General features: G+C 44.7%; 2 long non-coding RNA genes across 3 annotated transcripts; both read right to left on the bottom strand.

Annotated features, from left to right (window-relative positions):
- Positions 1 to 23,346: 23,346 nt before the first annotated feature.
- Positions 23,347 to 28,010, bottom strand: LOC106965980 (uncharacterized). Its single transcript, XR_001428718.3, has 3 exons — positions 26,586 to 28,010; positions 24,925 to 25,350; positions 23,347 to 24,187 (listed from the first exon to the last, which is right to left on the bottom strand). It is a non-coding gene; the product is annotated as an uncharacterized LOC106965980 (long non-coding RNA).
- A 3,705-nt stretch (positions 28,011 to 31,715) lies between these two features.
- LOC106965981 (uncharacterized) lies at positions 31,716 to 35,619 on the bottom strand. 2 transcript variants are annotated; one of them, XR_008298870.1, is made up of 4 exons: positions 35,315 to 35,619; positions 33,789 to 34,801; positions 32,356 to 32,389; positions 31,716 to 32,194 (listed from the first exon to the last, which is right to left on the bottom strand). It is a non-coding gene; the product is annotated as an uncharacterized LOC106965981 (long non-coding RNA). The 2 variants fall into 2 exon arrangements; XR_001428719.3 differs by lacking the exon at positions 35,315 to 35,619 and having other exon boundaries at positions 33,789 to 34,985.
- Between the last annotated feature and the right edge of the window lie 36,470 nt (positions 35,620 to 72,089).

The following is a 72,089-nucleotide window of genomic DNA, read 5'->3' on the forward strand; positions in this document are numbered from 1 at the left end:
GGAGTGCAGATGAGGGTTCTGAAGCAGGGTGGAATGGAGAAGGAATTAGGAGTGAAAAGGGAAAAACATGCATATATACGCACAGATAGCTTACGTGTGTATTTGCGTGTCTTCCTTTTGAATAGACTCTTATTTTCATGAAATGTCGCTCTTTATTTTTGCTAATATTCCTTGTCTTAAGGTCCGTTTTGTCTAATATTAATACAGCCATACTAATTTTTTGTGTGCTTACCATTTGCTTGGTCTACCTTTCCATCTTTTGTGCCTTTATATTAAAAATGTGTCTTGGGGCACCTGGGTGGCTCAGTCAGTTAAACGTCCAACTCTTGATTTTGGCTCAGGTCATGATCTTACGGTTTCATGAGTTTGAGGCCCTACATGGCCCTGCGCTGTCAGCACAGAGATTGTTCCTCTTTTTCTGCCCCTCCCCTGCTCGCACTCTCTCTGTCTCTCTCAAAATAAATAAATAAATGTAAAAAATAAATAAAATGTGTCTCTTACAAATAGAAGATAGCTGGGTTTCACTGTATAGTTTCTGGCTTTTAATTGGAGTGTCTAGTCCTTTTTACTCGATGTAATTATTGATACGATTGGGTTTAAGTCATATATTTTACTTTACATATGTTATAAATCCCATCCTACAATGTTAGTACTTTAACAGTTATTTATCTGTTACAAAACTTAAGAAAAGAAAAGAAAACCATCTTTTGTATTCATCCATGTATTTAACTTTCTTGTGTTCTTCAGCCATTTTTTGTAGATCTGAGTTTCCATCTGGTATTATTCCCATCATACTAAATAACTCCTTTTGCTATTTATTGTAACGAAGGTCTGCTGGTAATACATTTTCTCAGCTTTCATTTACTTGAAAATGCTTCCTCCTCCTCCTTCCTCTTCCCCTCCCCCTCCTTCTCCTCTCCCTCCTCCTCCTCCTTCTTCTAAGTTTCAGAAATCTAAAGATTTGATCACATTGTCTTCTGGCCTTCATTATTTCTGATGATGAGGCAGCCATCATTTGAATTATTGTTCCTCTGAATACAATAGATCATTTTTTCTTGCTCCACTTTTATTTTTCCCTCCATTTAAAAATTTTCTCTTTATCTTTGATATTCAGAATTAAAAAAAAATGTTTATTTATTTTTGAGAGATAGTGGGGAGGGGCAGAGAGAGGGGAGACAGAGGATTCAAAGTGGGCTGTATGCTGAGAGCAGAGAACTGGATGCAGGGATGTAACTAATGAGCTGTGAGATCATGACGTGAGCTGAAGTCAGATGCTTAACCAACTGAGCCACCTAGGAGCTCCTGATTTTCAGAATTTTGACTATGATCTGCCATGGTTTGGTTTTTGGGACTTGGTAGTTCCATAGGTTGGTGTATTTTTGCCAAATCTGGGGAAATTTGAACACTTTCTTCAAATATGCTTTTCCTGCTCCCATTTTCATTCTTCTCTTCTTCTGAGACTTGACTATATACACGTAACACATAACAAGGAACTGTTACTCAATGTCCCACATTTGATGGGACAAATGTCCCAAAACATTTGTTTTGGTTAGATCTCATTTCTCTGTTTTTCATATTGGATCATTTATACAGATCTGTTTTTGAGTTCACTCACCATTTTTTCTGCCATATCTAATCTGATCATTGAATTAATTTTTTCACTTTAGATTTTGTGTTTTTTATTTCTGGGATTTCCATTTGTTTTTTTCTTACAGCTTTAATTTCTCTGCTGAGAATCCCTATTTGCTTTATCATTAAGACTGTATTTTCCTTGAAGACTTTGAACATATTTATAATGCCTGTTGTAAAGTTCTTCTATACTAATTCTAACATCTGGGTCTTTTCAGGGTCTGTTTCTGTTTACTATTTTTGTTCTTGATTATGGGTCAAAGTTTTCTGCTTCTCACATATTTAAAATTTTTGTTAATATGCTGGACGTTTTGGGTGATGCAGCACAGGGGGCCTTTAATTTCTGGAGTTGTACTTACACCTAAGGAATGGGCTCTCTGGTGCCTCAACTGAATACCTGGGATATCAGTGAGGATTGTCTATACTGCCTGGGCTAAAATTTCACTGTCTTCCGGAACTGCACATCTTTAGTATCTCTGTTCCTTTCTCAAACCTGTAGCAGATCTCTCTACTAGGCCCTTTGAAGAAAAGTGCAGTGAGCCTTTGACTAAGGACCCACAAAGAAGCATCACAAATCTTCTGTCCCTTGCTGCTTCTATCTGTCCTCTCCTTCAGTGCAATCCCCTACTCTTTGATATCCTGAGCCCTGCACTCAAAACTATGCTTTCTCAGCTCAGCAGGACTGCCCTACTCTGTTTGAGTTCTACCTTCTGATACTTAAGTCAAGAAATTGTCCTCAGTCAAAGAGGTGTGATGAATGTAGGGCTCACCTCATGTATTTTCCTTCTCTCAGGGATCCCAGTTCTGCAGTACGGGCTGTCCAGGGCCTAAAATCAATGTCTTCATATATTGGTCCAGCATTATGACTGTTTATGGTGAAAGGGTAAGTCTGGCACCATTTACTCCCGTGTGACCAGAAACAGAAGTTCCTCTGTGTGTATGTTTGAAATGCATGTAATAAAAAAAAAATCAAGAAGTAGTCCTTTAAAAGCAACTCTATTAGTTTAAAGCCAATCTGAGTTGAAAACACTCTGCAAGTATGTACAGATGATATGTAAATGTTGATTTTAAACATGATATAGATATAAAATATATCTATTAGGGTTTTTGTACTTGGGTGTGGCAGGCAAGAAAGTCCTTGTGTTGCTAACAGCTCCCATGGAGATTTTAGCATGAGCTGAAGGACCTCATTTTCCCATTGATAGAGTTTCCAAGGATGAGGTGAATGTTTCCTTTAGTCCTAACACTAGATCATAGGTTGGCCAGACCCGAGAAGCTGGACTACCATAAAATTAATAATGATTTGAAGAGATATTACTTAAATAGAATGAGAGTTTAAGGTACAGACATAAGATGAAGCTGCTGTTACATTTTAGATACTAAATGAAGTGTGATTCAAAGAGGAGACAGCATTTATTTAGCAGCTCAAACGGTATGGGGGCAAAAGTGTGACTGACATCCCAGAATACTATACAACCATCATCCAACCACTGTGAGTCACACATCAGCCCTCCAGGAAGCTCTTTATTAAATGTTCTTTTTGCTTCAGTGGTCAAACCTGGACTCTAGGGACAGCTTAATGGGCCAGCAACATTTCAAGCTAAAACCTAATAAATGCAATGAAACTTTAAAACTTTAAATGAGTTCAGATTTAAAGGACTAATAAAAAAGATGTGCTTATGTCGCCAAGTACACTTAAAAAAGTCTGATCCTTGACATAAATGAAAGGAAATGTCAGCTCTCTATGTTTAATTCAATTGCAGGTAAATTTTCAGTGTCTAATTTAAATTATTGTTTTCTATTAAAATCACCTAAGACTTTTGGCCCGGACAGGATGTGTTAAAGCAATGAACCCTGAGGGCTACTTAGTAAGTAGGAAAGGCAGACCCTAACTTGGGCTGGAGACTTATTAGGGCAACCCTAAGGCAAGGGTGGATGTGGAAGAATGTGTGACTGACAGAGATTGTTAAAGGTTGTGTGAGGTGGTGGTGGAGGCTGAGGTTTTGGAATCAGACCCACCCAAATTACAATCCTGACTCTGGGCAAATTAACTTGGCCTCTCTGAAAGGAGTTTCCTCATCTGTAGAACGTTGGTCATAATTGCATTGGCTGTTCAGAATCCAAGCAATGCTTCAACGAGATTGTGTTTGTAAGCTCCTGAGCATAGATCTTGAAGATAACAATGCTCAGTAGATGGTAGAGGTCATTATGAACATGTGTGTCCCATGGTTTCTCTGTAAGTCTTCACATTACTAACAAGATAAAGCCAAGTGCTGTGGTTTCTGCATTGTGTTGACATGCTAGTGGATCACAGGTTAGATATGAACAAGTATTCTCTCTCTCTCTGTTTCTCCCCCACCCCTGTGCCTTCAGAAGATCTTTGTTCTCCTCAGTAACTGGGGAACCTCACATTCATCCAGTAACTAGCTAGGGTCTGTCAATGCTATTTCAAAATGCTTATGTCGTGACATTAACCAGATATTTGCACACACTCTCTAGGATAAGGGCAAAGCACAGTTGATTCATCCTGGAATTGTATTGGGTGGGCAAAGCTTTGTTAGGCTGGAGAAGGGACCACCCTGGTCAATTGTTTTAGTGGTCTACTAGCTCGAAGGATGCTTTCTGGAAAGTGGGATGTTGGAAAGGCTGGTTTTAATGATTGGAATTTGTCTGCATGAATAAACATAAAATCCAGGGACAATGACTTTTATTAGTCATTTGTCAACTGTCTGTTTAATTGATTATTTTGTTCATACAAACAAAAGCAATTCTATCTGCTGGCTGACTTTTCAGGGCAGTGAAGAAAGGGAAGGGGTTGGCCTCAGGGGGGTTGACTCGAAGGTCATTAACAATGACCCAAAGAAAGTAGACTGGTCAGAATTGTTTCTATCCGTTGTCAGTTTTCCCAAGGGGTCTGTGCTGGACAAGTGTGATGGGGTGTTTGTTTTGGCTTCTTCTATGCTCCCTCCTTCTTGAAAGACATCCTTGCTCCTACTTCATTCTCCCTCCTTCAAGGCAACCAATAATTTCACTTCCCTGGGATCACTCTGGTTTTGGCATTTCCCTGCATCCATCCTCCATATTGTGAACTATTCCTCTTCACTCCCCTTTCCAAAATGTTGTTGTCCTTAGCCCCCTCTCGGCATTTTGCGAGGTTTCTAAGCAGCTCATCTGTGGTAAATGAAGTATAAGTAGTTCAATGAATTATCTGCCCTGCCTCACAAAATGTATTCCTATTTTAAGGGGGAGGACCCACAGAGAAGCCTTATTCCAAAGTAATGACTATCTTTCCTCAGACAGGTACAGTGATTTATAGAGGGAGCTTGGGTGGTGGTGGTAACTTTTTGGGGTCCCTCAAATTGCACCCCATATTCAGCCTAACAGGGGATGATGAGGAAGCACAAGCTTTGAAGAAGAATTCTAGGCCCTAGAATCTATAACTGGCCCTTTGCACTGTGGGCTTCAGCATGGGTGACCTCTGTGGGGGCTGCATCCATGGGCTGAGGGCCTGAGCCAGGAAGAGGCCATTCAGGGTCCAGGAGAGATAGAGGGGCAAAGAGGAAAAGTCCAGCTCAAAGATGCCGTTTCCTCTTCCTTCTCCCCCTGCTTCTCAACCCCACACTGGCCACGACTCCCAGCCACACTGATGTCCCTCAGTGTGATATCAGCACGGGACTGGTGGGGAACAGGGAGCCACTGAACAGTCCCCTGCAGCTGCCTGGACTCCTCTGGGTAAGGGAGCTGCCGTTTACCAGGAACCCGAGGGGGAGGACAAGTGCTGCCCACCCAATCTTAGTGGGTGTGTGAATACAGCGTCATGCTTCTCAAAGGGTGTGCCGTGTGGTCTCTAGTCCCAAGCACCCAGGGAACCCTTTAAGGGGGGAGGAATGGTGGGAGAGGCTGAGTGTGGCCACACACTGGTTGTTCAGGCCTGGAGAATCCAGGTCCCTCCTTCTCACTGGTCTCACAGAAAAACAAGAAAGGAGAATACTGAGATACCACATAAAACCCAACAGGGTTTTTCGTTTGTTTGTTTTCCAAATTTGGCGTTTCTATGAAAAAGCAACACTGTGGTCACTTCTTGGAGGAATTGTCATGAAAGTTGTATAAGGTCTAAATGCTCTCAGTCATCTCTTAAGTGTCTGGTTACTCCCTCAGGTTGGGTCCTCAGATCATCAGGTCACAGGTTCCCTTGACCCTACCCCATTCTTCCCCTGGGTGTGAGGACACATTTTGCTATGATACGATGTCATGATGCCCTTGACTTTATATCTAAAACCACCTCCAGTCACCAAGTATTTACTGGGACCCATTGAGTGTCCACCATGTTCCTCAGTCAATCGCCATTTCACACCCTGAGTCGTGGTTGCAAGACGAGAAAATTTTTAACTATCACGTGGTGTCATATACACAAAATTGTGCTTTTCATAGAGTATTTTAGAAAGTAGAAAAAAGAAAATTTCAAGGCAACCTCTTATTGACCTGGAAACCTGGGGAAAGTTGAGCTTGGGGGCAGAGACAACACCTTGTCTGTCAAAACTCATTTCACATGATTGCATCACTCAGGGAGTGAAAGGTGATGGAGCCATCCAGTCATGGCAGTGAGAGCCTATCAATTTGTTGCGGAAAAACTCTGAGAGGCCGGAGGAAAGGCAGCACTGACTTTGGCATCCCTCACCGTTCACCCCAATGGCCGATGCATGGGAAGTCCCTGAACCAGGCCACTTTAGTGAAAATACCCTGGGACCTTTTTAATTCCTTTTAAGAGGTCAAGACATGAATCTCTGTGTGATGTCACAAATTTCCTAAGTGAAGGAGCTCTCTCAAGTGTCTCGATCAGAAGATGTTTTTGTTGGGGCTGGAAAAACAAAGGAAAAAGCATAACCATCTCTGCCGGGGCTGTGTGTGAGGCTCCGTTGCCAGCCCCAGATGACACGCAGGAGTCATGAACGAGGAGGCCAACGGTGACCTCAGCTCTGCTCCCCTTCCCTCTCCCAGCCCAGGTCATGGGGTTTCAGGGCCTTTACCTTGACAAGACCATGCACTCTGAGTCCCCCAGACCTTGGCCCCAAACCACAAGCCTTTCTGTCCCAGCCTTTGAGGAGGTCAGAGGTAGAAACTTTATTGGTTCACTGTGGGACTTTCCAATTTGGAAGCCAGGATCTTCTTCCCGTATATTGCAATAATAAAAAATAATTACTCCTGCTATTGAATTTTTATACTAACCACACCAGGTCCAGACATCTGCATTAAACTAAACTGTAGAACCTTCAGTGGAGATTTTCCACAGCTGCAAAGCTCTGCAAAAACTAGAAAATGTCCAACAGCTGCTACAGCCACAAAACTATTACAGGAACGAAGACATTTCAAATGTAAGAGAAATGGCTGATGATGCATATCAGAGCAGCCTTCACAACCAGCAGTTTCTTTTGGCTAACGCTACAGAAATGAGCAGTGAGCCATTAGTTGGAATTAGAACGATAAAGACCTTTCATTAATCACGCAGCAGGTTGGAGGAAGGGGAAGAAAGAGTTGGTCCGGAGTTGGATCTAGGAGATTATATTCAAATTGAGAGGCAGCCTGAAACCCATGGGACAGATGAGCAGCTCAGTTCCTGTCAAAGTGGAAGAATCAGCTGTAAGAATTTGGGAAGGGACCTACTTCCATGATGGTTTTGAGTATCCAGTTTAGTAGTATGGAAACTAAGAAACTTTTCATTACCTACTACTCGTTACAATCAATAGACATGGCGGTCATATCGTAAAGTGGAAAACTCAATTAAATGAGAAATCAACGATCTTTTGTAAAAAGATCACAAATGTGTAACATTTGTAGACGTGTCTCAGCCTCTCTTGCTGTGGGCGCTTGGAGACCACCAGGCCCAGGCGCTCTGAGCAGAACAGAAGTTCTCTTACCTGACTCAGCCACCCCTCCTCACAGACTCCTTTCATCGTTCCTGGTTAGCCTTTCCCTGGGTCCCAGGAGATTATTTACGAGGTCACAAGTCAGGGTACTCTGGAGAAACAGAACCTACATACACATATACATATATATGATATTTTAGGTGATGGTGATTATGGGACCAGCAAGTCCAAAATCTGTAGAGTAGAGCAGCAGATTGGAAATGCAAGCAGAGTTTTTAGTTTGCAGCCTTGAGGCAGAATTCCTTCATTTCAGGAAAATGTCCGTTTTTGCTCTTAAGGCCTTTAACTGATTGGATGAGCCCCAGCCACACCATTGAGGGTCATCTTTACTTAAACTCAACCGATTATAGATCTAGACCACATCTACAAAATACCTTCGCAGCGACATCTAGTGTTTGGTCAAACAACTGGGCACCGTAGACTAGCCAAGTTGACCCATAAAACTAACCATCACACCTTGTATCTGTTTCTTTTATTTTTTTTAATTTTTTTTTAATGTTCACTTACTTTTGAGAGACAGAGAGAGAGCACAAGCAGGGGAGGGGGAGACAGAGAGGGAGACACAGAATCCGAAACAGGCTCCAGGCTCCGGGCTCTGGAGCCCAACGCGGGGCTTGAACCCATGAACCGTGAGACCGTGACCTGAGCCGAAGTCGGACGCTCAGCCGACTGAGCCACCCAGGCGCCCCTCACACCTTGTATGTGTCTCAAAAGCATTCCAGAACTCTTGAATTCCCAAGGGAATCAGGTCCTCACAGCCATGCTTGGCTGAGCTCTGCCGAGAGCCCGCGGGAGCCCATGGAAAGAGATGCGTGTGTGGAGTAACGTTATTAATACCGTTTCTCAAAGTTGGAATAAATGTCATTTTCCTGTGTTGAAATTTTAGTAAAATTTCCAAATTCTAGAGCACTGAAAGTATACAATAAGGATGATTGAGGGCTAGAAGGATAATGTCATCAACGGGTTGTTATCACTGTGAAGCCAGACTGTGGGAGTGTGAAAATCTGCCTCTTGTTTGCTCCCTCACACGTGCCATTCACACCGTGGGGCAAGAGGAGCTCTGACGGAGAGGCAGCGGCAAGCCCTCTTTCTGCTAGAAACTTTCTGCATTGAGGCCAGGGCACTCACTGAGGCGCAGCTCTCTGCGGAAGGGAGGCCTTTTAAGGCTTCCTGGGTGTCCATGTTATGAAAGGTGCCTGCCAGCCATCAACTGATGGGGTCACTGGCCCCAGAGCCACAGCCAACCTGGTGCCTCTGCCAGCAGAACCTCCACCCTGGTCCCTGCTGCTTGTGACTCTATCCTTTTCTTGCCTGGGGGGACAGAGCCGCCAGCATAGTGTGGAGCTGACACAGGTCCCTGAGCTCTCTGACAGGGGCACTCCTTACTTCTTGGCTTCTGGATTAGTGATTGCCAAAGTCAGCAGGAAAAAAGATACCTAGGATTCCTTTTCTCTTTTTTGAAAGGGTATGATTGTAACTCTCTGTCCCTTCTCTGCCTATTGAGTTTCCTCCTTTCCAGAGTGAGTGCAAATCCACATCTTCAGTTAAGCTTTTCTGGACCACTCTAGTTGGGGCTGACCCCCCCACCCCCACCCCCACCCCTGCAACTCTCATTCTTTCTATCTTTCATTTAAAAAACATCTGATCCGGGCGCCTGGGTGGCGCAGTCGGTTAAGCGTCCGACTTCAGCCAGGTCACGATCTCACGGTCCGTGAGTTCGAGCCCCGCATCGGGCTCTGGGCTGATGGCTCAGAGCCTGGAGCCTGTTTGGGATTCTGTGTCTCCCTCTCTCTCTGCCCCTCCCCCGTTCATGCTCTGTCTCTCTCTGTCCCAAAAATAAATAAACGTTGAAAAAAAAATTTAAAAAAAAAAATAAAAAACATCTGATCCTGTTGTTGCTAATTTTTAGGTCCAAATTTTATCTCTTCAGCAAGGCTGGAAACTCCTTGAATGGTTATCATTTACTTAAAACCTGCTGTATATTGCAATCCCCTCATGTACACACACATCCACACCCACCCAGGCATGTGCACACACACACACACACACACACAGCCCCAGACAGAGCAGAGATTTAACGAACACTTATGGGTGGGGTTGATGGCTCAAATTGCTTCACTACCTAGCACACGTTAATTCGATATATGACAATGACAGTTTTTACAGAAAAGAAGTTTACCCTTAGAGTGTTATCTTATGTGGGTTCACTACCTTAAAGTTGCATTTATTGAGCAATTCCCATGTGCCAAAGACTACCCAAGGCTCTTTTTGCACATTGTCTTATGAAATCTCACAACAGCCTTGCAAGACAAGGATTCACATGCTCATTTTTTAAATGGCCAATTGTGACTCGGAGTGGTTAAATAATTTGCTCAAGTCAGGCAGCTGATAAATGGTGGGATTAGGGTTTACACATATTTGCATCTACCAAACCATCCGTGTACCAAGGACAGCGTAGGGCAGGGAAGGAAGCCACTAGAAATTCCCCATCACTGAGATACACTTCCATATGGAACAATAGGAAAGCATAGGTGTGGGATTTGACCCAGGTATCTATTAGAAGGCATACGAACTTAGGCAAAATCTTAGTCAACTGAGTCTAGATTTCTTAGTCTGAAACGTGGGGGTCAAAATAGTTTTCCTGTACTACATCTGTATCAACACTGCCAAAAGAATGACTATAGTTCCAGGGTTTATTTAGAATCATCTTTGATTTCCTTCATGGAACATTCTTGCTTTTGCGATCTACCCAAGGGACTAAAATCCACGTGAGACATGATACTCATCTCTGGAAACTTTTTGCATCAAAAACCCCAAAGGTCCTGTCTTCCAGAACTGAAAACCCAAGATAGATGAATGCAGAACCACTCAAGATGCTTTTCTGTAGTTACAGTTCACATCAAGAGCTAGATCATGTTATTTTACCCCCTGTTATCTTGCTTCCCAGCCTCGTCCTGCTCCCCTTGGCACTCAGCCTCTTGCCCTGTCCCTTTGCCATCGTGCGCTGGCTGTGGAAACTCAGGATTCGATACTGTTCTTTCTTGGCTGCTATTTGCTTCTGGTCTTCAGAATAGCTCCCTTCCTGATCCCACTCAGCCTCCCTGGAGAACGTCTCTTTGTGAATCACCATGTGACCCAAGTCACTTAATCTCTCGTGATCTCAACTTCCCTGTTTTTAAACAGAGGAATAAAATAAAATACCCAACACAAAAGGTTGCGAGGACACTAAATGACAAAAAGTTTATTATGAAAGCATCTGGTAAACTCTAAGCCATATACCAATATAATACGTGCTATGCTAATTAAACGCAGTTACCATATAGGATAAAAATAGACAACCACGTGTCTTACTTAATAAGGGTTTGGTGTCAGCCTGATAGGAGACAGGAGCCCAATAACTTCTAGAGGGCTCTGCTCTTATATTTAAATAAGAGCAGAAGAGTGAGCGGATGAATTTAGGAAAAGGAAATGGAGAACAGACCCACTAGTTTATAAATAGTAACAAAGATACATTCGGTTAGCCTCCCCTAATGGGTTGTTATGGTGGAAACAGAAGTGAAGCGTGTACCAACACAACCCTGGTGGCACAAGGTCCACACACAGGTTCTTACTACTTTGGTGTGGACTAGCCCAGAGCCCAGGAAAGGCTGGAAATGCAGGGTGAAGGGTTTTAGTAGGGTACAAGGTAGACCACTGCTTCCAAAAATGAGATAGGAAAGAGCCTGAAAATGCTTCCTGATGAGCTTTAAGTAGGGATTGCAGGCTACAAATTCTAAAAGCAATCAATATTTGGTGACATCCACTCAGGATGGGGGTTCTTGCAGGTGTCTAGCAAATCTGACAGGGGTCTCCTGCAGAGCCCCAGCCACATCTATTTAGATGCAAACAAGGGGGGAAAACCCAATGGCACAGCTGCATTTGGAGTTTCAATGAACCATTGATGCAGTTCTTGTATTCTGAAAAGTACTAGTGACACAGCTATCTGATTAAATCACTCATTGGGGTTAGGTTCTAATTCTTCTGACTTCTTTGCAAAATTGTCTGTATACCATGAAACTTTAGTAACCACTTGGTAGGACCCACTGTATTACTTCGGAATGCTATAAGCTCCAAGCAACAGAATACCTGACTAAAAGGGGCTTAAACCCTAAAATGGTTTAATCAGCCCACATAATAAGTGCAAAGATAAAGGTCCAGGTTTAGCACAGAAGCTCAAAAAATGTCATCAAGGATGCAGACTCTTGTCTTTCCAATCCTCGCGGTGTCAGCTTTTTGTCCTTAGGCTTATACCTCAGTGTTGCAAAATAACTGTCAAAGTTTCATTTGATACAGGAAGAAAAAGAAGCCTGAGGAAAAAAGGGATTTCCATTTACAGCAGAGGAAAATCTTTCCTAAAGGGCCCTCCCGTACCTCCCCTCTACCATCTCGTGGCCAGACCTGGGTCAAATAGTTGCAAAAGAGTCTGGGAAAAAGGGTACATGGGAGAGATGAATGATTGTCATAATTGGCCTAAACCAATCATGAATCATTGTCTGGAGCTGGTCAAATTGCCACCCTGAATAAAATCATAGTTTTGTTAGCAAGGGGGAGGGCTGGAAATAAATATTGGTAGACAGAAGCTTTTACCACAACTGAACAATGCAGCTCTAAGGTTTTTAATTCCATTGGAGATGTAATCACCTTTACTTGGCTACCAGTAAACTCTCTGTCCCAAAGAGCTGATCCTTGCGAGGGAATTTAATATTTTTTTCTTAACAACAGAATTTATTTACTTATTTGTTTAAAAAAAAAATTAATGTTTATTTATCTTTGAGAGACAGAGCGTGAACAGGGGAGGGGCAGAGAGAGAGGGAGACACAGAATCTGAAGCAGGCTCCAGGCTCTGAGCTGTCAGCACAGAGCCCGATCCGGTGCTCAAACCTACGGACCGTGAGATCATGACCTGAGCCGAAGCTGGACGCTTAACCGATGGAGCCACCCAGGCGCCCCAACAGAATTTAAAACAAGAGTAAAAGACATAGGATTGGTGTTATGGACCAACAATATTTAGACTGAAGGCGATTCAGTGGTCTATCAAATATTTCTATATGTTCACAGCCATGAACAAGCTCTTCCAAATTAATCCAAATGAATTACTCATACATTTTCAACTTTGGTTATTATCCTCACAGGATAATGCAATGATAAATTTTAGTGCCACATTTCTGAGAACAAGATAGGTCATGAATTTGTAAGTGTGGAGACTTCTACATATTGGCACAAGACAGGAGGAACATTTGCGTAGAAACAAAGGGCTTGAAAAACTGCTCTAATGAATGGCTCATCGCATAGGTTAAGTGCTGCAGGGAAATACAGCCCAGAGAACCCAAGTGCTCCTCAGGTTGTGAGTCTCAGGCATGGGGATAAGGTTTTGTCCCCATATGGATACCAGGCACTTCAAAAACTTGTATCTGCTTCTCGTTACGCTGGAGAGCGGTCAAGAAAGTAGAAACACTTAAAATTCATCCCATTATTGGAAGTACCTCTGAGCAGTTCTTACTCTCCCTTTGCCTTGCTCCCCTTGGTTAATTTGTACTTTTCTTGCCATAGCGTAAGCAGCAGTTGAATCCTCTCCGATCCTGCCTGATGTAGGGGGAGGCTGTATACAAGCACTTAACCAACCAAACAAACTCAAAATGCACATTCCACACGTGTTCAGCGACACCGTGAATATAAAGAAAAGTCTTTCCCCCCTGCCACAGGCCATTTAAACACTCGTGAAAGATGTCCTTTGTGTATAGAAAGCATACCTTAAAAAGAAATGAAAAATTAAAGCATATAGACTTCAGCATTCCACATCAAGGCCAGCCACAGAGGAGCTGCACGGGCTCGTTCCTCTGCAGAACAAGGACACCTGGAAAAAAGGATAAAGAACAACACAAGCCATTTAAAATCTCTGAAATACTTCCAAGGGCATGCAGCAAATGAAGAAAATTTAATCAAGAAAATCCATCAAAAATCTGTAAGAACCGGGGCGCCTGGGTGGCTCAGTCGGTTAAGCATCTGACTTTTGATTTCGGCTCAGGTCATGATCTCACAGTTGGTGGGATGGAGTCTGGCGTCAGGATTTGTGCTGACAGCGTGGAACCTGCTTAGGCTACTCTCTGTCTCTCCCTCTCTCTGTCCCTCCCCCACTCATGCTCTCTCTCTCTCAAATAAATAAGCTTTAATTAAAAAAATCTGTAAGAACAGTGTTTGTGGCATTTGAACCACAACTTCTCTCAGCTCCTTCAAAAAACATAAAATCCTATAAAGCAGTAATTTTGCCATGTAATATTGAATTCCTTTAAAAAATTTTTTTAATGTTTATTTTCAATAAAGAGAGAGAGAGACAGAGTGTGAGGGGAGAAGGGGAAGAGAGAGAGGGAGACACAGAATCTGAAGCAGGCTCTAGGCTCTGAGTTGTCAACACAGAGCTTGATGTGGGTCTCCAACTCATGAACTGCGAGATCATGAGCTGAGCTGAAGTCTGATGCTTAACAAACTGAGCCACCCAGGTGCACCTGTAATATTGAATTTTTAACCTATGTCTATATGTAGTATGTGTGATAACTGTAGATCAAAAAAGGAGGGAAAGTAATAAAACTATTCAGGAGTCATGCGTCTATATCTCACTGGAAGTAAGTTGGTATAAATCTGAAGAAGATACTGATAAGGCACCTAAACTCTAAAGTAACCACTAAGACCGGTGTTATTGATCACAAATACAAAGTAACTGTCAAAATAATTGAAAGGAAAACAAAACAATGCTTAAAAGTCCAGGTAGATGTCTTTCAAAGCTCCAAGCTTATGTCTTTGTTAAAGGGAGATTATAACAAGTGTTAGAGGGTGTTAAAGACTCATAGCACTAAACTGGCTTTTGCTTTGATAATATCACAAGGATTGAAAAGGAGCTGAATGGAGATCGAGTCCTATGTAGTTCAATGTGGGTATGCGCCATCTAAATAATTTCTTAGGGAACTTGCTGGAGATAATGTGTTAAGAGTCTTGTTTTTTTCCCTGCACGTTCATGTCATTTGCACTAGAGAAATGTATTTATGGATCTATGTTAATCAGTGTCACAACAGGATGGGTCTAAGGCAAAGTGTGTGTGTGTGTGTGTGTGTCTGCGTGTGTGATACTCTTACTACCCATGTCTGCATACCCAATGGGGTGAAGCATTATGGGCTCTGAAGTCAGAAAGGCATGGTGTATTTCTGTCCCATTTCACGGTCAATTTTCTGGATATTACTAGAATTTCCACCTATAGTCATAAGTAAACTTGTTTTCATACATTCAAAAAAATAATAAAGTAACCACTAAGAAACCAACTCAAAAAATATAGTGAAAAATCATTGAAGGAGTGCAAATGTTATACTAGTTGATATTCACTTACTGCAAAAGGAAAGCAGGAAGGAGGAACAAGGGACCAAAAAGCACATGAGGCATATAGACAAAAGCAAATTGTCACATATGAATACAATTATCTCTATGATAACATTCAATGCAAGTGGATCTTCATTGGACAACAATTCATTCAAGGGACACATCACTGTGCTGGATGAAAATACAAGCTCCAAGTACATTTGTCTCTAGGAGAAAAACCGTAGATTCCAAGATACAAATAGGCTGCAAGTAGAAGGATGGGGAGAGATGTGCCATGCAAACAGTAACCCTAAGAGAATTGCAGAAGCGTTGCTCCTGTCGGACAAAAAATACTTTAAAACAAAAACCAGGGGCACCTGGGTGGCTCAGTCAGTTAAGTGTCCCACTTAGGATTTTGGCTTAGGTCGTGATCTCACGTTTGGTGGGATCAAGCCCCACATCAGGCTCTGTGCTGAGCACGGAGGCTGCTTGGGATTCTCTCTCCGCCACCCCCCTCTCTCTGCCCTTCCCCTATACATGCAGAGCTCTCTCTCTCTCTTTCTTTTGCTCTCAAAATAAATAAATTGAAAAAAACACGTTATTAAAGATAAAGAGGAACATTTTATAACAATAAAAGGATCAGTCCATCTGGAGGATACAACAATTGTAAATATAAGCACTGAGCAAACAGAGCCCCAAAATGCATGAAGTAAAAACTGCCAGAATTAATAGACATCTGTAGAACGTTCCACCCAACAAGAGAAGAATATGCATTTTTTTTTCAGAATATAGAAAAGACCTTCTCAAATATTAACCATATACTAGATCACAAAACAACCTTCGTTCAGTTAAAATGATTGAAGTAATACAATGTCTGCTTTCTGACCACAGTGGAATACAATTAGGAATCAATAACACAAAGAAATTTGGGAAATCAAAAACTATGTGGAAATCAAACAACATACTCCTTAATAAGCAATGAGTCATGAGGAAATCACATAACATACCAAAATGTATGGAATGCAGCGAAAGCCGTGCTTAGAGATAAATGCATAGCCGTAAATGCCAAACATAATATGAGAAGATCTCAAATTAACAGCCTAACCCCCCAGCTTGAGGCACCTAAAAAAGAACAGCAATCTAAACCTAAAGCAGGCAGAAAGAAGGAAATAATAAAGGTTAGAGTGGAAATACATAAAATGGAGAACAGAAAAACAATGAAGAAAATCAATAAAACCAAAGTGGTTCTTTGAAAAGATTAACGAAACTGACAAATTTTAGCTAGAAAAGTATACATATTTTAAGAAAATGTGATCAATGTTCACTTTGTAGCCTGGAGTCATCTCCTGCAGCTTCCCAGTTTTCTAGATAAGATAGAGCACAGGATGTACAGCTGAAGTTCACAGCAGCAGTAATAAATGGCTGATACGGAAAACAGTACGTGTAGCTTTACTAAGAGAAAGGCTCTCTAGAACTTAGCGGGAACAAGGTAGGGGACATCCAGACCCCTGGACGACTGCTGAACCAGAACAACTTGAAGGTACTGGCCAACCCTGAGATTCCCTGACTTTATAAATTTCAGTAAAATGTCCAAATTTGCATACCCCAAATACTAGTATATCTGGTCCCATAAATCTCTCCTATCAAGATGTTGGGAAATACACCACCATTTAGCAATAATACTTTTTTTAAAAAAAAAATTCCAGGGATACACAATGCTGTGATTTATTCAGTTAATTTGGCCAACATTGCTGGACAGATGCCATACATGAATATTTGGGTATACAGTGCAGTCAACAGGCACATCTTCAGGAAATACAGATAAACAGCCAAGCGAGCAGTGTGGAGAGGAGACTGGCTGGTAAGCTTGATCCCTGGTGGTCTGGTCTTCTCTGAACTTTTCAAGGCCTATTAAACGAGTTGCTTGCCCTAGCTAATGAGATCACTCTTACCTTCTTGTCCCATGTGAGCGGAAGGCGTCATTTGTAGCTGTCACCTTCTGTGGCAGAGATCAGCCTGCTTCTTGTATGTGTCCCCAGAAGCTTGTACCGGGCCTGGCACGCACGATTAAGGTTTGTTGGCGCGAGAACAATAACCACGATTTTTTGGGTGCTTATGATGCGCCAGCTAGCTACCTGTCACGTGTCTCTTTTCTGAGGTAGCTTTGTGCCTGGTAAGTGCGTCTTCATTTTCTTCATCTTCTTAAACATCATCATCACACCAAAGGTTGGCTGCCTGATATAACCCTGGTACATGCCCTCTTTGATGTTGAAAGATTGTATGGAATGATTGCTGACTCAGCCACCTCCTAGCTGTGTGGCCTCGGGCAAGGAACTTAACCTCTCTGTGCCTCAGGTTCTCCTCCTATAAAATGGGGTGAATGGTTTACCCCATTCTGCCCTCTAGGTTTATTTAAAAATTTAATGAGTTGAAACTTCCAAAGCACTTAGAGTAATGCCTGGCAAACAGTAACTATGTGTTTCTTAAATAAATAGAACTCGTCAGCGAGTTAATTCTTCCTTCTCTTATATGAAAAAAAAATAATTTGCTCCAAACTTTACAGCCTTTTCTGCCAATAACCATGTGGTTTTGCCAGAGGGGAAAGGAAAATAGACTTATGATATCCCCATTTCAGACTGGGGCACAGCCTTCTGCTGAAGACTGTATTTATCCTCACCTAGGATTTATTCCCTCCCCAACACCAGCTTGAGGGTATCCCCCCGAAACTACCTTTTCCCAGGAGCGATGCGTCCTTTTTGCCGACTCAGATACTCGAGTATTTTTGCCAAAGCAGAAACATCCCAACGAAACACACAACACAGATACTTCTGCCAATATCCTGTTGCCCCTTCTAAGAGGAGGAGACCCCAAACAGGAAACATGGGGTCTTGCTTGATTCCCCTCCCCGGTGTGGTCACTGCTTCCTCAGAGCTTCCTATAGTGTCTGCACACTCCAGGACTCATCTGCCTGGGGCCTCCAGACCCACAACCTCCTAAGTGCTGCCCCATTTTCATTTCTTCCAGACAGTGTTACTGTGTCAGTTACCCTGGTGGGACGCAATCAACCTTTCATACCCTTCCTGCTCTGGGTAAATTCGCTATAGAAACACAAATAGGAGAGTAGTAAAACCTCAATAATACCCAAAATGTGTTCTGCTACATGACATGCTCCGTAGGATGCCAGACTTAGCAAAAACAAACCAACAAGCAAAACCCAAAAAGGATACCCAGTTGAATTTGAATTTTAGATAAACAGTAATTTTTTTAGTATAAGTATATCCCATGCAATATTTGGGAGATACTTATACTAAAAAATTGTCTGTTGTTTATCCAAAATTCCTATTTAACTGGACATCCTTTATTTCACCTGGCAACCATACATGCCCGAGAAAGGAAGATATTCAGAAGAAGCCCTACACGGCTAGTTAGTATTTCATGGGGGACTACCTCTCTCTAGAAATTATTATTTTTTTTAATCAAGGGGACCATGTTCCGCCTCCCACAGACAAAAGGGACCAGGGGTAGGGTTGTGGACTCAGCAGCACAGAAGCAACAGGAGGGAAGCTACACAGGGCTTCTCATGCAAGACAGTGTGTCCCGGGAAACCTCGAGTTGGACCCAAATCCCCTGTACGTGACAGAGTTTAGTACCTGCATTTATTTACTTACCTCTCCCAGAGAACCGTCTCATATTTCCAAGGTCCATAATTCATCACAAATCTTCCACACTGGCCACACGCTAGCCACTCTGGAAATATAGCATGCGTACTCACCACGGGAAATGGGATTTCTTGGACTCTAATCACCAGGATTGAGCTAAGACAAAGTGACAAGCATAAAGCACACTTACGTATTCACGCATATGCTTTTATATATTATCTTTATGCTTACTGTGGCTGAGGCTCATGTCTGTTACAGAAGTAATCTCAGTACCAGATTCTGAGATGTCTCTGGAGAAATGGGAACAGCGTCCTGAACAATGGAGCTTGATCATAAAAGATGTCATCTTCAGATGTCCCATGATGGCTGTAGTTAGAATTCAAAGTTTATGTATATTACACAGATGGTGAAAGACACCTATATGGGAAACAGGAGGAGGAGGGAAGAAGGGAAGACAGAAGAAAAAGGAGATCCGAGACAGAAACAAAGAGAAGAAAAACATGCCCAGTAGTTAATTTCTCCTTAGGTTGCATGAACATTTAACAATCAAGCTTCTAGTCTTGTGAGCCTGAGTTTAGAAAAATCTTTGAAAAAATCAAATCAATTTAATCCAAGAATCACTTTTTGGGAACACAAGGGAAAGCACCGTTGAACTCAAATGGCAGATGCAGAGTGTTTTGAGATGGTGATTCTCTCTCCATATAGTTGGTATAAGGTCCATATGTAAGTATATCTAAGTAAATACATTTATCTGTAACTAAATATCATGAATTAGTTTTTGTCCCCCGAAGGGCTTAAGGATAGTATATTTTTTTGTCATATATATATATTTAAAAAATTTTTTTTTAATTTTTTTTTCAACATTTATTTATTTTTGGGACAGAGAGAGACAGAGCATGAACAGGGGAGGGGCAGAGAGAGAGGGAGACACAGAATCTGAAACAGGCTCCAGGCTCTGAGCTGTCAGCACAGAGCCCGATGCGGGGCTTGAACTCACGGACCGCGAGATCATGACCTGAGCCGAAGTCGGACGCTTCACCGACCAAGCCACCCAGCGCCCCTGTCATATATATTTGTGCATTTTTAAAGATGATTGTGGAAATAATAACGTATCCTGAAGCAGTGTTTTGTTTTCTGTTTGTTTTTTCCCCTTGTTCCCCAGCACAGTTACGGCGCCGGAAGAATAGTGAACCAGACAAGTATTCCTGCCCTCGTGGGGCTTGTGCACGCTCTCCCCACACCCCTGTGCCCCGAGGCAAACAGGAACATCGCCCTACAAGTGTCACAGATCACTCCTTCCCTTTTCAGCTTTGGTCTGTGCAGGCCTGGCTTCCCGGGCACGGGGCCCGTGCAATCACACAGCCCCTGCTTGGAAGGGCCCCGTGCTTGGATTAATGCTCTGCTGTCCCCAGCCTGAAATACATACTAAGTTTTGTCCAAGGGCCTCTCGTGTTCACTTTGCACTGGCTCTTGCAAATTATGTAGCCTGTCCCACATTTGTGCATTATAATAAAAAAAAAAGATCAAGTTAATAATTATATTTCCATAGAGAATTTAGAACACGTCTCCTAAATTATTTCAATTTCTTCATATTTGTAACTTCTAAATCCCTAGGAAGTCATAACTTTTTTTTTTTTTTTTTTAAACGGGGACAGTGAGGCCCCAAGGGATTATGTCAGATTTGATCACTCCACCTCTGTGCTTCCAAGAGCTGGGTCTTTCTTCTCCTCATTGCCTCCGAGGACTTCACTAAAGACGGGGACTCTACGCTCTGTCCTTGCCACTTTTCTGTGCATTAAACCCAATTTTTATAACCTGTGGGACTCAGCACTTCACAGCCAATAACTTTCCAACCATCAAATTTCATTGTGGTTTGGCTGATCGTGGGCAGATTTCGACCTCTTTTCTCTAGTTGGTAGAGAACAGGAAGCACAGGTTAGGGATGAAGCGGGCGGAAGGAATCACGTTTTCCTAACTCTGGCCTCTGGTCCAGCAGGCCGGACCAGCCCCAGAGCGGTCAGGAGCCGCTGACGAGGAAAGTCCTGGTGCAGGAGGCCGAGGCGGTCCTGTCACTGCAGACTTGCAGTGGTCCAGAGGTTACTGATCCAGGAGGCCATGAATAGTCTGTTCTGGCCACCTCTAGTTATTCTTTTGTTTTCAGAAGCTCCTGTATCTTGCAATTATTGCAAATTTGTGTTCTGAACACATGACTATTGTGGAGAAAAACATATCACAGCTCTACTTTGCAAGGATCAGGTTAAATCCATAGCAGGGTCTGGTGCTTTTCAAGACATAGTGATCTTCTACCTCTAACGTAATTATCAGATCTCTGGAGGTGAACGGGAGAAAGAGGATTTTCCTTTTCTGTGGGACTGAATCCCTCTTATCTTGTTGTCAAGAATCCATGACCTCAATCATGTTTTCTTGTCTGTTTGTGTTGCATCTCTGTGTGGGTATATCTGATATATACATATATACACACATTGTGTGTATACATATATATATATATCATATTTATGCAAACTATATATATATATAAATCATATATATACATGGTTCTGACACAGAAGAAGCTGCAAAAATTGTTTGCTGGATTCAAATCTATATTTTGATCAATCCGAAATACATTATCTACTTCAATATTGTCTGAAAAGTTTAGAGAAGGACTTGGCCATCCGTCGCCTGATTTTCCAATGTGACTTTTTTCCTGAGGGCCCACTGAAGAGGTATCGTCCTCCTCCCTCAGCAATGGTTGTGTGCAATTCGGAGCAGGGAGAGTCTTTCACATCTAAAGTCAGTGGTCAGATTAAACTTGGGTGACATGTAACACCAGTGCATTGTAACGATCTATTTTCTGCTTTGCGGTCCACAATATCCATTTTAGGTAAATCACAAAAGATTCTTGCAACGAAGGCTATTCCCCTAACAAAAATAGAGATGGAGTGATCTTCCTTTTTTTCTTTTTCTTTTTTTTTTAATACAAACCCCACAACTTTCTCATAGAGAAAGAAGTCCAGTGTGCCTGATCAGGATAGTCGTTGCAATTTACAAAGGCCAAGGCTCCCCCAGCCCTAAATGTAACCCCCTTTCCCTTTTTTTCGAGCCCGAAACTTTCCTTCTGTATTCTCAGACTTTGAAAGCAGTTCGCAGATTTTCAGGAACAATGGCAAATTTTCAAACATTCCCTAGAAAGGGTGTAGCCCTGCATTTCTCATTTATCTGCTCTCCTTACATCAGCCATTAGTGATGTTTGCAACCCCAGGCAGTTTTTTTTTACTGCAGTTCATTCAAGGGTGAACCAGAGATGACAGGCCCTCTGGGCTATGGCGGGAAGGCCATAAGAATCAAAGAACAAGCAAATGCCCTCAAGGAAGAAAGTTTGATAAGTCCCTGCTGTATGATTTCTATCCCTTCTGCAAAGCTGTTTTGTTTCCAGCCATTTTCTTATAATTTTTGACTCTTTTGGAAAAGTCTTGCTACTTTCCTAGGAAAAGTCTCCAGGGGAGCAAGCTTTCAAAGCCCGCTGCTAAATATGTGCCAGGCTAACATGTGGAAGGCCATTTGTTTACAAAAATGGGGTAAATGCACAGATTGCTCCCCACCAGGCCCTATACCCCCACGGCCACTCAACAACCAGTGCTGAGACTTGAGGGCGTCTAGGGTACATGCTGTTTTGAAGCCATTTGTTCTCTAGGATTCTTGACTGTTATTATGTCATGCATGTTCCTCTGGTTTTATTCCAGATGTATAACATTAACATGAAATGTTGGAGGTCATGACAGTGTTGGACTCCAAAAACATTACTGCTTGTCTTTTCAGCGCCGGTCCCCAAAATGACTTGCTAAAGAAGGAGCTGGCATCCCTTCTGGCATTTTACACCACCGGAGGTCTTGTGTGTGTAGGGGATGGAGTGGGTCCACTTCATCGGGGATCCCAGTAACATTACAGACCCAAGAATATGTCCAGTTCTCAAGGTTTAACTACTGTGAAACGATTGTTTAACTATTTTTATGGGTATTTCAGAAGGGCTTTGGATTGCCTTACAAAGTTATGGAAGGGCTACTAAACACACTTATAAGATTCGTCAACTGCAGAGATACTTGCACAGCCACAGTGATGTTCAGAAGCGGCCATCTCCATTGTCCTACCTCCAGCTGCCCTGAGTGAAAATAGTGGCTTGGTATGCAAGCATAGCTTCATTACGAATCCCCTAGACCCTTCTTCTAACCAGACAGCCAACCCCCAGGCCCATTATTTCTTCTACAGAGATTCATATATGCTGGCAGTGAAACCAGAGTGATCTCCAAAAGTCTGTGCAACGGTTATCGGTTGCCGCATAACAAATGACCCCAAAACTTCATGGCTTAAAAGACAATCATCCTTCGTTATTTCTCCCCAGTAATGAAGACCTCCCCATGTGACCTGGGCTTCCTCACAACGTGGTGGCTGGCTTCTCAGTGTGACCATCGTGAGACAAAGAAAGATCCAGGCAGAGCTGTATGCCTTTTATGACCTAGCCTTGGCAGGCATGCAGAATCACTTCTACTGTGTTCTGTTGGCCAAGGCAGTCACAAAGGCCTGCTCTGGTTCATGGAGCCCACCTCTTATTGCAGAAATGTCAAGTAGGACTGTGAGAGTATGTGGGATGGAAAGTATATTGCTTCAGCCACTTTTGGAAAATACAATCTACCAGAGGTACCGCCTCCATGTACAGTGGCTCTCTCTTCGGCCAAAGAGGTGGATTTTTTTATCAACGTTAGTAAAGGCACCACCTGAATAAATACTAATGCAGCCTTGTGAGATGTACAGAGACTCCAGATCTCCTGTGGGATGAACAGCGGTCAGAAAGCCCAACAATTCAGTGGAAACTCTAGAAGAACTTGCCAACTGGAAAGGGAGGAGAGAGGATTGCTAGGTTCTTCTCTCAGCTATGCTTTTGGATAAACGTCTGGAGAGCACAGGGCTCAGCAGGTCAAGAACCAGCTAAAGCAACACCATAAAAACAACACCCTACGTGTTATTGCACGCGATGTTTTTATATGCACTATCCCATCTGATTCAGCAGACAGCTAGCTCACTGAAGGGTGGACAGTCTTTCACAGGGATTCAACAGCAAACAGGGAAGACGCTTCTTCTGTGTCCAAGGAATCTGCACTTTAGTAGGAGGAGATGGGCAATAGACAAAGCGGAATAAGCCAAGTGACAAATGAACAGGAAGGTGACAGCTAGAGATGGGCACTGTAGTAAAACCAGTGCAGTGTGTGGTAGAGACGTACCCAGTGCCATACCTAGCACAGCAGTGCATGTTAAGTGGTCAATGACAGCCTCTCCCAGACTCTGGGGATATAGGTCAGACACAGCTTCAGTCTATGGATGGAGGAATTCAAGTCACTGGGGACATCCTGTGGCTTGGGTTGGTTTAGCAGCAAGGCCAAGGTGAGAACTCCAGATTGTTGGCTGTGGTCCCTTGTTCCCCGCAGGCTGCACGGCTCCAGGCAACCGTGGCTGATCAGGGCCTGGTCATTCAGTAAGGGTACGTAGCCTGGTGTGGGTGCTGTCTCCACGTGGGGCCTGGAAGGTGTGCCAGGAGCCCTTTGAGAATGGAGAAATCAGTGAGTAGCCAGCAGAAGAACACGATCTTCCCTATCTGTTTAGATCAGGAAATGAGTTAAAATTGTCTTTCTTGGGGCGCCTGGGTGGCTCAGTCAGTTAAGTCCACTCTTGGTTTCAGTTCAGGTCATGATCTCATGGTTTGTGGTTTTGAGCCCTGCATTGCACTCCGTGCTGACAGCTTACAGCCTGATTGGGATTTTCTCTGTTCCCTCTCTCTCTCTTCCCCTCTTCCACGAGCTCTCTCCTTCTCTCAAAAACAAATAAACATGTAAAAAAATTGTCTTTCTTTACATAGTAGGCTTGGCCATGAAAAGCTAGATGGAAATACAATCTTTGTGGATTAAACTGTATCTTAAGAGCTCTCTGACATCAGGATTGGCAAAATGCTGATAATCCTTGAAGCTGAGCAAATGATCCATGGGGGCTCACCATATTGTTCTACTTTGGTGCGTGCTTGAAAGTTTCTCAAATGAAGAGTAAGTAAATACAAAAATATTAGCAGTGGATCTCTCTCTCTACCTCTCTTAAAATAAGAACAATTAATTCAAGCAATCTTTTTTTGAAAAAGGAAATTTTGCAAACAAAAAAAAATGTATAACTTTCCAAACATTTGCTTTTTTCTAAAGCCAAGCAATAGTGTATCGAAATAATTTGTAATATTAGCTCCACCTTTACGTTCAGTGATAGTTAACATGAATAGGTGTGTTTCTACCTACTGGGAATATATTATGAAGTATCAGAAGGAGACAGCGTGGTTGCAGCGGTCACTCAGGAGAGGCAAGGTGAACCTGGACGTTCTGGGAACAGAGTCTGGTCCCATCTCTCCCACGGCAGGTCTGTGGCTCCGGGCAGGTCTCCTCACATCTCTGGTCCTTGGTTTTCTCAAGTAAAGGAAGCATTTGCTCTGGATCACTTCAAGGATCCTTCCAACATCGGAAAGAGAATTCTGGGGGTCAAGGCATGACGGGACTGAAAATACCAAGACCACTTAGGACAGACGACAGGGAAGACAGAGACGAATTTCCAGCTCCTTGGACGAGGACCCACCTGATGCCTCAAGGCCTTTCAAGATGTCCAGATCATCCATGGCTCCTCACCTTCCATCTGCCTCCCCGCCTCCCCAGGCTAACATCTTAGATGTTCTGTAAAGGAAACCGATGAAAAGATGAGTAACAGCTTCTGAGTAACAGCTTCAACAGCTACTGAAGATATTTTCACAATGTCCTTGAATTTCTCAGACAACACAGCATATAAATTTCTTTCTCTTCATCTGGAAGAAGGTACACAGATCTTCCGCCAAATGGTGACCACCACTGCTGCTCTGCGTGGACAGAAACCCTGTGCGTGGGCTCGGAGCCGCGGTTTCCTTTCCTTTCCCCTTGGGGGATGATGTGACCTCTCTGGGGACTCTCTCCTCTTCACCCCCTGACCAGAAACCAACCCCAGTATCTATAAAATACAGCAAGGAGACGCTCAACGCTCATGGTTTAATATGCTTACAATTCTTTCTAGGTGATTGGATTGTGATTTCTCATTTTTCATAAATTCTATTTCCTTTAACTTTTCTCTTAGTGTTTCTGGACTCTCCAACTTTTCTTCAAAGAGCACGCATTCCTTTGGACTTGGGAAATGAACCCCAATACACAGGATTTTTTAAAAAGTATATATTATTAACCCCCAGCTTAAAATCCGTCACCGGTCCTTCATCGGCTGGCCTTGCCAAGTGCATAGAATCCAGAGAGCTGGGCTGGCCCCTCGGCCTCCAGGACGGGGGACCCTAGCGACTTTACCTTCTGGCCCCCTGTCCTCCTGCCCTCACTTCCCCAGGCCACCCGGGGCTCGCACCCACTCCCTGCACCCACATGAACCCGGCCTCTGCTCCTGGACCTGCCACGGTCCAGCCGCCAGGGGCCTCCACCCTCGGACCCCACCTCCTCCTCCCTCTGGCCGGCTGCAGTGTGCAGCACGCGCCGCAATCTCTTCAGGAGGCCCTCCCTGCACCTTCCCGCACCCAGGCTCTTCTGGAAGAAACCCCAAACCGCACTGTACGGCGCGTTCCAGGGCTGTTTCTTCACTGGCCGAGAAATGCCCTGACGCCAGACTCGGCGGCTTTCTTTCTCTAGTTTTTTTCTTTTGTCTTTTTTGTCTTTTTGGACTTCTCGGTGTCCAGCAATGTCAGACACCCGGCAACTTGACCCATGAACTTATCCACAGGATGTTTGCTTGGGTTTCAGGAGGTCTACGCAGCAGTTATAAATCACCAGAGGTTGTTTCTCTTTGCTCCCCCAATAAAGGCCACTTAGGAATAAAACCATGAAGAGTATTACGTGCAAAGGACCAAACTAAACACAGATGACATACCGGGGATGGACGTTACCTGCAGCAAGGTTCCCCCCTCTATCCGCGCACTGTTCCACCTGGAGCCCCTGCCATGCCCTCTGCGGGCTGCAGCCCAGCCAGCGTCTGGCTGACTTACGATGACGTAATGCGTAGTGCGTTGGCCGTGGGGACCCTCTGGCTGGTATACTGTAGGTGCTCATTCGATGCTCGTGGAAGGAGGGAACTTCATATTTAGGTAGCCCGTGTGTCAGGAAGGGTTCAGTCCATATGAATCAGGGCATTAAACAAGGCACGCCGGGGGAGCCCCAGGGAGACTTCCTGGCCTTGTTTCCTGCAGGCACTGGGGCACCTGACTGGTGGGAGGGGCCTCAGCGCCACAAGCTCCGCCCCCGTGAGGGGCCGCCCTTCTGCAGCCAGCCAGGCGCTTGGGACTCAGCCAGTGTCATGTGGGCTAAGAAGGCTAGGCGAGCGTTTAGAAAGTGCTTGCCTTTCCTCCTTCCCACATTAAGCTCCAGATTCTCCGTTATTTTTGAATTCTCCTCCTCTGTCCTCTCTCCAGAGTTTTACCAGCCCCGAGGCTGAAGAGCCTCAGAGCGTCACCCTTTAGGAATGTAAAATGATTCTTGCCCCAACACAGCTTTGCTTAATAACACACTCTACAAATTCAGGGAGCTCATTTGGGTAAAACACAGTTTTTCCTTTTCGTCCCTTTGCTGCTTTCTCCAAACAAATTCTAAGAAAGACTGCAACATCAGCAATTTGGCAATTTGGGACTGAAATAGAGAGTCTAGAGTCTGGAATCTCATGTCTTTTTCTGATTGAAAAAGTAAAAATTCTTTGAAGTGTATAAATTTGCGCTTGGCAGTGCTTGCATCTGGCGCTGTTTCATTTTTCACAGACCAAGCCAGAGCAGGGAACACTATTCCTCAACCCTTCCGCACCAAGATTCTCTGCCCTGTAAACCTTCACACACCAGGACAGGAGTCCTTCTGAAAAGGGGTATAACCCCCCTTCGATCACGTCTGACCACAATGATGAATTCCTCCAAGTGCCTCTTCTTCACTGTCCTAACCATCCTGTCCCCACCTACAGTGACATACACCACAGAGCCCAACACCCAAAACCAGGCAATCTGTTAAGCGCCCTCTGAAGTATCAGGTGACGGAAAATGGGAGAAAGCTTGGTTAGGTGGCTGCCACCTATGTATCCAATCACGGAAGTTCCTTTCTCTCTCCCGGGTGGCTCAAGCACAGTGTTGGGGGTGTCGGATATTTCAAGGGGAGAGGTCAGCTGCAGCCCACAGGGAGACTTGTGTGGCTTGCTCCTTCCATGGATTCCGGCTTCATGTCGTGATAATGATAATGATGACCAGTTGCCATGTAGACTCTCCATGGAATTGTGTGCACAGCGACCATTAGATTCCTTCATGATGTTCTGGAACAGTAGAAGACAGTACCACTTGAAGCTTGAAAGAGTGAAGGGCCCATTGAGCATGTTGAAGGGCTGCTTTAGCCCACAGAATATCCCCCAGACATTTAAACACCACCTCCCCCACCCCCCTACGATCCCTGACCAACACTCTGGAGACTGTGTGAGAGTGCCTGATGGGGACTGGAGTTTGCATTGCATTACTTTGAAGCTGGGAAAATGAGGTTTGGGGAGCCAAAAAACTTTTTTTTTTTAAGGTTTATTTTTGCAAGAGAGAGAACTTGTGAGCACAAGTTGGGGAGGGGGGCAGAGAGAGAGAGAGAGACATAGAATCCAAAGCAGGATCCAGGCTCCAAGCTGTCAGCACAGAGCCCGATGTGGGGCTCAAACCCATGAACCGTGAGATCATGACCTGAGCTGAAGCGGATGCTCAACCGACTGAGCCACCCAGGTGCCCCGGTTTTCTATCTTTTGAGGTGGAGATTAGAATATCTTCTAATTCCTCTTCTAGAAGAACTGCTTAGACAGTGTCCTGATGAAACCCTGAATGCAATAAAGTAACCCAAATAAAGATGCTCCAGGCTGAATGTTGCAGCTAGTAATGTCAATTGGGCATTTTACTAGCACTGTTCCCCCTTGGAGCTAGGCTGCCTTGTGCTTGAACATTATTGTTCTTAGCGTGTGATCGTATCTAAGAACTGTTTCTAGGACTTTGGGAGGTAAAGACAAGGGCAGCAGGGACACCTAGCTGATTTTCTCTTCCTCTGACCCTGGAGGGAATGATAGAAGGAGGAATGGAAAAGCATGGCACACAAACTGGGCTGGACACTGAGGTCCCCTGAATGGCATTTTACTGAATAACTAGGACTGAGAGAATGGACAATGGGTGATTTTGGACTTTGGAGTGTTTGATGGGTTGTGTTTGTCCTGTTTAGCTCAAGGAGTCAGACCACACGCTCTGGGTGGCAGGGGGCTTTTCACTGAAACACAATGGATGTTTTCAACCTCAGTCATTGGGGGAAACACTAATCCTGAAGCGAGGTACCTAGAAAAGGAAGACTGTGAAAATTGAAGAGTTGTTGCAGTTCTCATGGAGATGTGACCCAGGCCCTGCCATGTGGTTGGGCTGGGACCAGGTAAGGAGCTCCCTGGGAGGGGACCTGTGGGGTCAGTCGGGGGCCTGTGTATGAACCCTAAGAACAAACCCTTCAGAAACAGCTGTGTTTTACTCTGTGAGTTGTGATTTCCTAATCCCAGGGGCTCTTGGTGAAGTGTCATTTGGGGCAGAGCCCCATTTCACTCATGCTATGGGGAGCTGTGAGCATCTGTGTGGTGATCTCCTAGGGCCACTGACAACCAAAGCAGCAGTCATAACAGCAGTGGGAGCCAGGCAATAAGCCAGGGGATTTTAGCAACTTATCTAGCAGTGTGGTAGAGAGGGCAGCTTCTAAGATGGCCCCCGAGTTAATATCCAAAATCTATAAAGAACTAATCAAACTCAACAGCCAACAAACAAATAGTACAATGAAGAAATGGGCAAAAGACATGAACAGACACTTTTCCAAAGAAGACAGCTAGATGACTAACAGACACATGAAATGATGCTCAACATCACTCATCATCAGGCATATACAAATCAAAACCACATTGATATACCAACTCACACCTGTCTGAATGGAAATGAACAAATAGGAAACAACAGATGTTGGTGAGGATGCAGAGAAAAGGGAGCACTTTTGCACTGCTGGTGGGAACTGGTGCAGCCGCTCTGGAAAAGTATGGAGGTTCCTCAAACAATTAAAAATAGAACTACCCTGTGACTCAGCAATTGCAGTACTGGGAGTTTATCCAAAGGATACAGAAATGCTATTTGAAGGGGCACATGTACCCCAATGTTTATAGCAGTGATATTAACAGTAGCCAAATTATGGAAAGGGCCCAAGTGTCCATCAACTGATGAATGGATAAAGAAGATGTGGTATCGGGGCGCCTGGATGGCTCATTTGTTTAAGCACCAGACTTCAGTCCGGGTCATGATCTCGCAGTTTGTGGTTTTGAGCTGACAGCCCAGAACCTGGAGCCTGCTTCAGATTCTGTGTCTCCCTCCCTCTCTGCCCTTTCCCTGCTCAGGCTCTGTCTCTATCTCTCAAAAATGAATAAATGTTGAAAAAAAAGATGTGGTATATATACACAATGGAATATTACACCGCGATCACAAAGAATGAGATCTTGCCATTTGCAACAAAGTGGATGGAACTAGAGTGTATTATGCTAAGCGAAATAAGTCAGTCAGAGAAAGATAAATATATGATTTCACTCATATGTGGAATTTAAGAAACAAATCAGATGCACATCAGAGAGAGGAAGGAAAAAGAAGATAAAAACAGAGAGGAAGGCAAACCATAAGAGACTCTTAAATACAGAGAACCAACCAAGGGTTGATGGAAGGGTGTTGGTGGGGAGATGGGCTAAATGGGTGATGGGCATTAAGGAGGGTACTTGGTTTTTTTAATTAACCAATTAGTTAATTAATTAATTTTTAAATTTATATCCAAGTTAGTTAGCATATAGTGCAATAATAATTTCAGGAGTAGAATTCAGTGATTCATCCTCTACATATAACACCTGGTGCTCACCAAACACTTGCCTATTGCCTATTATCCCATCCCCCGACCCACAACTTCTCCAGCGACCCTCAGTTTGTTCTCTGTATTTAAGAGTCTCTTATGTTTTGTCCCCCTCCCTGATTTTATATTATTTATGCTTCCCTTCCCTTATGTTTTGTATCTTAAAGTCCACATGAGTGAACTTATATGATATTTGTCTTTCTCTGACTAATTTCACTTAACATAATACACTGTAGCTCCGTCCACTTTGTTCCAAATGGCAAGATTTCATTCTTTTTGATTGCTAAGTAATACTGCATTGTATATATATATATATACCACATCTTCTTCATCCATTCATCCATCGATGGGCATTTGGGCTCTTTCCATACTTTGGCTATTGTTGATAGCACTGTTATAAGCATTCGGGTGCATGTGCCCCTTCAAATCAGCATATCTGTATCCTTTGGATAAATTCCCACCAGCAGGGCAAAAGGGTTCCTCTTTCTTCGTATCTTCACCAACATCTGTCGTTGCCTGAGTTGTTAATTTTAGCCATTAATTTTGCTGATTGCGAAGCGGTACTCCATCACTGGGTGCAGTGAGAGGAGCCAATGACAGCGGATGACCAATAGAAGCAGTACTTAAAAACACACTAACTGGGGTGACATAATCAGACATGTCATGATGGCCAATTAGGCACTAGGGAACTTTTACTATAAAATTATGATATTAGAAAGAAATGCAATTTACTTTGTAGTCACAGATTAATGAGGCTAGAAAAGACTGGTTATTTGAGAAGTACTTGTGAATTATTTATTTCCCAAAACTATGTTTCTTACACCTTGCTTGGATCCCCTTCTCTCTTCCTCACTTGTTTTCCCATTGCCTCCCGCCTGGAAGTGGATTTCCTGCCTTCCTTGTTGAATCAGTGACTCAGTCGAACCAGGTGCCTGCCTTTGACTTTAGTTCATCCCAAAAGAGTCGACTCCCATTGGCTTCTCTCACTGCCCCTAGTGATGGAGTCCCGCTTCCTACCCCCTGCAGCCAGGTGCTCAGGTCTGGGTTTGGGGACATCACATCCCAAATAGCACCAGGACCTCAGAGCCTGCACGTGTCTGGGACGGGCATCAGACGTAGTTTGCACCTCAAGAAAGACTTAGTGCAGTTGAGGTATAATCGATCTAAAGTGAGTTAGTAACATGAGCAAAGCTCAATATTTAAATCACTACATATCGTGATCAACATCATACGACTTTTAACTTTGAAGTCTTCGGACAACAAACATGCTCCACACGGTCTGTTTGTTGGGATCACTGTTTCAAAAGGAATTCAGGAAAGAACCCTGAATTCCTGGGGTAAGTCTATCCCTACAGGCCAACCCATGCTGGCCATGTCACTCTGGCCTGTGGTCCTTTTACCAGATGGGATCCTTGGTGTCCATCCATGAATGGTGGCAGTTTCAGCCAGGGCTCACCACCGCAAGGGTCTGGAGGAAGCCTAGGGGAGCTCTGCCGTCCATGAAGCTGCTACCTCCTAGTTCGCCATACTTCTTAGGTTTCTTCGGTCCGATTCAGACCAAAGGCTACTTTCTCAATGTGTTTTTACTTGGCTGGAATCAAACAGAAGTAGAGAAATGGGATGTTTCACCACTTAAATTTGGAACTATAATATCATTAATTCCTCATCAGCTTTTGAATTTCTGAGATAGGGTGCCTGACAGGCGCTCTCTTTCAAGTTGCCTTTGCGATGTTACCAGCTCTGCTGACATACCTTTAAGGGTCGGTGAAACACTGGAGAACAGTTCCTGCAATGAACAAAATGCTGTGTCTCAGAGATTACCATCACTTTGTGGTCAAAAATATTTTTTCCTGTATGACTTGTCTTATATCAAAGTGTCTGGATTATGTTCACTGTAACCATAAACTGTTAGGAAGGTTTTCTTGAATACACTAGCCATTTGTACCTCTTCATTCTGGATGACAAAAAACAACAACAACAACAACAAAAAAACACAGCACCACCCAGAAAGAAAGACAAAAGGATCCACGAGTGTGATCACTTTCTCATGCCTGACCTTCCCGCGGATGTTCCAAAACAAAGATGAAATCAGACAGTGAGGCCTGCGGAGTAAATAATCCCTTCCAAGTTTATCCATATGGCATTCCTGGTCCTGGAAAGCTGATTCGTTTCTAGATCAAAGGGAGGTTGGCTGGGTGGACCCAGGGGTTAACAATGCTGAGTTCTGCAGGATGCTGATGATGCCTTAGCCTCAGCCTGACTGTTGGGCCGGGTAACTCGCAACTCTTCTAGCCTGATAAACTTAATCACCAAACCCTATCTTCCTACCACCGTTGGAGTGAGCCAGGGATATTCTGCAGAGGGCGGGAGTGCTCATGTGGGGCAACAGGAAAGTTCAGACCAAGGGAAAAAGCAAAACTGAGCTGCGTGTGTCCGAATTTCTTTCCTTGGCAGTGGGTGTCCAGGGATCTGGCCTTGGCCTGGGCTCCGGGAACTGGCCTAGCATGGAGGAGGGGTGCGGCTACCCATCTGGAGCCAAAAATCAACATTCAGGGTCAAGCAGGCAGACTTGGAAAAATAGGAGGGGACTGAGCAGAGAGGTTGCAGCAATGACACTGTAAGCCAGGACTTCAGCATGAGCGAAGACAAAGACACACAGAGAAGAGAAGCCAGAGCCCCAGGAGATTCTGAGAGGGACAGGGCCCCTTGTCTCTGGGTGGAGAGGGAACATGAGGACAAACTCAGCACAGCACAACCAGGGTTCCCAAGCCAGGAATGGAATTTAGAGAGTTGACAAGACGGAAGGAAGGCCAGAAGCTGGTGTCAGAGTCCCAGCCTAGTGTTAGCAAAACAGACAAGTTCAAGTAAAGACCAATAGCGGCTGAGATGGGCTGGTCCACGAAACAGGTTTTAGTTTCCGCTCGCGTTAATAAATCAACCGATGCCTGATTCATGGGAAGATCAGGTATGTTACCAATAGGGCCAGGACTGGGAGGGATGGACTTCAGACACAGGAGTTCTGATAAATGCTATTCTGCAGGATTCCCAAACAAAACAAAGCAAAAACAAGGCAAAGCTGCGCTTCACATTTATAATACCATACACTGCATTAGGGAGTATATTCTCTGTAGGGGAAAACTTTAATTTTGAATAAGCATTGGTGAGAACTTAAGTCCTTAACTTACAATTTCCATGCCTGATGCTAGAAAGCTTCCCACGGGGAGACTCCTCATGTCAAAGCGGGTTTCTCCTCCGTTGCCCACCTGCGTCCGAGGTCTGGTGCTGGAGGACCCGTTCACATGGTGATATCCCGTATCCCTGGACCTCTGTCTGAGCTGGGTAAGTCAGCAGGTGCGTGGCAGGAGAATTCCTGGAAGCCCTTCCTGGATCAGGACCGATGGCCATGACTTAACTATATACATGGGAGACACTGTGAGATTAAATATATACATAGATCTCCAACTCAGCTTCTCTTTTAAGAAGACAGATCTCCAAAACTCCCCTGGACTCGCCAGTGCTACCTGACATCAGGGAAGTGTGACAAAAGGGAAGTTCAAGTGCAGAGAGGTAGTGTCTTGACCGCAGCCGCCCAAATATCCCACGTGCGCAGTTTACCAGAAGCAGGTGACCCCGTGAACACGCTGCTGGGTGCCGGAGGTGTTAGAGAAGCCCAGCAAATGGAAAGCCCAAAGCTGAGGCACCAGTGGCTGGAAAATCGAACCTTCTCCCAAATATACTCATTTCTCAGAGGTCCTGGTCTTGAGCTTCTCGATTTCATTTTCTCCCAGAGAAGAGTCGAGTTTTAATTCTTTCTCTTTGGGGCATATTTTCGTATTTTCTTCCTTGTTTTCGCAGTGGGCACTTTAGCTGGCTTCCAGGTGGTGACGTAAAGTACTTCGGGTTTTTCATGAATGCTTATTATTGTTATTTGAATAGCGGAAATTTTTCAAACGTCATAATTGTTGAGGTTGGGGCAGGACAGAAGCGCAGGGGGCCAGCGGCCGACCTGTAGGCCACCCTGCGGGTGCCTGTGTCTCCAGACCAGGTCCTCCTCTCGCCGAGTCTGCACAGTTGGTGAAGCGAAGGTCCGGCAGGGCACCGAAAAGGACGTTTACTCCCAGGGTTGAAACGCAAGTCAGTACATTTCAAATCACCAGATTTTTAAAAACTGCGTACAGAATTTAGACCTCGGGTATTTCTAAAACGTCGGACATGCCACAAAACAGAGTGTGGGCAAGGGTGGTTTTATAACCCCGCCTGATCTCATGACTCAGGACGCGGGGTTGGGCAGCTTGCTCAGCTCCGCATGGTCCCCTGAGGGGCCTGGACTCAGGGCCGGCCCGGCAACAACCTGGTCCCAGCCTGGCCACTCACAGACCCGGCCTCTAGTTCACCCCCCCCCCCCCCCCCCAGTCGTGCAGTCTGCAACCTGAGCTACAAGGAGCAGGGAAGGGAGAAGGTCCAAATCCCCTCCTGGCTCTGTGGCTCCAGGTTAGAATTCAGGCCTCATTTAAAAATTACATTCCAGAATTTCAGTTTCAGCTTCTCCCCCTCCCCCCCTCCTCCCTCCTCCCCTCCCCCTCCTCCTTATCTCCTCCCCCTCCTCTCCTTCCTTCTCCCCCCTCCTCCCCTTCCTTCTCCCCCCCTTCCTGCTCGCCTCCCCCTCCTCCTCCTTCTTCAACTTTCAGCCCCAGCACAGAAGAAAACCTACAGCAGCTCCGTCTGGCAGGACGAAACGAACGTTTTACGTTTTGCAGAAACGTCTGAAGGAGGGGGTCTTTCGAGGTAAAGTAGCTGGTTCCTCATTCTCCCTTCAGGGCAGGACCACAGCCCAGACCCCGAAAGGCAGGAACTTGTTCCCGTTTAAGAACTTCCAAAGCAAGAAGATTCCAGAAGCGTTATTGATCGCGTCATTGCACAGCCCTCTATTCCGTATCTTTAGGTGCCTCGGGTGGGGCACTTGAGCCCAGAACGTAGGTTACGTAGGATGCAGCCCGTCTGGGTCCGGGAGGCCCTGGGCTGGGGGTGGAGGGGAGCTGCAGGCAGCGCGGGGGTAGGGGGGAAGTGTGGGGGGGGGGTGCTGAGGTGGGGGAGGGGGGGAAGGGGGAGGGGGTGAACGTGCCGCACACGCTGCCGGCTGTGGGTCACGTCTGCCTCCCGACAGGTATCGTTCAACTTGAACAGTGTTGTGCTACATTAGCTTTTAAAATTATGAGACAGTTGCGAACTTTTGAAAATTTGGCAAATTCACGTGCGCTCAGGCTCCCTCACTGCCCACACACATTTAGAACCTGATTGCCAATGTTTCTTTAAAGACTTAGGTGATGTTTCAACTATACTTGAATTAAAAAACAAACTTGGGAGAGCTAGGAACAGTTGAGGCCCTGTTGGCGCCTGGCTGTAGGCACGTACTCCACGGTCCCCATCGCTGCCTGCGGACGTCCCAGGGGGACCACCCGTGTCACCAGCCAGCCTCTGTGGTCATCCGACTTGGTGACCATAGCTAGAGCCGTGCTAATGGAAGTATAATGCCAGCCGAAGGTGCAAGCGAGCAACATAGGTAATGCACTTTTTTCCAGCAGCCACATTTTTTAAAAAGGAGAAAGGAACAGGTAAAATTAATTTTAATAATATGTTTTGTTTAACCCAACATGTCAAAAATGTGATGCAATTAAAATAAAAATTATTTTTTTAAGCTTATTTATTTTGAGAAAGAGTGCGCATGTATGAGGCGGGTGGGGAGTGCAGAGAGAGAGGAAGACAGAGAGAATCCCAAATAGGCCCTGTGCTGTTAGCACAGAGTCTGATGCAGGGTTCCAACTCATGAACTGTGAGATCATCACCTGAGCCAAAAGCAGGAGTCGGACACTTAACTGACTAAGCCACCGGGGGCCCCAATAAAAATGACTAATGAGACCTTTATATTCTTTATTCATACTATATCTTCAAAATCCACTTTTATTCTCTGGCACATCTCAGTTCAGGCTTGCTCCATTTCAGATGCGGCCGGTGGGTGGGAACCCAACAGCCACAGGACGCTGTTGTGCTACCTGGGAGAGACGGACCAGCAGTGGAAGGTTAGCTTGGAGAGAAAGACTGAGGCCAGATCATGACCTCAGGGTTCCCGGGTTAGGCAGAATGCTCAGTTCTGGGTGGCCTTAAAGGAGGTGCTTTTGTATTTCCTTTTATCAACAATTAGGAGCCACTGGAATCTTGTTCGGGGGCTTCTGTGCAATGTTTTAAAAGTCCTTTATTTTATCCGACCTTCCTACTCCCATATCTCAAATCCATTTACTCTTGGACTGTCTTGAATGTATGTGGAGAACAGCTGAGCCAATGCTTCCAGAGGTTTCCAAACTGTTTCCTTTAGAGTGCCAGGGTTCCAAGTAGGGGCCTCGGAGGAATGGTGAGTGGGAGCGCTAGACCCAGGGCCCATGCCAGCATCAACTGGAGGAGGTTCATCAATCTGACATGTAGTGGCTTGTGCAAGATTGTATTTACAGAAACAGCACTACTGTTTTTGTGTCTTTTTAGCTGTTTGGAGAATACTCCTTTATGATAGAATCTTCCAGAATGGATAAAATAGTCTCTCCTGTGTTAGGTGTTTAAGTACTTGGTGTGATCCCTATTCCCTGCGTCTGTATGTCTTTTATGGATCCTTCATTCACTTTAAGCCCCTTTATCCTGGGTGGTCCAATATAAGTTGGGGACCAGGTATGGTCATCACATGCTAAAAGGGGCCATTAAAAAATACAGTCATACGTAATGCTTTAAAAACTTAAAGGAGTTGTGTACTTACCATGTGTCTTCACAAATCTCATGTTAATCAGCGATTATGGATCTGATTGTGCCATTATAAACTTTTCAAACTCCACTTTCTATTAAGTCAGTCAGGACAGTGTTCTTTTGTAGAAACAGATTTCTCGCAAAAAGGAAATGAACTGTGAAGAAAGAATTGGCTCCTAGACCTTCTAATCAGATTGACCACATTTACTCACCCACCCCCTTCCCCAAACCCATTTGGTAAGCTGATCTCTTAGCAAAAGAGAAAAAGGCTTTCCATTTTTATGACTTACAGAACAATGTCTCCGCCTCCAGACCGTGACCGTCTCTGACTTTATTGTGATCTGTGGTGAGAGAGGAATTCGCAGAGGAACATTCTCCCAGACGGCCACAGACAGGCTTCTTGGGACAGTTTATCTGCCTACATGGCTGAGCTGCTTGCTCTCTTTCTCCTTCCTCTTCTGCTCACATGCTTTCTTTTTATTTGAGATCATAATTCATCATTCCTTACCTGCCGATCAACTGAAACAAGTCATGGTGGTTTCAGACACAACTTCATAGCACCAGGTGGTTTCTTTTAGTGAATTCCTTCAAGGTGAATCTGACGTGTCCAGGCAAAGCCAGTGATGGAAACCCACCCGAACCCAGTAGTATTTGCAAAAGAATTCCCCAGGGTGTGTTCAGTTACAGAGTTTCGCTCAGGTTTCTTGGTATCCTTCACTGTCTTCTGAAAAGGCAAAACAGTAAGGCAGATGTGTCTGTGAAGAAACAATGCTAATGTAACAAAGGTGCGGTGGGGAAGGTATGCTTGGGGGCTCTGGGTGGGGCAGAGGCTATATCCCAACACAGGTGTTCAGACATTCAGATTTCATCCAGGAAATGTACTAAGAAGCTCATTGATCCAGGGACAAGTGCACAGGACATCCTCCAGAAAGAGGAACAGGGCTGGGGAATCCATTCTGGGGAGAACTTTGAGGGGACACAAGATGGTCCTCCCATGTGTGTCACACTTAGGAGAAAGTCCCAGCTGATTGCTGCGATTCCATCTTCGCTCTTGCACAAGAAAGGATGGAATAATTCCAGGGAGAGTGATGCTTTCATAGGCATATATTTGAATCGGTTCTAACTTACATAAAGAAGTAGGTAATTTGCAAACTTTGATACTCGAATATCAGCCTATCGCATTCCTTAGAAATGATCCCACAACCCATGACCTTCAGCAACAAGTTCAAGGGTAAAGCAAGGATACAAGCATCTCATCAGGAAAAGATGGCACATTAAATGGGGATAATTAAGGAAAGTTTAATATTACGATTATTTGCAAAAACATGAATAAGCTTAAAAGAAATGAACATGGAATGATGAAACACCATAGGGCCAATTTCAACAAGGAGACCTTTTGCCCCCTGGGCCTGATGGGGGAAGGCCAGAAATGCTCACTGGATTCCTGAGAGAGAGGGGGCCATGTGGAGGGAGTTACATTCTTTGGGGAAGCCACCAACACTCTGTCTGCAACTCAGCTCCTTCTGTCTTCTGAGTTGTTGCTTGTAAATGCCACTGTAAGCCTAGGGCAATGGATGATGTTGCAGCTGCCTATAGAACCCAGCACAGAACAAGATGGACACAGCGGGTTAAAGGGAAAATGCCCGGTATAGGCATCAATTCCAACAGGACAAGGCTGTTCATCGGCCAGAGGACCAGGGATATAGGGTAATCTAGCTCAGTTTGAGTGATCAGAATCTGAGGTAGCAGTACATTTTCTCCCAGTTATCACTATGAAGCAATTGCTACTCTACTAAATGGCCCACTCTGTGTTCTTTCTTGCCTGCTGGATTGTGAGCTCTTTGAAGGAAATACCTGGCCTTTCATCTGTACACAGTTTACTGCACGGCGTTTGACATATAATAAATGCTCAACAAATGGTGGTGAATTGAATCAATGAATGTCCCAGGCTGCTACTAAATTGAAGCTTTATTCCTTTTGACTCTTTACCTTGGCCAGAATCAGTCTTCAAGAATGGTGCAGACCAATAAAACTAAGAGTTAGTTTTTTGAAAAGAGAAACAAAATCAACTTTTAGCTAGACTTACCAAGAAGAAAAGAGAGAGAGGACTCAATTAAATAAAATGATTAATGAAAAGAGGAGAGAGACATTATCACTGATATCACAGAAAGGCAGACCATAAGAGACCACTCTGAACAATTACACAACAACAAGTTGGAAAAGCCTAAAGAAAAGGATAAATTTGTAGAAGCATACAACCTACCAAGACTGAATCATTAAAAATGAGAAAATCTGAACAGACCAATAACAAAGAGGAGATTGAGTTAGTAATCAAAAATTTCCAGTCAAAAGCAACTCCAGGACCAGATGGCTTCACGGGGGAATTCTACCAAACATTTAAAGAAGAATTAATACCAATCCTTCTCAAACTCTTCCAAAAAAATGAAGATAAGGGAACACTTTCAAACTCATTTTATAAAGCCAGCATTACCCAGATAAGGACACTACAAGAAAAGAAAACTCCAGACCAATATCCCTGATGAAAATGGATAGATGCAAAAATCTTCAACAAAATACTAGCAAACTGAATGCAACAGTACATTTTCAAAAAAAGAGCATACTGTGATCAAGTGGGATTTATCCATGGGAAGCAAGAATGGTTCGCATATGCAAATCAATAAACGGGATACACCACATTAATAGAAAGAAAGATAAAAATTACATGATCATCCCAATAGATGCAGAAAAAGCATTGGATAATTCCACATCTTTTCATGATAAAAACCCTCAGCAAAGTAGATATAGAAAGAATATACCTCACCATAATCAAGGACGTATATGACAAGTCCACAGCTAATATCACACTGGTGAAAAACGAAGTTTTTCTCTAAGATCAGGAGCAACACAAGAGTGCCCACTTCCATCATCTCTATTCAACATAGTACTGGAAATCTTAGCTAAAGCAATTAGACATAGAAAGGGGTAAAAGGCATCCAAATTGGAAAGGAAGAAGTAAAATTGTCTTTATTTACAGATGATATGATTTTATGTAGAGAAAATCTTAACGATTCCACTAAAAACCTGTTGAAACAAATTTAGTAAAGTTTCAGGATACAAAATCAACATAAGAGATCATTCCTACACAGTAACAGTGAGCTCTCTGAAAAAGAAAGAAAACAATCACATTTACAATGGAATAAAAAACAGTAAAATTCTTAGGAATATATTTAACCAATGAAGTGAAAGATCTATATACTGAAAATTATAAGACACTGATGAAAGAAATGCCAAAAGATACAAATAAATGAAAGATAGCCCACAATCATGGATCAGAAAAGGTAATGTTAAAATACCCACAGTACCAAAATCCATTTATAGATTCAATGCAATGCCTATTAAAATTCCAGTGGAAATTGTCACAGAAATGAAAAAAATCCTAAAATTCATATAGAACCACAAAAGACCCTGAAAAGCCAAAACCAGGCTTGAGAAAAAACAAACCTGGAGGCTTTACATTTCCTGATCGCAAACTAGATTACAAATGTATAGTAATCAAAATATAATGGTACTAGCATAAAACAGATGCATAGACCCATAGAACAAAAAAAAAAAAAAAAAAAAAAACAAAAAAACAGAAATAAACCCGTGCTATACTGTCAACTAATATTTGATAAGGAAGCCAAGCATATGCAATGGGGAAAGGGTAGTTTCTTAAATAAATGGTGTTAGGAAAATTGGATATTCACAGCAGCTAAATAAAAATGGGAATATAAATGTAATGCAAGAATATAAATACAATGAGTATTATTAAGCCATGAGCAGCAACATAGATGGACCTTGAAGGCATTGTGCTAAGTGAAGTCAGTCAGACAGAGGAAGAAAAGTACTGCACGATCTCACTCACGTGTGGAATATTAAAGAGTCAAACTCATAGGAACAGTAGGATGCTGGTTGCCAGGTGCTGTGAGTTGGGAAAATAGAGACGTTGGTCAAAGGGTACAAACTTCCAGTTATAAGATGATTAAGTTCTGGGGATCATGGTGATTAAGTTAACAATATTGTACTGTATGCTTGCAAATTGCTAAGAGAGTAAATCTCAAATGTTCTCATCACCATCTCAATAAAAAAAAGCTAATTATATGAAGTGATGAGTTATTAAGTCAACTTATTGTGGTAGTCATTTTTTAATATATACATATGTCAAATCATGTTCAACTTATATAATTTTATGTATCAATTATGTCTCAATAAAGTGGTAAAAAAAAAAAGGAATAGTGTGGAGATCACCTTCAGGTTTAGTTATTAATTTGGGATTAAGAAGCTCATGGCTATAGCTGAACTAAGTGGCAATATTCAAGATCCTGAGACTTTATGGGACCCAGAGGTATAAAGGGACCCAGAGGTTTAGAAGGTCAAGGAACCCAAATGCTAGCAGGTAGGGATCTCAGTGGGGCCTGGGGGGTTTACTTATCACAGCCAACAGGAGCATGGACAGGTCTCTCGGTAGGCTGAACTATAATCTATGCATCTTAGTAGTGGCCAAATTGAAGGCCTATTGATAGAATCCTGATAGCAGTGTAGACTATAATAAATGGAATAGGCCAAGTGACAAAGGTAAATAATGCTATGCCTGATGAAAATCATATTCTGGGTATATAAACTTACAGAATATACATAGTTATAGGATTGGAAAATTACAATAATTTATTCATTTTTCCTAAAGACTTAGGAAAATAAATTGGGCCGTTTTTCAAACTATTGTTTTAGGGAAAGTTACATACATGAACACGGATAAATATACAAGCATTTGCAACAATTTGAGATTTGCCACAATACTTTAACTCTGGAAAACTTCTAGTGGTTCTGCCTTGAGGGCACCGTATTTACCATGGGACCGGGTCTTTAGAGAAATGCATTTGGAGGCATGTATACTTCAATAAAAGAACCACCACAAATTTGGCATGGCTTAGGTATGTTAGTTCTTCCAGAAGCTGGGGACCTGGACCAGTGAAACCCTCTTTCAGGGTAATAAGACCGTCACACACATGATATTCTTAATAAAATTCTACTGTTATCATCTTTGGAGATAGTCTTTTGCCATATTTCCGTAGGAAAAAAATAAAAGTCATCAATAAAATTAACCATAGAAATCTTCACCCAAAAGACCTTTTAGGAAAATGAGAAAGGTCTTTAATTATAGAGAAACTAGTAAGCTATAAAATGAATTCATAATAGGGACTCCACCAATCTGAACTCTTTTGTAGGGCTGTTGAAATTGACCATGCTATATGAAATCTACAAGTTGGAAAACAATACTGAGGACAACTGAGAGATTCAGGGAAAATATCAGCAAATTTAATGTCTGTACACAATATCAACAGCTACAACAGAATATTATCCTAAGATGTAGTGGGTTGAATTGTGTCCCCCCCAAAAGATATACTGAAGTCCTAATCCCTGGGACCTGTGAATGTCACCTTATTCAGAAAGAGTACCTACAAATGTAATCAAGTTAAAATCCAATGACTGGGGTCCTAGTAAGAAAAGGAGACAGAGATTTAGACATGGAGACGGAACACACATTGAAGGAAGGCCGCATGAAGACAGATGCAGAGATTGGAGTGAAGCAGCTGTAGGCCAAAGAATGCCAAGGGCTACTGGCATTGCCTGTAGCCAAGAAAAGGCAAGGAAGGATCCTCCCCTAGAGCCTTCAGAGGCAGCCCAGCCCTGCTGACACCTTTATTTCACACCTCTGGCCTCCAGAACTATCGGAGAATAAATTTCTGTCCCTTCAAGCCACGTAGTTTGAGGTAATTTTGTGATGGCAGCTCTAGGAAACTGATAGAAATGTAAACAAAATTGAAAAACCAGTATTTCCTGTTCTGTGCGCAGTAAAAACCTGGAAGCCGCCCTGGCACTCCCCCCACCCCCCCATATCCGGTCTGTGGCTGGGTCTTCCCAATTTCACCCCTACTACCTCTGTTGGCTGCTCCATTTCTCCTTCTCCCCGTCACCTCCTCTCCAGACTGGGGCTCGAGGACCAACTCCACCGCAATGGCCTCTCTCCAGGCCTTCCTGCCCCAGAGTTTCCTCAGGCTCCAATCCTTCCTCCTGCAGCCAGGTTGGCCTGAAAATGTAAATCCAATTAAGGGGCACCTGGGTGGCTCAGTCGGTTAAGCACCCCACTTCTGATTTTGGCTCAGGTCGTGATCTCATGGTTTGTGGGTCTGAGTCCCGCGTTGGGCTCTGTGCTGACCACGCAGAGCATGCTTGGGATTCTCTCTCCTTCTCTTTCTGCCCCTGCATGCGCGCACGCTCTCTCTCTCAAAATAAATAAACATTAAAAAATTTTTTTTCTTAATGTAAATCTAATTACACCCTGCTCCTCACTGCCCTCCCAACCTCTCCATTCACTTTTATAGGTCTTTAGCCACTGATGCCTTATGTGGTCTGGGTCCTTCCAGACTCTCCCTTCATCCCACTCTGTCGCTTGCTCCCTGCTCTCAAGATGTTGCAGCCTTCTTTCTGCTCCAAGAATTCTCAGAGCTGTATCCTCTCCCAGGACGTTTGCACATGCCATTCCCTAGGCCCGGCGCTACGCATGCCTCCCCTCTCATGCTAGCTTTACCCCCAGTCCCTCCCTCAGAATCGGTCAATCTGCACCTGACATGCTCACAGCTCCTGAACACTGTGACAGTTAGCCCGACTCATAATTACACATCTGTTTCCGTGGTATTTGAAAAACGTCCATCTCCCAAGCTACTCTGTAACTCCGTGGCCGGTTCTGTTCCCAGGGCCTGACTCAGCGGGTGCACGGAGGAGGAAATCAGCAAGCTGTGACTGAGCGCCTGAATCTGTTACATCCTTTCAAACTCTCCTTTCCAGTAACTACCACCTTTTTTTAGGAGGGAAAAAACCCACAAAAGACGTACCCTCTTTACCGTCCCTTCTTCTTACTCCTTCCATCAAACTTGAAAGGATTTGAATATGGCTGACCAAAAAACAAAACAAAAAAATAATCTAGCTACAGATTTCAGCCCCAGGCTTGTGGGATTACTGAGCGATGATCGCATTGATTGCAAGAAACATCTTCTCATTAGAAAAAGAAAGACATCTTGAAAAAGATCTTATCTTGTCTCTAAAGCTTTTTGTCAACATGAGCCGGCACAGCTCTTCACAAATGTCTGGTCTGCCTCCACGTGGGAAGCTTTTTCAACTACTTTACTGATAAGACGATTGGCTCTGATTAAAAGTGAATTGTTCATGAGACCAGTCTACAAAAGATAAATAGAAAACTGTGCTTTTAGGTCAGGAAAAGAGCGGAGCGTTTCTGGAAGACGCTGACCTCCCTTAAATGAGTCGCCCTCGCTGGGTGGTGACTGGTGGGGCTCTGTCCCTCTCTGGTCAGAACGCACGCTTCGTCTCCAACACATCCCCCTGCGCCTCCAAAACTGTCTCCTCCTAGGCAGCTCCTGGAGTGCTCTCCTGTCTAGAAGAGTGGTCCCCAAAACATCTAGCACCAACCCCTCCAGCACAGTTTGTAACTATCTGCAGGTGACTAAACATACTCCAAATGCTATGGGTGTGTTGGGGACTGCCATTTCTCTGCAGCAGCTACATGTGGCACACAGAGAGCAGCAGCATCTCTACCCCATGCTGGGGTGGCTGCTGTGGGAGGAAAGACAGCTGCGGGGGCCCCTGCTCCTTCCATCCCTTCCCCGGGTCTCCAAAGCAGCTCCTTCAGTCCTCAGACACACGCTCTGAGACAGCCACCGTGACTTAATCCGAAGTCCCTAGGGAGGCCAGGACCCCCGTGACCACGACGAGAGGAAGTCAAAAGTCCGGAACACAGGAGGGAGCCCCACCTTGCCATCAGCCCTGAGGCCCTCCATGCTTCCCTGGCCAAGGCACCCACTTCTGGTTCTAAAGAGAGAGGACTTCCAGGAAGGGGAAGGGGTCCATGGGGCAGACAACGGGCTCATCTCCACCTGCTGTTATAAAACACAGTGTCTAACAAACGATACAGCCCACATAGCTGCAGAGCACCCCTTCACCATCCCAAAAGACCTATTGCTTTGTTGGCAACTTGCCCAAGAACAGCTTTGCATGTTATTTGTTAGTTTACTTGTATTTTATGGGTTTGTTTATATGCTGTATTTATTTATTGATGCAAACGGATATTCATGTGCTCTTTGAGGTTATATAAAATGAGGGTTTACGGCAAGAACCCAAAGGGAACCAAGAGCCACATGGGGCTGTCGGCTTCTTCTGAGCTATAAGGTCACTCCAAGTCCCAGAGCCTCCTGAGATGGGGATTATAGGAGGAGGAGGAGGCTTCAGGGAGGGCTCGGATGGTGGCTCAGACATATTGAGAAGCAGGTCAAGCATCTCGTGTGTGCATCTGCCCCAGCCACACCAAGGAAGGGAATGTTAATAGGTCACCGCTCAGTTTTACCCAAAGGCACCTCATGTCCTGCTTGGATCCTCGTTATCTTTGGCTTGTGCACCTGTGTGACCCCCGTGGCACTGTGTGACAAGGGCCACCAAGAGTGAAAAAAAAAAAAACCCTGCCTGGAGAGGCTTTCCCTAGAGCGGATATGTGGCCTGGCAGCCACCAACATCCAATGGCAGTTTCAACTCTAGCACTTTACAAATGTTCAAATACCTTAATTCTCACAGAAAACATAAAGCCAAATATCACTATGGCAGTTTTGAATAGGAGGGAGCAGCAGCCTAAGCGACAGTTGGTCAGTTGTGGGGCATCTGGGATTTGACCCAGGCTCGGGGCTTGCTTCAACGCTCACACTTCCGTGCACGACACAAATCTTCAGGGGAGCTTCGCAGGCTGGCTGATGGCATCCTTGCTGCTCTTACGAGGTCTTGTACATCCCCACGCAACTGACTGGTTTAGTTTTGTGTGGCAGGAACTGGTTCTCGTCGTCATGAGCTGGAGGGGGCAGAATTTAACTTGATTTTTCAGAAGTAGAACGATTAGGTATATTTCTGGTTCTGAGCCCCGTTCAGTTAAAAGCTAAACACATCCAGACATGATTTTTGTCTAGTCATGTCTGGGAAACTCCATCAGATGTATTCCCTGTTTATGCTTCATACTCAACTCTCCATGCCCGTCCCAGCCCCAAGGAATGTTATCAAATCTGGATGCCAGGAGGGAAGGCGGCAGAAACGATTATGCCAGACCACATCTCTTTTCAAATCCTTTCTGTTTTATACCTGGCTCAGTGGCTTTTGAAGTTAATGGTGAACGATGCTCATTTTTTGTTTTCTGGCCCCAAAGGGGTAGAGTGTCATAAGCCAACTGTGTGGGCTGTGGACTGGAAGGGAATGGGCTGTGTAAAGAAATCCTACGGTTGGGGCAGGGAGGGGTGGGTTGGTGGAGCGTAAATAACCACTTATCAGAGGCTTACACTGACTCCCGCGTACAAAACAAACCCCTGTCCCTGCCAGCCATCGCTTCCTCTCCTGGACCCAATTTTGTTTCGTTCTCTTCATAAATGCATCACCTGCTAGCCTGCATATTTATCTATTTGTTCATCCTCTGTCTCCCATTCCCCCCTCCTCCACAAATATTGTAATATCATTTACTTGATGGGTGGGCTTTCTTTGCTGAATCTCTAGCAGCCAGAGCAATATCAAACCTAATATCAACTTTCATGACATATTTATTGAATGAACTATGAATTGAATCCACAAACTCTCCCACTTCAACTGGTTTTACAACAAGATCCAGTCTTAGTCTTACAAAACTACCCTGTTAGTGACGTGCTGTTTACACATCTCATTCCCCCCAAATCCACCAGCGCATGATCAAGGCCTTGGTAGTGGAAGACCGTTTCTCGTTATGGCCCATCAGACTGCAGGGCATTTTACTCCTGTACCACATTGCAATAAAAGAAACCAATAGAAAAATGCAGTCAGTCTGTGTATTTCCAGTGGCTTGCAGAATCTAAAGGACTTAACTACAGAGTAAGTGGCAGAGATAAATGGGACAAAGCAGAGAAAACTCTTAAGGGGTGTATCTGTTCGGAGGGGAAGTTGTTAGAAATCTAGTTGGAAGTTTGAGCTAGGAGTGGAAGTTCATTTTTTACCATTGTTGGCCAAATATTCTTTCCCATTCCAGAAACATGTCCAAGCCAGTATTGGTGTCAGCAGGTGACCCGAGGATTATCTGTTCATCCATTTCCATGGTAAATACTGTAACTATGGACAAATCAAGCATTCCAGTTCGAGCAATATGATTACTTTCTCTCTGTTGACAATATTTTGCATAGTTTTAAAAGATAATAGAATAATGAAATGAACTTGCAAAAAATGCAAACGTTATGTAACCATAGTTGCCAAAGATCCAATATTTCAGATGTGTGAACACCAACGAGTAGCTAGGTCTAAATGGGAGAATTTGGAAACGTCAAGAAAAGTACTGTGCTGAGGAATCCCTCTCTGTGGAAAATCAGTCGGGCTGCTCCAATTTCCTGTTACTTCCTTGATCCTTTTAGTTTTTTAGCTTAGCACGCATTCCCAAACTGGATCCTAATATTTTCCCAGATATTGCTTTTAAAATTCTGTCGATCAGTTCCTCTGGCTTGTCCCCTAGATTCTGCTGTTATAGACAATTCTCCGTTGACTTTCCCCTGTTGCTTCTCTGATTTGGGTTTTCTCATGCTGCATAATCTAGTTGTGTGCATTGACTAGTATGATCTGTTGAGAGGTCATCCATGCTCCACTTGGCCTCAGTTTTTAAAAGTGTTCTGAGCAAGTATAAACCTTGTTATCAGCCAATACATCTTTGGGGCTGTGTGGGAATAGCCGTATAACATGAGTGGCAAACTGAATGTTCAGCATCCATTAAAATTTCATTTTTCAATTGATACCAGAGATAATACAATGTATTTGGAAATATGCATGACCATTTCCCTTGCCGTCTATATGTTTGACATTAAAGGTAACTCAAATCTGGCAAAAAAAAAAAAAAAAAATTCTGGTAGTATCTTTACACTGTGAGCTGGCAGAAAAAGTGAATCTGGGATGGAGGAGGTAATTTTAGCCTATGGCAAACATGAGCTCCCTAAACAATGAGGTGCCTGTTCAGCAGGAAAGCGGAGGGAAGGCAGGGAGCTTGGCTCTGGGTCCCAGCAGCTCCTCAGGGACCAGGTGGCTGAGGAGGGCCCGAATGCACTTGTCATGGTGGCTGTGCGACCAGGCAAATTTTCAGGGGGTGAGGGGGAAGGGGGCTCAGAAGCTGTGCAATATTTAAAATAACTACCTGATTCTTTGTCCTCTAAAACTTGATGTCCTGGATCAAACCCTGCTCTCCATTATGATTCTGGAGGAAAGATGGAGCATTTATTGTCCTTAGATCCCCTTCAGGGGAGGGAAGAAACACTCACGCCCTCTTCCTGTCATGAGGAGAAGCTCCATCTAAAGACAAGACAACCCCGGGCTATCAGAGTCTGCCCCAACACAACCTCAGTGCTGGAAGGGGAGTGAACAATGAGAACACGGATGTCTTGGAAATAAGGGTTCATGAATTTATTAGTGCCTGTGCTCTCAGACTCAGACCTCACAACGTGTATGGCTTGTCTGCAATTTCAAAAGGAGAAAGAAAAAGGGTTACCTAATGAGCTAGCTTATTAACGAGCTAGGGACTTCCTAGGCATGCACGCGCTCACTCATGCTAGGTTAGGACTGCGGCCAGATGTTATGCCACAGGCTTGGCTTAATTAGCACTGGAATTGTGGTTAAATATAAATGGTAATTTAATTTGGAGCTAAATGAAATGAGTACATGAAATTGAGGTTACTCCTAAAAGCTGAAAATTACTGATAAAAAAAAGACACAGTTGTAAGAAGAGCCTCTGTGGGCACTGGAATGAAATCAAATCAAATCAAAGTGGAGTTAAACACCAGTTTAGACCTGTTCCACCTAGTCGTCTTGATCTTATAATTGTCGATCGTAAATCATGTTGACTGCTCAAGTCAGAGTTTCGGATCCCAGGTCCCGCTGTGTAAAAAACATGGCTCTCCGGAATTAAGAGGTTGAGACAGAGAAGACGTGTCTCTTTAATGAGAGAGGTAGCAGAAGCCGACCTTGGGTCCAATCTTTTGACTCTCAAACTGTTCAGAGCAACTGGGGGAAGAGAAAAGGGTCTGTTACGAGTTGAGTCGTGTACCCGCCGTGCACCTCAGTCATATATTGGAATCCTCATAACTGGTACCTCAGAACGTGACTTTATTTGAAAATAGAGTCATTGCAGATGTAATTAAGCCAAGATGAGGTCATACTGGAGTAGAGTGGGCTCCTAATCTATGATATGGATATTTTGTCTTTGCAAAGAGAATACCATGTGCAGAATGAATATGAATCTTGTCTTTACGAAAAGAATGGCATGTGCAAAAAACAAGGCACATACAGAAGGAAGACAATGTGAAGGCACAGGGAGAACGCCATCTGCAAACAAGGAGCCTCAAAGACTGTCGGCAAACCACCAGAATCTAGAAGAGAAGATGGAACAAAGTTTCCTCACAGCCCTCAGAAGGAACCAAGTGTGGCTGCACCTGGATCTCGCACTTCTGGCTTCCAGAACTCTGAGACGATACGTTTCCGATATGTTTCCGTTGTTTAAGCCACCCAGTCTGTGACTTAATATGGGGCCAATATGAAAACGTAGCAAAGCAGCCACCTCTGTTGGTGGGCCATGATACTGGAACATAACCTTTCCTGCTGCCATCTTTCTCCTAGTCAGAGGTTACATTTTGGGGTTAGTGCTGACAATGGGACACCGGTAACTTGGCAATACAGTATTTTTGAGGTAATCCTTGAGGTTCCCTCCACGGTGGTCCCCTGTACCCATTACTTGCCCCACCACTGGTGGCATTGATGGCGTTCTTTGTGCAGAAACCTCGGGGAAAGGGATGGTTAGCCGAGAGTAGAATCAAAATCTTGGCTCACTTTCTATACAAGAGCTGGAAGTTTGGGGGAGAATTTTCTCTAGGGATTCACAAGCTTGACCTTGACTATAAGGAGGAAAAGGGTCTATGGAATTTAGGACATACAACTTCTATACATGGAGTGGGGAAGAGCGTGTGATGATGTTAAGACAGACGAGAAGTTTCTCTGTTGGTGATTGGTTTGGGCTCAGATGCTAGTGAGTTCCAGAGGAAGATATTCCACTCTGTTTTGGGCCCAGCCCCTGAAGATGGGAGAATGAAAGAAATCCCAGAAACCTTGGGGGGTGGGGAACCTCAGCTTTGTCTCTGAATGCAGAAGGGCAACAGGCCTTATGGGGAAGGACCCTGCACAACAGAGAGCAGCGTTGGTAGGAAAGAAATGGCTTGTGGATCACTGAGGCAGAAGGGAGGCATCCACCGTGGAGAGGATACAAAAACGTTCTGTTCCCCTGACAGTGGTGCAGAGGTGCCAGGGGGATCAGCAGTGCACATCTGCGGGGGGTGGGGGAGGGTAGGGGTAGTGTCACACGCATGACCTGGGGGTGGGGGTGGGGGAGAGAAGTGATATGCGGATGCTTTGATCAGGACCCAGGAAAGAAAGGTGGCAGCAATGGAGAGATCCTATCAGTTGGAGGTCAGAGGGGAGGTGTGGGCTGTGGTCACCTTGAAATGCATAAATCTATTCTATGGCGAGTACGTCCAGTCAAACTCGGACGTGTGAAGGAGGTCTGTGAATGGGCAGAGGAAAGAGGTAAGAAGTGAAATAGAGACCCAGAGAGGGAAAGTATAAAAGACCACTTTTTCCCTTCTTTGGGACATGTACCATGTTGTCTTAGTCCCCTTCCCTGTTTTTCCCCTCCTCGTGCACATGCGCACATACACACACACACACACACACACACACACACACACGTGACCTGTGTAGAGTAGTGAGGTGGGCAGGGCTGGGAAACCATCCTGTCTGACGTGGTTGTGTTGTGATGCTTATGGAGAACCGAGCCATAGGCTCCACCAGAAGCTCTGCTTTGGGCCACAGTGGACACATGCACGAACACTTTTCCATCTCTCTTGTTCCTTTCACACTTCAGCAGACCTGAGGAAGAGCTCCACGAACCGTCCTGCATGGCTAACCTGTGTTTTACTTGCCAGCCAGGTCTCAAGAAGAAAAGATATCTCTTTCTGCTTTCCCAAATTGTGAAGGATTATTGAATATGAGCCCTTTTATGCTGCAATGGATCCGTACGAACCTACGAAATGGTGAGGGATCCATGAAATTACATTTTATTTAAAAAAAATTTTTTTTTCCAACGTTTATTTATTTTTGGGACAGAGAGAGACAGAGCATGAACGGGGGAGGGGCAGAGAGAGAGGGAGACACAGAATCGGAAACAGGCTCCAGGCTCCGAGCCATCAGCCCAGAGCCCGACGCGGGGCTCGAACTCCCGGACCGCGAGATCGTGACCTGGCTGAAGTCGGACGCTTAACCGACTGTGCCACCCAGGCGCCCCTGAAATTATATTTTAAGCAATACTTCTGATCTGTACCTTGTATACCCATCCTTTGTCCAAACTTATCTTTCCCTTCTTATCACCAGCAATCATTGTGAGATGTGTATACTTTTAACCTGAAATACAGATCTTATATAGCTAAATAAACTTTGCAGATCTGGTTCACACAAATTGGATTGGAAACCAAATAAAATTTGCAGCAAATGATTATTGATGGTCTTACTAGTTTGCTTCTATAGGTATACTGTCTACTCAAACCTCCTCAGAGTTAGAGAATATTTTTTAGTTAATGAGAATTACTTTAGGCTTTATCTACCAGTTGCAAACCCTATACCCTAAACAAAGTATACCAGTGAATATGAATACATAAATATGGCTTGCCATATATATATGCACCACTTAAGGTTAATGCCAGTTGAATGGTTTACCAAGAAGAGGGGGATAATGTTCCCATATTATTCTAATTAGTATAATCCATGGGGAATAACATTTTGAAATGGAATTATTAACAGAGTTGCAACTGTCTTTTATCTAGAAAAATGTTTTTGGCCAGGTGTCATTAAATGTATAGTCTGCAGTGTCCTCAAGTTGAGAAACATGACTGGCAGTCATTCCTCCCACTCAGAGGGATCCCCAAATCTGTCTCACTTCTCACTGGGTAAGTGGTTTTGTTGGAGCCCGAGGCTTTCAGAAGTACTCTCAGGAATGGACTACAAGCTTAGGAAGAGTCATGCTGTCTTCCTTAAGTCTAACTATTCTACAACTAGATATTGTTACACTGCCATGGTGTTGGATCAATACACACACATACACACACACACACACACGCACACACACAATCCCCAAGTTCTTAAAGTCAAATGTACAGTAGATATAATCTTTGCCATTTCACAGATGATAAAACTGAGACCCACAGGTCAAGTAACCTGCTGCCAGAAACCTATACCCCGTGGAGGTGTGATCCAGACCAAGCCAGCCCAACACCACTATGCTTTGTTATCTCTGCAGAACTTTCCTATTTCCAAATTAAAAATCAAGCAGTCCTTGGGGAGAAATTTGCCTCTGGTATTTAGAGAGAGAAAACTCACACAGAAGGACTGGGTTCTCATTAATTCAATGCAGTTGAGCAGATAGGTTCCAAGCGTTTGCTGAGGACAGTGGGGATCACACTGATACACAATACAGGTCCCACCGTGTGGAATCTGGTATTTGGGGGGGAAGTGGAAGGGGGGATGAATATGTGAGGCATCTACAGAAAGAACTCAAAGTTCAGATTATCCTTGTCCAAAAAAAGGAACCCGAGTGCAATGCGTCGAGGGCCAATTGGCATCGTGTGCGTAACTGCTGAAGCCGAGTGATGGACATGTGGCAAATGCTGTTGATTGTGCAATTGTCTTTACTTTGAATCTATTTAATAATTTCCATAATTAAAGGTTTTAAAAACACTATGGGGTACATGGAAGAAAAAGCTTGCACCTGTGCAGAAGACTGGGAAAATGGTTTCAAAGGAGAATTGATAATTATGGGATTTGAAAGACAGAAAGGATCTCAACAGGGGGAGATGGATGCAAGTTCTTTTCTACCATTTCCCCGGGAATGTCACTCCTGCCTCCGTTCTCAACTGAGCTGTGTCGTTATTGCAAGTGTCCATGGTTGTCCTCCATACTTGGCTCTATTTGACACCGTGCACTTAGCCTCACGGATACCGGTAGCCATAAATCCACTGGGGGAATCCAAGTGGTGACAGGTCTACTCTTGTGGTTCTGCCAGAAGCTCCCCCAGATTTTGCAGAGAAGCTGCATCTCCCTGGTGCTGCTGAATGCCAATGGAACAAGCATTCTCCTTCCATTCAGTCCATTTGGCTGTGTATTTGCAACAATTCCAATTCAACTGGAATCTTCAGTAGGCCTTTTTCCCTGAGCAAAGTTGCAGTTGGAAACCATGTGTTCCAGCGTGACAGAGGAGGAAGCCCCCCTCCCTCTGCTTGGGCTCCAACACCGTATTCTGTGTGGATGTCCTGCTCACCTTCTTCAGGCTCTGTTCCTCACTCCTAGCCACCACCATGCTGGGCCATCTCATACCCTATGTGGACACCTTTCTTGCCCTGCTCTGGATCCTAATCCCTATGATGGATCACCCCCATCTCGCCCATATATTCTCTTTACCTGCTTAAGTTCCAGCACCCATGTTGGGCCTTCCTCTCAAATGGACATACTCTTCACTCATCCTTTACCATCCTTTGCTGAACCCTGCCCCCCCGCCCCCGACCTTTGAAAGCTTTACTAACACTCATAGGATCTGACTTCCCACTTCAGTGGATGCCATACTCACTGTCTTTGAGATCTGACTCCCTCTACCAGGCTTGTCCCACATAGTGATGTCCTCCTCATCCTCTTGAGCTGTGACATCTCATGAAAGGCCACAACTCAGGAGATGCCTCCCACACTCTTGACAGACTCTGAGACTCCACTTGGGCCAACTGTGGCTCATCCACACACATATATGCTGACCTTGCTAAGCCTATCAGCCTGGCTCTAAAATTTAACTTTTTAGCAAAGAAGAGAAGAGGAAAGAGGAGAGGTGGAACAGCCTTGGGAGATCATATTTTGTTCTTGTTTAGGGGTAGAGGTCAGAGTAACTGAAGTATAATTTGCATACCCTAAAATCCGCTGCTTTAGGTGTATGGTTCTAGGAATTCTTATAACTGCTGCAAAAAATAAACAAGTAAATATCTCATCCCCAACATTTCTTTAGGCCCCTTTATAGTCAATGCTTATTAGTAATGATTTCTTTCCCAACATTTTTTAGTGATTGCCCTAGGATTCATCATATACATCTTCAATTTATCATTAAGTGAATGATACCACTTCACATACATTGTAAGAACCCTACAACAATATGCTCTGATCCCTCTCTTTTATCTTTGGTACAATAGTTGTCACATATTTTTTATTTTTTAAATATTTATTTACTTTTGAGAGAGAGAGAGAGAATGAGCAGGGGAGGAACAGGGAGAGAGGAAGACACAGATCTGAAGTAGGCTCCAGGCTCCCAGCTGTCAGCACAGAGCCCGATGCGGGACTCAGACTCACGAACCATGAGATCATGACCCGAGCCGAAGTCAGACGCCTAAGTGACTGAGCCACCCAGGTGCCCCAGTTGTCACATATTTTACCCTTATGTGTGGCATGAACCCATCAGCCAAGCTTTGCCTTGTATCTGTGGCAGACGCTGATTAGAAGAGAATCTTCCACCCTCAACCAGGAGTAGGTCCCTAATTATATTTGTATAGAACCCTGGGCCCTGGATTATTTCCTTCCCCTCCCCAGGAATAAAGGTTTTATTTTTCGTTTGTTCATTTCTGTTTTGTTGTCCTGTACTTTCCACAGCAACAATGGATCTTTACCTGTGCCCTGGTGATGACAAGGTTTGCTTCCCTGAGAAGCTCAAGATGTTCATTTCTGTGAGAAAAATCCCCAAAGGGCAAGGCTTCAAGCCTTTGTCATCACGGCAGCTGCTCTGCTTCCCACCATCGATGTCACTAGGGAGGGCTCTCTCTGTCTCCTACCCCGCACCTGAGCTTTCTTGTGGGCCACCCACAGAGGTCTGTAGAAAAGATCCTGTAAGTTAGTACAAACTCCCTTCATATCTGGGGCCTCCACGGATTCTATGCTGTCATGTTAGCCCACTGTTGACCTTTAGAAATTCTGTAAAAGTATAGCTGATTTCTTTTTCCCTACTTATATGGCAACTCCCCCTTCCTCTGGTGCTGTTTCACACATGAGCTAGTACGTGCATCCCAACTCTCCTGGGGAAGCCTATCCTCCTTGGATTTTGGACTACTTGATTGGTTGCCCCATAAGGTCAGCTCTCTGATGGGTTCAAGAAACGCTGTGATACTACTTTTTTTTTTTCTGGATTTTTCTCCTTATTACAATGGGTCAATACCCTTGTAGCTTTCTACCTCTTAGGTGGAAGTAGAACCCCAAGGAGATTTTTAAAATTTGAAATGTTTTCATTAAAACTGTGTTTTTGAAGGCATAATGTAAAGTTACTATTAATCATATAATTATGTGGAAGGAACTTTTAAACCTAGCACAAAGAGAATGACTAGATAACGAGAAGAAATAAGCCTGTATACTGTAGAAATAATTTTTGGATGTGGGCTAATTCTATACAATTATGTATACACTTAAGTGTGTACATAAACAATGACTGAAAATCTTGGGAAAGCAATACTATTTTGTGAACTTTACTTTTAATTGATGTATAATATATATTTAGAAATGCATGTAAGTGTAGAATTCGGGGCACCGGGGTGGCTCAGTTGGTTGAGCATCTGACTCTTGATTTCAGTTCAGGTCATGATCTCACTGTGCATGAGTTCAAGCCTGTGTCCGGCTCTACACTGACAGTGCAGTGCTTACTTGGGATTCTCTGTCTCCCTCTCTCTCTGCCCCTCCCCATCCCACTTCCTCACCCTCTCTCTCTCTCTCCAAGATAAATAAACATTAAAAAAAAAAAAAAGAAATACACTTAAGTGTAGAATTCAACAAGACTATTTAAAAAAACTTTTTTTAAAACATTTATTTATTTTTGAGAGACAGAGACAGAGTGAGAGCGGGGCAGGGGCAGAGAGAGAGGGAGACACAGAATCCAAAGCGGGCTCCAGGCTCTAAGCTGTTAGCACAGAGCCCAACACAGGGCTTCAACCCACGAACAGTGAGATCATGACCTGAGCTGAAGCCAGACGCTTAACCAACTCAGTCACCCAGGCACCCCTCAACAAGACTATTTTTAAAGACGCATCTAACTTCTAAATATATCCTTGTGCTATTAGAAATTGATCATTGTTTTCCATGTGAAGTACTCAGCTCCCACAACAAGTACCAAAGGAGAATGGAAATAATTATGTTGGGAATTGAGCTGAGTCTGTAGTTTTTCATGACATCTTTTATTTCTCAACATATTTTCCCAAGTCTCAAAAACTTCTTGGATAAAGCTGAAACCTCTTGAGTATATTTTGCCAAAAATTGAATGAGAACAGGAGCTGCTACAGTTGGAAGCAAGGGCTTGAATGAACTTCTCACATCCTTGCAAGAGAAAAAATTGCCCTTATGGTTGGACCTAGGGAACATCAACTCCTGTCTCCTGTCACCTTGCTGGTAATAGGTTATGGAAAATTAGGATTTTTTACTCTAAATCAAATTAAAAAACAGTTTGGTTTGCCCATCTTTTTCCTCTTGGAAGCAAATTCACCCTGGGAAGCCTCTATTTCAGACAAAGGGTATAGGTTGTCTTAATGATATTGACTCTGGAGAGAAGGTTAAGCTTTTTTATGGAACTTGAGCTTCTATGGCTGAGTGTGGAACTTAAGCTTGTCCCTTTGAGTGTGTAGCTGACTTTGACTGAAATAAAAGACCTCTCTGTATTCTTCAATGAGCAACTGTTCCCCTTAAACTCTTCCTGGGAATCAATCAGTGTCCCCCAGAAACACATGACTTCCTGCTTATTAGATTGTGTTTTTCAGATCCCTCTGTCTGGCCTCTCCTTTGTGATGCAATTCCCATCAGACCACCAAGCAACATCAGCTAAAGGACCTTTAGCTTTAATAGTCCTGGTTTGATCCTGCTTTCCAAAAACAGTAGAAGACTTCCTTGGGATTCCTGTGTTCCTTTAGAGAATTAGTCTGTGTCTGGGTTAGTTCATTTCTTGTGGATGCATCCAATATTTAATTTTCTCCTTCAACACCTTAAAGAAGCTGTTTCTGATTTTCAACCTCCATCAGTGCATTCATCCCCGAACTGGGTAAGACAAAATAGAGAATTTGAGATAAGCTTTATTCTGGAGTCTATGATCTGGTTGCACCAGTAGATAGAAAGGTCCAGAGCCTACAGAAAGTTTTGGTTTAACTTCCTGATTCTTCTGCTAGAAGCATGAAACCAAACCAGGCTTTGCTTCCCCAATGGAGTAGGTCTGGGAGGCCATGGACTCTACTATTGTCTCAGGGTAAACTGAGTCAAGAAGGATGAGGTTTCCTGAATGCAGATGTGATGGATAACTTGCAATGCTCCTGGTTTTCTTCAGGCCCGGAACCCAAACTCTCCAGGAACAAAGAAGCCCAGGAATCTAGGAACGTCCCAAGCTGGCTTTAGCGTGTGATTCTGTCTTCAAAGTGTAGAAGTTGAAGTTCTAATAAAGAGCATCCACTTTTCACGGGAGACTCAAAACTGCCTTACCCGACCTCAGCCCTTCAAAAGAATCATGCTGATGGGGGTGATTGAATAGCCCTGATTTGAACCTTGGATGGCAGGCTCTAGAAAAAAGTTGGCCCCAGTTAAGGATCTCTCTTAAGGCAGCTCTTCTCTCTGGCCCACTTATTTTTGGAAGACTTACTGTGCTTGCTGATTCTAACCCTGCTGGTCAGCCAGGCTGGCCTCAATATTCCTGGTATATCACCCTCTTCCAGATGGTGACCACCTCACGCAGGGATGGCCCTAGCTCTGCCTTCTGTGGACTAGTTCACCCAGGGATGGCCCTGGCTGGTCTGATGAGCTCTTCCAGATAGTTTCAACCTAGCAGCTTCTAAGTATGTCTGAGTTCCCCTTCCACTGGTAAGGTAGCATTGAATCTACCAGAACGGAGAGCCAAAGATTCATCTCCTTTTTCTGTAAGATCATACTCAAGACTGTGAACACTGGTTCCTCTCTCAGTTAAAATACATTTTTTTTTCTTATGACAAAGCAGTAATTATTTACTGCCTGTAAAGGAGAAATTATAGATAGTTCACACTCTTGAAAATTACTGGGTGAAGATCTGTGAAAGTGTGAGGCTTTCAGTAAGATCCTCTTCAACTACCGACCTGGACACTTTTGGACTCGTCTGCTCAAGCTCCAGGTGCTTATGTTCAAGAACGTGCTTGTGCAGAGGACGTTAATGTCTCTTAAAACTACATTTACCTTGAGACTGTTCTTCTGCATCAATACAGTCAGCTGTGGAGAAAAGAACATTCTTCTACAAGGTTTCCATGCAGTGAGTGAGACAAATAACTTGGCATTTGGTAACTGCTAGTCTGATTCCCTTGAGATCTATGCCCATGAACTCAAATGTCTTTCTTCTGAGTTCACGTGGTCTCTTTGTTCTGTATCACTGCCATAAAATGGGGATTTGTGTTAATGAATTCTTCTCCTGGGAAAGTTCCATGAATGTAGGACTGTAGGTACAGTTTTGGATCACATGCTCTTAAGTGACTAGTAAGAGCTTATTTATGAAGTCCTCGTGTGGTGCTGAAGAACATGGTCCTCCCACAACCCTACGAGAAGGAGTGATTACCTCTGTTCTGCACACGAGGAAATCGAGAGGCTCCTAGAAAATAAAGCCTCGAAGATGGGATAGCTGGGAAATGGCAGCCACTGGGTTTGGCCCCTCATTGGTGCCAGGACCCCAGCTTGAGTCCTTATGCCCCTTCTTCTCGGTTTAAGCCATTACTCCCAGCTAGTAACCAAGCAGCACCATCCCCCCACTGCCCAGCCTCACAGTCTGCAATGTCTGTGCCACCAGGATGGGGATTAATGTGGCTCATCTGGAGTTTGCCAGTCCCCAAAGCACAGCTCACAAGAATAAATAACCAGCCTAAACCAGGGGGCAGAAGTGTTCCAGGGAAGCATATCTGCCTAACTCCTAACAGAGCTCTGTTTCCCTCCCAAAGAGTGCAAGGTTTTCTTGGTAACTATTAAGATTCCTTTTTGGAATCCAATATGCTTGACAAATGGTCCTGGCTTCAGGCCTCCCGAGTTTCCACATGGCTGGGGTTGCTTAAACTGCAGTGACAATTTAGGGATTTGTCTTGTTCCAAGAGCATGGTAAAGTGGAAAGTTTGTTCACCCCTCCCACCCACACCCCCAGCCCCACTGCCTCCCTTGGTTTTCAATCCCTGGCTGAGGACACAGCTGCAGGAATCCACCGCCACTGAGAAAAGAAGGGTATCCGGTTTGCCTTTGGCTGTGCGGAGAGGCCAGGACTGGGCCAGAGCCCCCGAGGCCCATGAATGCACTTCGCTGAGGTGGGGCCCTTGCTGCCTTTCTGGGCCCTGCTTCAGCCCCCTGCATTCTCCTTCCTGGGCAGTTCGGCCGACACGGGACTGTGCGCTGTTTAGCTTGGCTGCGAAGATAGAAACAAAGCTTCATTATGCCAACCCAGGATCTGCTTTACAGCTTTCTGTGAAGAGAAAAATCTATTTACCAAGGTTTGAGGCAAGAATGTGCCCTGAGGCTAAAGTGCAGCTTCCCTAAGAGACGTTATGAGGATTTGTTTTTATTGCTAAACTTTGCTTTAAGAAATCACGTACTTTCTTTGAAGTTTCAGTTTTCAACGTGTACATAAATATTAAACCCATCTCATCTTTTTTCAAGGCTTGGCTATCCCTCCCCCCACACACTCTCCAGTCAGACCACCTTGGTCTGCAGTTTGGGTGAAGTTCACTTTTTCTTATGATATCCTTTCAAAACTGTTATTTTCCTATTTGCAGAGCCCAAAGGCTGAAAACACAATGGCAGAGAGAGAGAGAGAGAAGTACGTGCATTAAAAGTTAAAAAAGGAATGGAAGTCTGACGTTTTCCAAGTCTTAAATACGACTTCGAGTGGTTTTTGTTTGTTACTGTTGACAAGTTAAGGCTAAAACCAAGATTCATTCATTTTGTTTTTCACTAAATTCAATCAGCATATATTCTGCACGTCAGTCTGTGTGCTTTGCCCTGAGGCGACCGGATAAACACACCACGGTGCACCCAGAGGAGGAAGACTTGCGAGATAAACAGCTGTAATAAGTGTGGTAAATTGCAAAAAGAGCACTTTGGTAAATTGTCTGCAGGGTGGTCAGCATTGCTGACGGGTGCCAAGAGCGCCCCCTACTTGTGTCCACGGGAAGCCCCTCCTACCCAGAGGTAGAACCAATTTCCTCCCCCCGAACTCAGGCTGCTGGGAGGCTTGTGTGACCAACAGGCGGCTACCCTGAGCCCTGACCTCAGGAGGCCTCCCCGTTTCCGCTTCCGCTTCCGCGGTGCCCCTTTCGAAGCCAGCGGCCATGTTGGAAACTCAGCGCCATCACCGAATGGTGAGGGATATAGGGAAAGAGAGGTCATGTGGGTAGGAGCTGAGTCACCCAACTGACACCATGTCAGGGAAGCATCGCTTGCAAGTCCTACCCGGTCCCCAAAGCACAGGATGGCAGGCACGGAGAGGGTTGTGGTTTTGAGCCCCTCGGTTTTGGGGTGGCTTGTCCTAGACCGATAGACAGCTAAGGTAATGGGTGATGGTCACCAATGCAATATGGACTAAAGAGGAAATACGATTAATCCTACCGGCATCACCTGGGAACACCGGAAAGGGGCCTTGGTGTGCATTGTGAAGGGGAAAAACCTCATGAAAAGTCGCTATTACCAAGCTTCCAGCTTAGGCAGCTGATTCCTGTGTCGCCACAGGAATGTTGTGACTAAACAGGGTGATGTTTAGTCCCTGCTACGTGCTGTTCCCAGTGCTTTACTCTCTCATTCAGGCCTCCCCACAACCCTCTGAGGCAGATGTGCAACTATTATCACCTGCATCTTGCCAGTGTGAAAACTGAGGCTAAGAAGGGTTAAGGATCTTGTCCGAAGTCAAACAGCCAATGAGTAGTGTAGCAAGGAATCAGCTCCAGACCTTGCAGTACCAGAGTCTAAGCTTTTTAAATCTCTCTGCCTAAAGCTAGGGTTCAGGACAGCAGCTCGGGCTTTGTCACCTAAATATCCCTTGGCAGGCCATTTAGCTGCTCCAGGCCCAGCTTTCAAATCTGTAAAAGCAGGGAGTTGGATTAGATCAGTGGTTTCCAAATTGTGACCCCTGGCACAAGGAGAGGCCTTTGGGACCCAGAGAACTGGGAGCTGGGTGTTGTCAGCTTCCTCCCCGGCTTGGCCAGAGGCAGCTCTCCTGGTAGCTGACTTACACGAAGGGGTTCCATGCCAGCATTCTATCAGGGAGTAGATTCTGCTGGTGAAGACACATTCGAGAACGGCCAAATTCTGGAGTTCTGCAATTTGACTGGCTGCACCTTCAGACCCCATTACCACCACCCGCTCCTCGCATGTGGCTGAATGCTGGACCCCACCAGCACGTGGCGTCCCTTCCCTGTCCCACATTAGCTTGGCTGGTTCTAAAAGTTGCAGGGCCCGGTGACACAGTCAGAGCACCTGCTTTGTATGTGATCCTTGTGTAAGGCAGGCATGACGGGGAGATGCAGGTCCTTTCCAGTAATTTGATCTTCACGTTATCATACCAAACCTCGGCTGGAGTGCCGTCCCATTATTTAGTATTTTGTTAAAGGGCTGCCTTCCCAGGGTGGGAACTGCGGGATGAGAATGAAGAAGGTCAAGAGCCTCCAATATCACAGTGGGAACAGATGGGCTGGATCCAGGGCTGAGAGGAGCCTGTCTGGCCACAGATGGACCCAGTACCGGCTCTGAGGAGAACCGAATTCTTTCAGCTCTGACACTACATCATCACGCGGCTTCAGACAAGTCGTATTTACAAGGTAAAGATAATCATATCTACCCTTCCAAGTTTAAATAATTATAAGAATTGAAGGAGAAAAGACTAAAGAAACTGAGCACAATGCCATTATCACCTCTTAAGTGTTAATCACATGGTACATAGAATTCATTTTTCTCATGAAGTGGTGGCCTTCTTTGTTTCCCATTATTATTATATTTTTGGTAAGAGATGAAGCAGGTAAGTTTAAAAATATCAATCTCGGGGTGCTTGGGTGGCTCAGTCGGCTTCGGCTCAGGTCATGAGCTCACGGTTTGTGGGTTCAAGCCCCACATTGGGTGGGCTCTATGCTGCTGACAGCTCACAGCCTGGAGCCTGCTTCGGAATCTGTGTCTCCCTCTCTCTCTCTCTGCGCCTCCCCTGCTTGTGTTCTCTTTCTCTCTCTCTCTCAAAAAGAAATAAACATTAAAAAAAATTTTTAAATAGGGGCGCCTGGGTGGCTCAGTCAGTTGGGCGTCTGACTTTGGCTCAGGTCATGATCTCATGGTTCGTGGGTTCGAGCCCTGCACATTGGGCTCTGTGCTGACAGCTGAGAGCCTGGAGCCTGCTTTCGATTCTGTGTCTCCTTCTCTCTCTGCCCCTCTCTTGCTCGCACTCTCTCTCTCTCTCCCTCAAAAATAAATAAACACTAAAAAATTTTTTTTGAATAAAAAAATAAAAATATTAATCTCATTTCAACCTATTTTTTTTTCTAGTACACTAATAAAAGCCAGTGCAAAGTTGTTTGGCTGCAGAGAGATAAGCAGTATATTTGACATCATGATCCTAAAACAAAGGTTCAGTATCCATTGATTCTCTTCTCCTTTTTAGTAAACTGATTTTTGCCAGTTCTTAAGAGCCACCTAACACTTCAGGAGCCCCAGTCGGTGAGAAGAGGTTCAAAGCATCCGCAGGGATCCTAGAGAAAACACGCAAGCCATCAATGGTGGCTAAGATAGAAGCAGACGGTGTTTTACGGGTGAAAAAGTGGTCAGCACCCCTTTGGTAGGGACGCTAAGACTCTGATTGAACCAGCAAGTTAGAAAACATTGGTCCTTTGTGTTCTCTGAGTCACTTTGCCGGAGGAGAAGCCCCAGGACCGCAAGGCCTGCATCTGCAGAGGCAAGAATGCTTGTCTGGGAGACGACGGAGCTAAGGAAGTTTGTGTTGGAAGCTGCAGTGGGGACACGTGTTTCTTGGCTTCAAGTAGCACCCACAGAAGGGCGGTTACACTGACCAAACCCCTGTCGGAGCAGCAGAAGCTGGAGCCTATTGCTTTGAGGTTCACCTCCCACCGAAACATGTTTTCCTATTGTTTGAACAGGAACTTCATGTGTCCTGAAGTTGGCAGGAGGGTTGTTTATCTGCTCCCATCACAGTTGTCTTAAGGGACCAGTGGCAGATGAAGACAGACCTTCTCCCCTGGATCCAGAGCCAGTTTCAGGAGAGGCTGACAGGTAGTTGGTGCCCCGGGGCTGGAGGCTGAAGCCACGTGGCTTTCTTCAAGGGTGGAGCCCATCGCGGCGTCTGCCACACGGAGTTTCTAGAACATTTCTGGTCTTGTACTGTGCCAAAAAGCCTTTCTTGTTTTACTTTGCGTTCTGAAATGCTTTACCATTTTTTAAGGCGAGGCCTGGGTATGGAAAGTTCAAAATGCCCCTGCTCCATTGGCTTTGCCACCTCTCCCCATGCTTTTCCTACTACCACGCAGAGGGGGCTGCTGTCACTGGAAGAAACGTCCCCAGTGTGTCGGAAAATGGGGAAACAGTGTGGGGGCAGCAAATAATAATAAAGAACAGTGATGTTTTCCCTTATTTCCTATATTTTCCCCATCGCCTCAACACATTTTCAAATTTGAGAACTTTGTAAACCTTGTCACAGACTGTTCAACACCCCTAATGAAAAATTCTGTTACCGGGATGAAGATGAGTCCTTGACTAGTTTAGAGATTCTTCTCTTGGAAAATGGAGGAGAGGCCACTGGACCAGCCAAATGCCATGCCCACTTGAAGCTGGCGGGGTCTCGGCTTTGTGGCCACGGGGATGTATCATAAGATACCGTAAGCTTCCATAAGGCACACAAGCTTCGGGGAGCTTGGGGAGAGAAGCAACAGCTGAAGTGGCCTGGAGCAATGAGCACAACACGAAACCTTTGCCTGTGTGTTTGCTTCAAGGCAGCTGCTAAAAATTGTGTCTTGTGCTCAGAAAACACCTATGTGGCACTTACTGTGTGCCAGCGCTCAGCTAAGCACTTTAGAAAACTCAGTTCTCGAAACAACCCACAGGGCAGGTACTAGTATTGTCCCCACTAGAGAAGAGGAAAGGCAGACATGGGGAGGCTGCAAACCTTGCCCAAGAACAGAACTCCTGAGCGGCTGGGCCAGCCATACGGTCCCCCAGGCGTGCTCCACCCCAGACCCCAGGATGTCTACGAGAAAAGCCCTCAACCAGGACGTTCGCTTTGTCAAAGCACACCTATGGGAAAGCTTCCTAAGAGAGTCAAAGTCAATGCCAAGCAGGGATAACCCTTGTTAGGCTTCTTATTATGTATTAGTAACTATGACTTTCCAGTCACCATCACAGGGGCCTCGCATCCAAAAAGAAGTATCAGGTGAGCCGTGGTACCGGTGGTTGGAGAGCAAACTCCTTACCCTTTTTTGGAGTGAAAGTAGGAAAGGTTGGCAAAGTAGGGCCCCTGAAGGTTTGGTTTCGCTACACCCTTAATCTTTGGCTGAAAGGGGCTCCACAACTGTTTCCACTGTCAAATTGGATGTTATTTCTTTGCTCTTCCATGGGAAAGGACAGTCTACCCTGGAGCCCCAGGTTCCAGCTCTAATGGCATGGACTGTGAAGCTCTGTAATTTTTTTAAAAAATTTTTTAATGTTTATATTTGAGAGAGAGAGACAGGGACAGGGCACAAGCGGGGAAGGAGCAGAGAGAGGGGGAGACACAGAATCCGAAGCAGGCTCCAGGCTCCGAGCTGTCGGCACAGAGCCTGATGCAGGGCACAAACCCACGAACTGCGAGATCATGACCTGAGCCGAAGTTGGATGCTTAGCCGACTGAGCCACCCAGGTGCCCGGGAAGCATAAACATCATTAAGAGCATAAACAGTTAGGATTTTATATCGTCTTGATTGTTTGACCTTTTGCCGTTATGAAATTACCCTCTCATGTCTGATATCTTTTTCTTCTAAAATAGACTTTTTTGATATTAATACAGCTGTCCTGGTTTTCTTCTGATTGGTGTTGGCCTTTCTGTAGGCCTTCACTTGCAATTTATTTGTGTCTTTATATTTAAACTGCGTTTCTTGGAGGCAGCACATAGTTTGGCTCTTTGTGTTGTCAGTTCTGACAGCCTCTTCCTTTTCGTTGGGGCAAGACACTCCCGAGTACTCCTCCTGCTGCCCCACAAGTGCCTTGAAGGCAGTTGTTGCATATGTTTTCTCAGTTTCTTCATTGGTTGGGGTAGGTAGGTACACCTGTCCCTGCTACCCCATCCTGTTGGGGGCGGAAGTCACCAGCCCAGAAAGAGCCCTTCACTCTGGGGTGAAAAGAGGCTGAGCCCAGGGGGAAGAGGTTGAACCTGGAAGGCGTTTGAGGAGTCCACCACTATTCCATTTTGAAGAACAGAGTGCTATCACTTTTGGAGCAAGTTCAGAGTATTTACAAATTGAATCTGGCCACTACGAGTTATTAGCTATTTCCGTCTCAGACTTTACACTCTGTGATCTCCCTTTTATGTGACACATACAGATCTAAAATCATGGGGAAAATAAATTACTTTTTACAAACCCAGTAGACAAATGGATAAATAAAACCTCAAGGGTATTTGACCAGCATTTGGACCAATCCCGGATGTATCTGTTGCCCCTTACAATCATGAGAAAAACCTGCCACACGTGGAACTGCTGTCACCCCTCAACACAGAACGAAATACATTATATTATGTAATTCTAAAGTGAGGGGACACAACTCTATTGGCAATTTACTTTAGATTTCAGGCTCGTGTCTGAGTAGAAAAAAATAGAAAGTTAAAATTTTTTGCAGGAATACTAAAAACTAGATTTGCTACAGGTTCCCTCTTCCTGTCTCCGGTAAAGAAGAATCAAAATGTTTCAGGATCTCGTAAGGACCCCAGCGATCAGCCTTCCTCCTGCAGAAGGTTGGGGGCGGGGGGCGTCCCTCCCGGAGACAAACCAGGGAGATGTCAGGTTACAGACACTCAGCAAGCCTTGTTGCAGAGGCCAGAAGGATACTTGCAGTGGGAGTAAACGGTCTGCCACGAGGAGGATCAGGGAAGGAGGAGTCCAGGAAACTGGAAACAAGGAGGGTCCGTACTGGGAGAAGTGACAGGAAACAGAAAAGCAATGACTCTGAACTGTTCGGGATCTCCTGAGCATGTTGCTGGCAGTGGACGCCCAGACCTCCAATCTAACTCGCTCCAATTTCCGTTGTTGTTAGAAGCTAGACATGTAAACATAGTGTCTCTAAGGGTGTTTTAACTGCTCAGAATATTTGTTTGATTTAACGAGGCACCAGGTCCCAGCCATCTTCCAGCTCAGCGTTCTGCAGGGCATGATTCTCATACCACCAATCTGGATCATTCATTTCAAATTCAGAAGAGAAAAGATCAAACAGTGGGCGGGACCTCAGGAGGTCTTTGCTGGAGAGGGAAAGCATTTCCTGTTATCCTGCTGTTTGTCAATATCCAAGACAACCTTCCTTCCCTGCCCCACAAAATGCATCTAGGACTGGACATGTGTAGAGGCAGTTCTAGATGCATATGGAACGGGGTTTTGGAAGGATGCTTTATCTTCAACTCTCAAAAGAAAGCATGAGTTACTGGAACATTAAAACCATCACAAGGAATAAAAAAGAAACTGTTTTTTTAGGGTAAATTTTCTATTGCATTAGTCCCCTAGATAAGTGTCTTAGTTTTCACATCTTCTGGAAGATCTGCTGGCAAAAGCAGTGGGTGTCTATATACCCTCTGAGACTGCAGCTGACTCTCTTGGGCTGCTCTACGCTGGGCTCTTCTGAAACGATGCCACACTTTGTCATGGCTCGGCTCACACTTTGTCTCCTCCAGCCTGCTTTGACTGTGCTTCTAGAAGTGGTTCCATCCACAAGCGACCATCATATTAAGACTAGAGTAATGGCACCCCCAAAGGCTCTCAGCAGAAAAAGCCCCCCAGCAGCTCATGCTGAACATCGGGCCAGAGCCACGCCTACCCATTTAAATAATTTAGCTCACTTAATGGAATGAAGAAGCTGAGTGGATAGCACTAGGTGGAACTGTACCCAGAGATTGCTCATGACTGATCTAGCTCCCTAAGTGATACCATTTTGTAGTCCTCAGTACTCATTTCTTTGAACATTCCAGAGATGGCTGAAAGTGATAGACCGGAAACAGCATGAACCAATGTCAAGTACAATCAGACCTAGTGGAAATCTCCCTAAATAGCCACCCTTGGGGTGAAACTGAGACACACTGGACTTTCGAATGTTTTCAAAAATACTCCGACAAGTAGGACACAATTCAGGATAAGTTCCCTCAACAGTGAATAATGCCAGAGGAAAGTCAAAAAAGTTACAAAATTAGTAACAACCACCTAAAAGGATGGGTGACTTGATCTGAAGACCTAAAGTAAAAGCTTTCCTCATGTGATTCTCAACTTGGCAACACGAAACACGTTTCAGGGAATCACCGCTGCTGCCCCCAGATGTATTGTTAATATCCACTGAGTCAATGTTAAAAAGCAATACTTTTAAACTATATTTTACTAATTCTAACAACATCTACATACATTTGAAAAATATTATGCCACACTTATTGTCCATATGGCTTTATGAACCCCTCGCCCTTTGCCCAGAGTTTGGGGATCATTAGTCCATTCGGTGTAATATCAGTGGTACTACAAGATTAATTCTAGGATTAATTAAATCTAGAAGCCTCTGGATTCACTTAGCCACTATTTCTGTAATTATTGGTCCACTTAGGTTAGTCCTCAAAAGATAATGATTTCTAGAGATGCATGCTTTCATCTTTGGTAGCCAGGTTATCTTGGTTGATGTTGACCCAATAGTCCTAAAAATATTCCCTTGAATCAAAGATAGCAAGTGAGGGGTGCCTGGGTGGCTTACTCTTGACTTCATCTCAGGTCATGATCTCATAGTTCATAGGTTTGAGGCCCACATTGGGCTCCTGCTGACAGTGTGGAGCCTGCTTGGGATTCTCTCTCTCTCTTTCTCTCTCTTTGTCCTTCCCCAGCTTGCACACTCACTGTCTCTCTCTCAAAATAAATAAACTTAAAAAAAAAAAAAAGATAGCAAGGGAATCCTACTTCTGTAGGCTGTTTGGCTTCCAGACAAAACATGAATGGAGATTACGTTTCTAGAAGGAATCCGTTTGTTCCAAATCTGAGGTGTTCCAAGTTTGTGTTTGTCCAGACAATGCTAGGCCATTTTACAGGTAGTGCCATCACTCTTTTTATGCGTGAATTGCTCTTATGAAACGGGCATTGCCATTGTTTAAGTGCTTTTATAAAAGTTAAGACGTTTGTTTCACTTTTTTTTTTTTCAACGTTTATTTATTTTTGGGACAGAGAGAGACAGAGCATGAACGGGGGAGGGGCAGAGAGAGAGGGAGACACAGAATCGGAAACAGGCTCCAGGCTCCGAGCCATCAGCCCAGAGCCTGACGCGGGGCTCGAACTCCCGGACCGCGAGATCGTGACCTGGCTGAAGTCGGACGCTTAACCGACTGCGCCACCCAGGTGCCCCTGTTTCACTTTTTAAGTGTCAGTTAACTTATATTTCAATAAGAAAACATATTTCACATAAAGCACCATTTTCAGAGGCCTGAACATATATGATTATGAAAAAGTCACAGCACACTTTTTGTTGGTTTGTTTTATGGGTCTTAATAAAATAGCTGGTGTGCATTACACTTTCCTAGACACTGTGGACATGTAAGGCCTTCGTATAGAGCCCAGGACAGGAAGATCTTTGATTCTGCCTGTGTGCATCTGATGTTAAAGCTACATACATGGCCAGGCCATTTGTGCCATTTCCTCTGAGACCAAAGAGGCCACCAAGATGGTATTGGACCATCTCGGCATTACAGCATCCTGACCTGGCCTCAGGGTAAGATCTCAGGCCGCCTGGATTCTCCGTGGGTGTCAAATGGACCCTTGTAGACATGATCGTTTTGAGAGCACGATGTAGAAGGTGTGCTGGGGAGAAAAATATGTAAATATGTTTTCTCTCTCTGGGCCTTGTTTGCAGGGAGCCAGGAAGAAGTGGTAGATGACTGAGGGTGGGAACAAAGAGAATCTAGCATGGAAGGGGCTGAGGAAGCAAAGGAAGGACCAAAGGAAGCTGGGCAGAGCTCAGCAGAGGAACTGCCACACGCAGCACCACCTCCTGTGGGAAGAGGAGCCTCCGAGCCACCTGAGCTCTTTGTCTTCGTGGAGGAGATGAGGGCGTGGGCACAGCGGGACGACACTTGGACCCTGGCCCCTGAGCACGGCCAGAGCAGAAAGAGTAGGGTGCCCACGCTCGCATGCCACAGGGCTCGCGGGAGCTACCCACCTCATGACGGGAATTCCCTGGGCTGCGGCTGGAGAGCGCCGTGCCCACCAGAGATGCACCCGCACAGCCCACATCAGCAAAGGCCGGGATGCTCAACACAGCTGCATTGCCCCTGAAGAGCAGTCAGCTGTCTCTCAGCCGCCCACCCCTGCCGTTGCCCTTGGAGGGCATGGGGTCCTGTAGGGCTGGAGAGACGGAGTAAAAAAGCCACTATCACTAGATTAGGAATTGAATAAGACTCTCTCTCTCTTTTTTTAAAAAAAGGTATTTATTTATTTTGAGAGAGAGCGCGTAAGCATGAACGAGGGTAGGGACAGAGAGAGAGAGGGAGGGAGAGACAGAATCCCAAGCAGGCTCTGTGCTATTAGTACTAATACTAATATAATACTGTGCTATTAGTACTAATGTGGGGCTCGATCTCATGAACCGTGAGATCGTGACCTGAGCCAAAATCAAGAGTCGGATGCTTAACCGACTGAGCCCCCCAGGTGCCCCAAATTGAATAGGACTCTCTTTTGCCACAGGTCACAAAAGCCTAAGATGCTCTGCTTGGCATGGCAAACACACACCTGTGGCCTTGCTAGTGCTGTCACCTTTTCTGTTCTGTATCTGTGGGGAGCATCAAGGAGGAAACAGCTCAGAGCTGGCAGGAAAGTGGAAGCCTGTTTTGTTATTTCTGTGCTGAAATATGTCATCATTTCTCCCCTATCTTGCTGCTTTGGCCCCATGGACCCTGGGCTGCATGGAGAACCCCTCTGAGGCAGGGGCACCCAGACACTGCCACTTAACTCTATCCCCTTTGACGGCCCCATGATGCCAGCTGTTGGAGGCTTGAAGGGCAGGTGAGCTCTGCTGGAGTCTGTTGAAAAAAGAACAGGCTGGAAAGCAAGCCCTGGGGGGTGGCACTGGTTTCTGAGGTGGAGGAAGTTTCTAGGGGGCCAGAATCTTTTTTAGGCTATGCCAGTTCATAGCTGTACAATTCCATCTAGTCTAAATCCACAGCATTTCAGAACATCAAGAAACCTTAAGGCCCAGAAAGTGTGGCTGACTTCCAGGGGATCACACAGCTATTTAGTGGCAGAGCTGGGGCAAGAACCACATCTCTTTTCTAGTTGCAGGGCTCTTTCCCACTAAGCCACTTTTTTCCAAAAGAGCTCTCTAGAAGACAGCTTCCCATCCCCTCTCACGACCTCAGTGTGACACATGGGGCAGACTGAGGATGTACAGGACTCTTGCCTCTACTGTGCTGTTACTCAGTTTACAGAACTTAACATCTCTGACTCCTTTCAAGCACACAATTTCCTGGTCCATCTCTGGTTGCTCCTCTTCTGCTCCTCTGAGTTCTGGAATGATTTACATAATCCTCAGCTGACTGTGTTCACGATACAAGGACTATTCATGATTGCACATAGACTCACGTGTGCACACGGGCAGGTGTGTCCACAGCTGACATCGCAACCTCCATCACTGAACCTTGGACCCACTCAGCCATTCCAATGGGAACAATTCACTGGGACATCAGAGGAGGGCTGTCCCCACCCTTCTCTGCATTGTGGGTCCAGCAGCTGGGGTACCATCCCGAGCTCAGGTGCAGCATGAGGGGGAGAGGGGCGGGTAGAAGGAAGGGATGTAGCCTGGTCTGAATAAGAAACCAATGAGAAGAGGGGCTGCCCCCCACATATGCATCTTTGTGGGGATGAAGAAGGTACCTCTTCCAGGTGGGTGGATTATGTCTTTGGGGATGAATGAGAAAAAGGCTCCCAAGTGGCTCCATGCCAGAGGTGAGGGCTCAGCAGAGCTGTGATGGGCTGCCTTTGCCAGGGCACTCTCGTGTGAGGTGAAATCTGCCCGAGGGCATGTGGACCTCCAGTGACCCCGTCTCTTTCTTCCACCCTCGTCCCCAGAATGCGGACCAGAGAAGAAATGCAAGGTTAATTAGTGAAGGACAAATCCAGTAAAACGAGGGACACTGAGGCAATGATGTAAAAGATAATGACCCGACTGTTCCAGATCACGGGACAGTTTCCTCCACTTATACACAAGAGTCCCCTAATCCGGTGGTTACGACAAGG

This window comes from Acinonyx jubatus, chromosome B2, assembly GCF_027475565.1.
Source record: "Acinonyx jubatus isolate Ajub_Pintada_27869175 chromosome B2, VMU_Ajub_asm_v1.0, whole genome shotgun sequence".
In the NCBI taxonomy this organism is placed as follows: Eukaryota; Metazoa; Chordata; class Mammalia; order Carnivora; family Felidae; genus Acinonyx; species Acinonyx jubatus.